Raw genomic sequence first — 72089 nt, 5'->3', positions numbered from 1 at the left:
GATGGTAATCTTTTACCAAGTGAAAGCTATCGCTGCCTTATACAATGAACATGGCTAGGAATTGCTGTTTGAAATCTATAAACTGTAAGATGTGAATTATCCTTGTTCCCTTGTGTGTGCTGTGCTGTGCTGTCTCAAATCAACTCGCCCATGTCAAGAGTAAACTTCACTCGGTGATAAGGTCACAATCGAGAATTTGAGGCTGTAATCCTAGTATGATTTTACCATTGGTTTCACAGCAACAAGCTGTTAATTTATAATTCATTGATGCCACATCAAAGTTTTGCATTTTTAATCGCTTACATATCCTTCCTGTCAGTGCTTTTCCATGAAAACCGACGGCAAAAGTCCATTAATGGATGATTATCACTAGAGCCAACGGGTCCATTATTCATGGTCCAATATTACAAAAGTCAAGCGAAGGATGTAAGAGGACAACCACCCCCACCCTCACAATTTCATTATGTAGTTTGTTCACATGGCAACGTTTAACTCCAATGTACAACATAGAAACATGGCCTGATGCGATAAGTGATTGGACTCCTCTACTGAATGACACAAACAGATGCCAGGGACACTGATTGAGACAGCACTATTGTCAACCTAATGCTGCCTTAACACCATGTTCCCGGCAGCCACGACAGCCCTGCTTGCCCGAAACGTAATACGCCGTGGGTAGATGAGACATCCTCCCGTTTTCTCCTCTTATATAGTCTACTCTCGCCCAGGTGAATATTATAGGCTCTCAGACGCTGTTCTCACGACGTCTGGTCAGGCTAGACTATCAAGTTTCCTGTCGCGTCCCTCTATACCGACCGCCTCCAAGTTTTATTATCGCATTAACGTATTACGTGCCGTCGTGTTTTGTTGCGTTCACCCCGTTTTATCACGGCATACAGATTTCTCATTAGTATTGGGATTACCATTGGATCTTTTTTTTTTTGACAGTCTAAAAATCTGACACGGCATCCACGACAATCACGGCCTGTCACATTTGCCTATCCCGTCTCACCGCGTTGTCTCACGCTCATTCCGTTTTGTCCATGGTGATGGCCTGAAACGTGACTGCCGTGGCCGCCGGGAAAATGGAGTAAACGCAGTATAATAGTCAGGTGGTTTAGTGAACATGGTGAAATTACCGCTACACAGCTGATAAAAGCATCAACGGGAGATCACTGACCCTTGAACACCCGTGAAATTCAGCATCTATACCATTAAAAAAAATCCAGAGGGGTTCCTTCTCTAATATCAATAAGCAGGTCCTGGGGAATCATCTCTCCAACTTTGGTGCTTTTTTCCGCCTTATAACGGTAATCTAAAAATTTAACTTCTGCAACCTGACTATAGCATAAAACCACTTTACACATATCCGGTTTATCATACGGTATTTAAAGCATAATGTTCAGATGTTACTGTTATGTATTTCTTTTACATTTCAGTTACATGCTCAATGCCATTGATAGAATGCGTTTTCTTTCTGCATTTTGTGGCTAACACTCATGATTGTCAACAGCAGTTCTGTAAACATGACTTACTTTAGGATTCGAATGTCATAATGTCTTTATTGCGTACATATTACAGACATTGAATAAATCATAATGTCTTATGTAATATTGTGGTATGTTATTTTCCGATCAAACATTCTTGTCAATACGCTGCAGATTGCATTTTGGGTCTTGCCATCAGGCTCTCCGAATTCATCATTATCAATTCCACATTCTACTTCATTTCCTTCTCTTCCTCCTTCCCTCTACCTCTTTCTCACTTTCTACCCAGAACTTGACGGCAGGCAACAAATGAATTAATGGCTATACATGTTACTTTTGTGTCTTACTGATCATATCCTTGTGATAATTTTAATGCAACAACAGTTTATAGTGTATATACCAAAGTGGGTTTTATATGCAAATCATGTTCTACTCGGGAAACCAATGATAGCTCGGTCACAGTATATGGTTCACATTTTAGTATAGTTTTTTTTTTTCTTCTTTTTTTATCACGTAGGCGTACCCCGCTTTTCTTATTTGGTACCATCAAATCACCTGGTCTTATCTTCTATCCGTTCTTCGTTTCTTTTTCACAAACACTGATTACTCGGGGCTTACAGCCAAACAAGCTAGCTTTCATGTAGGTACCGTCATACTTCTCTTTGTTCAACCTAATAAAAGGGATTATCTATACAGTTTTTATACTACCCTCTCAACAAATACATCAGTTTTAAACAAAAATCACTCTGTTCATTTACAATATCATTTATCATAATGTGCTGTAGTGTACCGGTACATTGTTTTTGCATTATCTTTCATTGTTGGATGGAAATAAAGCGACATTGGCGTGGGATTAGCGTTTTCACCGTAGCGTTTTCACCGGAAAATGATGAATAATTGAAAAATACGGCAAAACTCACGAAGAATTGCTTTTGTTGTTGTTGTTGTTGTTTTTAGATAAAGGGATATACACTGTATCATAAGCTTTGAATATCCCCTTCGCCGTTTTGAATATATAGAGACAAAGCGCACCGCGTGACAGCTGTGGACATCATAACCCTTTTGATATTCCCTTCGCTGCCTTGAATAAAGACTAAGCGCACTGCGTTTACAACAGAACACCTGTGGACATACCATGGAGCTACTAATAGTAGCTCCATGGACATACTGAAGACAGTGCTCTTCTTTGTATAACGGTTAGTTTCGATTCAGAAGTATAGGGATATAAAAACGAGACCAAATTGGTTAAAAATTCATTTATTATGACTAAGCTACTCATTTGGAAATGCTATCATAGCTTGATAGGCATATCTATGCCCGACAAAGAAAATGACACCAAAAAGGTTTTGCCACCTCAGGTGGTACCAATAACCCATTTTTCGGGTCTTGGCCCATGGACTACTTGGCCCACTTTCTGTTTACACTTGTTTTTGCCAAAGTGGGCTAGCCCCACCGATAATACCGTACTATCTGACCCTGCAAAAAAGCAGGGTTAGCACCGGTTAGCGACGGAGACGAAGTCCGAACCCCACTGACCAATCAGAAACGAGGTAATCAAGTGCTGCCAGTGCGTGCGTGTACTTGTACAGTGCACAGCGTAATCGTGAATATTCATGTGCTTTGGAAAGTACGGTACCAAGAAATAGGACTACGAGAGTAAAAAGGTCAGTTTTCTCTGTAGCTCAGGACAAGAGCTTAGTACGGGATTTATCGGCGAGTGTAAAAAGCTGAAAAAATGGTACGGGATTAACGATAGTCCTGGGTCAGAGAAAGTACGGGATTAAGAACACAAGTGTAAAAAGGGCTTTAGCGCTTGGTCATAATATCTTGGTCACCACCTTGTCCAAACCTCTGACAAGGTGGCAATTACCCCAAAGGAAAACTCCAACCAAGCATTACCCAACCATGCAGTTTCAACGTATAACTAATGGTGCAACAATCTCCCTTTCCTGCTTGTCCTGCATGGGTATGAGTAAATTAAAGGGGAAAGTTAGTCTTATAAGAAAGAGGAACATATTACGAGTTCAACGGTATGATTTTGATCAAAATCGGATGAAAAAAAAGGAAGTTATGACATTTTGAAGTGTCACTATTTTTTCGGGAAACAGTTCTTGAACGGTCAATATAGGGCTTTTTACACTTGTGTTTCTTAACCCCGGACTTTCTCTGACCCAGGACTATCGTTAGTCCCGTACCAATTTTTTCAGCTTTTTACACTCGCCAATTAGTCCCGTACTATCTCTTGTCCGGGGCTAAGGAGAAAACTGACCTTTTTACACTCCTATTTCTTAGCCCCGGACTTTCCAAACCACATGAATATTCATACTTACGCTGTGTACTGTACACGTACACGCACGCACCGGCAGCACTTGATTACCTCGTTTCTGATTGGTCAGTGAGGGTCGGACTTCGTCTCCGTCGCTTAGCCCAGGATTATTTTTTCGTTCTGTTTACACTCACTTGCTTGGCACCGCAATTGCGGTGCTAACCCCTGCTATTTTGCAGGGCCACATAGTACCGTACTATCGATGGGGCTAGCCCACTTTGGCAAAAACGAGTGTAAACAGAAAGTGGGCTAAGGATAGTCCCGTACCAACGGTGGGGCTAAGGCCCCCCCCCCCCCCCCCCTTAGCCCCACCGTTGGTCCGGGGCTAAGCAAAAATTTACAAGTGTAAAAAGCCCTTTTGAATACGCTAATGGCAACGTGACCGTCATCCCTCACAACTTTGCATATAGTTTGCACATAATTTGTGAAATTTCCAATTTTTTATTCAAACGCAATTATGCCCGAGGCTCAAAATTCTCGTATATCTAACTGATCACTATATTCTGAAGTTGTTCAACCAGGAATAACATCATTTTTTAGGCTTCAACGACAGAAACATTGAGTTTTCGTCATTCTTGTTGTTGTTGTTGTTGTTGTACACGACCAATGGGAAATTGTGAGGTTATGACATTGTAAGCTCACTCATTTATATAATATTCATATCCACTGTACAAGAACTGTTTTGCAGAAATTGGCAATGTTTCAAAGTATCATAACTTCCTTTTTTATCCGATTCAGTCAAAGTTTTACCTTTGAAGTCGTAAGATTTTCTCCTTTTTTATCAGACTAACTTTCCCCTTCAAAGCCTACTAATGAGAAACGAGATGCCTGGGCATTTAAAATCGAAATGTTGATAAATATTGTAGATTATTATTGTTTGGATTATTAACAACTAATATAGCATGACTATCGACGCAATTACTGGAGTATTGTTCACTCAGTTATCTTTCAACATTGTGATTCTCTATCTTGTAGCCATCCGCATGAAGGTTTAAACTCTCCAGTGGCCTCATCGCATGCTCCTGCTTGGCCAATTTGCCTCTCTGCTGGTCAAGAATGGTTTCAGACTATGGAGATGTGACCTCTCTCTTCTTCCTTCTCCTCCTCCTCCTCGTGGTAGCAGTCTGTAGTGATGCCAACACCACTGCTACAAGTAAGCATATCAGACATTGTATGGCGCGATTTCCGTTTGGATGCATTTGTAGAATAACTGCTGAAAATAGTTGACTTTTATTTTCAAAGTTGATTATGACAACAAGTTTTACCCCTTTGATGATGATTTGAGACACAGCTTATTCTTGTGATAACATATAATGGCTTTTTCACAGCTTGGTGCCAGAGAGATCAATGGGCAAAATCAGCAAACATTTCAATGCGTATGTATATTCGTGTACTTCTGAGTAGAGATGAAACATCCCAAATAACAGATGTTATCATGTTCAATCTCCTCCATTTCATTCTGTCTTGAAAGAGATTTTTTTCAGACATTTAGGAAGGGATTTTGACAGCTTTTCTTCATTACACTGACAATGTGTAATGAAATTTAACGACATGAAATATTGTGTCATAATGGTATGATTTGATGCAAATGCCACGGTTGACTGACAGATACTCAGGTATAGCTGCGCACTGCATAAGAGGACTCGGTAGGTAATAGAAAACATATACTCCTGTATTCAATAATTTGAAAGGAATGGAAGGAATTCTGTGCAACGCGTAGAAAGCTATAGGGGTTGGGCTTTGACGCACGCCGAGGGTCGGATGCCTGAGAGCAGGGGGTGCTCAGGGTGCCGCAGCACCTCGGACTTTTTGAAGTAGGGAAATGTACCAACCTGTGAAAAAGAAAAGCTAGGTGCGGAAACACCACAGAAATCGTGATCTTCAATTGTAATAAAGCATCCCAACTTCTGTGTATACATGTGTTCTACTTTAAATTAGACAGTACTTAGATTGTATTGTATTCATCAGTATTATAGTCTCTAAAATATATATGTTTGTTATTACAGTAGATTTGCTGATGATGAGATCAATACGTTGATAAACAAATGATAAATCAAGTAACAATCACAGAATTTGGTTAGTCGGGAAGATTTCTTTCAGCTCAATTGATTAGTCGACCCCTCATTTTTACTGAAAAATTCGCAGATATTCCATCAAAAGTGTTCTCCAGATTATTAAATTTCAATTCCAACAATGCCATCAAAATCTGACATTTCTATTTATTTCCTTATAGATATATATATATATATATATATATATATATATATATATATCCTTATAGATATATATGTATGTATATATATATATATATATGGGTGAAAACGTTGAACGATGTACAATTGGGCAAATCAGGGGTCAAAATTAAAACATGTGACTCATTGATATAGATACATCTCAGTGAAATGTCATTATTGTCAGCTTTCTTGCAAACCCAATTATACTGGGATATCTCCAAGGGTGTTGTTTTTATTCAAGGTTAAATAGAACTGTGACATAATGGCGAACGTCTCTGACTAAAATAAACATCGTTTTAATGAAAATTCAAATGAAGGGTGAAAAAACATTCAAATGAAGATAGTTTGATCTTGTTCATACTTTCGAACACTGTGTTAATTTGTTCCTATAATATTGTTTACCTCCTGTGAAGTTTACAAAAGCTAATACACATGGAAGTTAAAGAAAAAGTGGAGTTTTTGTCATTTAAGCAGAGATTTTCATATTCTTATCTTCACTTTCATCTCATTTGAACAAAACATGTACCAGGGGTCTCATTTGTTTAAATGTTAATGTTCAGTAGATACTAATAATGAATTAAGTGCATTTGATCAAACCACCATAAAAGCCCTATACAGACGCTGGAAGTAAGCCATGTTTTGATCAGAGACGTTCTGGTTCGACTCATAGACGTTCCTCAGACATAGGCAATACAAATGATGTCCTTTGATCCATATTTAAGAGTTTTGTGAGCAAACAACATTTTCCTTTATTAAACACATGTTAATCTTTTGTCAACAATTCAGAATGGTAATTTCAACTTGAATTATTTTTCATACTAACTGATTGTAACTACGAATCTCCAAATTGTAAGAGGAATTTCGATTTCTGCACCAAAAATCAACAACAAGCCTGTTCTTGATATATTATTCAGATCATACAACACCTTTTAATGACAGACAACAAAATTACATGAAAAAATTGCAATTTCAACTACTTTATCTCATTACTCATTTATATCAGAGAGCTTTTCCATCAGGGACGTTTCGGCTGTAAGTTATCACTAAAATTAAACATCAAACTCCCTATTTTAAAAGATGCTCACAACTGGACATTCCACATTCATTGAGAAATCATTTACCTAGGCCTAAATGTCGAGAATTGTTTTTGTTTATGATGACCACTACTTTGCATTTTACCTTCAGGTGTATATGCAGGTGTGCCCACACGCTATCAATTTTGTATATGTTTGCTTCAATTGTAGTCCAAATCTATAACAAAGGTAAACACAAATTTATTGATACTAATTTACAATTTGACCCCTTCGTCTAAAATATGATTGTATGAGTATAAGCCAGTTTGGATTTTCATTAGGGACCGTACCTGGGCCACTGTTATGATGTCGTCTCAGAAAGCTGTAATTAACCTTTGCTTATCCTAGAATCATCAAATTTCGCTGCGCTTTTTTTTTTCATACTATGGCAGATATAAATTGTAAACAATGTAATGCACTCGCCACAACACCAAACTCAAAAGAATATCGACAGTATGGTATAGCAACTGTTTGTTGACCAAAAGTGAACTGAAAACCTCTTTCAAGAGGTTAACAATGATAACATAACAATATCACACTTTATCTGTCACATCGTTAGGGGATTATTAATCCTTCTTCCTTCAACTCAAAGGCGATGCATTATAGTGTTCATAGTGGAAACTAGGTAAGGGACATTCTTAACAGACGTTTTCTTGTTTCATCACAGACGTTAGTATTTTTCCTTTTCTCATGTATTTGGCTTACAAACCTCAAAAATATCACTAGAATATTTCACCATACTTCCAAAGGAAAAAAGCTCCATTAAAGGGGAAATTCAGCCCAAATGTATAAAGTTATTCGCTGATAAGAAAGAAAATCATACGGGCTCCACAAAAATGAGAAGGTTGTGACATTTTGAAGTTTCGCTAGTTCTTCAGTAAACAGTTTTTGAATGGTCATTATGAATCTGCAAATGGCAAAATGAGCATGTCATCCCCTCACAACTTGCCATAACATTTGAACATAATATTTTGAAATTTCCAGTTTTTCATTCAAACATAATTATGCCCCCGGCTTAAATCCGGGTATATATGTAACTGATCACTATTCCGAAGGTAATCAACCAGGAATAGCATTATGTTTCAGATTTCAATGCCAGAAACATTAAATTTTCGTTATTTTTTGTACACGATCAATGGAAAATGGGGAGGTTATGACATGGTTAGCTCACTCATTTGCATATTCTTATCCACTGTACAAAAACCTTATTTGCAGAAATTGGCATAAATTCAAAAAGGCAGTTAAGTAAGGGTGCAATTACACATAATTAAGGGTTCAAGTGTGTCCTGCTATTGTTTCAAATTGGGTGCAAATCATTTGAACCTTTACTTCTTAGCGTATAAGCCTCAAATTTCACACGCTCAAAAGCAAACGTAGTAGAGTGCATTGAAAACGGAGTCGGCATTATAACATTGAACTGAATTTCTCCTTCATTTGGTATTCAATGTCCTCAATCAGTGCATAATATCGACTGTGTCGCTTGCGACACCTGAAACCGGGGTTGGGAAAGTCATTATTGTGTAAACAGATGGCACCTCCAAGATATCCGTCCGGTCTTCCCAGTACCACGGCCGTGGTCTGGAACTTGTAGGCTCCATGAACATGACTGAGACTAAAGATCCTAAACAGGATATTCGGAGTGTTTACAATCCATCCGGTCTTCCCATCTTGCTGTAAGAAAAAAAAAATAGAGTAAAAATGATATTAAAGTTAACTTGCCATGCAATGGAGCAATGTACGCACAAAATGAACGTCTCTGATCAAAATTATAAAATCATCATTGTTTTTAGATTGCGCAAATTACCTAGAACAATGTATGTATACGAGGGCCATCTACTGTGGAATAATGAAAGATCTACTCCCAATTTTAGTAGTTGAAAATGTGTAAAACGTCCCGTATAACGTCTCTGACGTAAACATCTTTGCTTATCAGTACTTAATGGGTTTGATTTTTACAAGATATTAGCATTATATTTGGATTGAGGAACCTATGTGCTTCAAACGTTGGCAGGAATTCGCCATGATGGGTCATTAATATTGGTTTGAGAACAGATCTTATTTGTTCAGAGAACGTCCCTGACCTAAACCTGTTTTTCTTACATTTCTGCTTCTCTCACAAAAAATACGCAATTCAAAGTGACTACTACATTATAATTATACACTACTGACCTATTACTAGTCATAAAACACAGTTTCTGTCCAGGCAATGTGTTTACACTTGCTAAATCAACAGAAAACCTTAAATTTGAAACTCTTCTACATATTTTCAACATCTTTCAGGAAGCTTCATTTTTCTTAATATTATAACACGCCCGTGTAAACTTTGTTCTTCTTGTTCCTATAATACTAACCGCACCCATCCAGACCTAATTTTACTTTAATGTTCTCATAATTTGTAGAATGGATGTCTTTATTTCATGAAACAGTAATTATCAGAGACGTTTTTCATTTTGCTCAGAGACGTGCGGTCTTTGATCTTCATGTAGAATCTTACATATTTACTGTCTATCCTTCTTTAATTTATTTCTAATCCAAAGGTTAAAATACATAATTTCACAGATGATACTAATTGGCAAATCTACGGAATGATAACTGTTATAAATCGTCACAAACACCAGGAAAGTTTTTGTTATTACTCACATTTTCAGGATTTGTGGGCATTTCCGTTGTTGAATTATGCCGACTCGATTCCAGGATGGCGCGTCAGTGCGTAATATAAGCGCGCAAATAAGGTATCATGCAGTGTGTAAGTGTCAGATGAGGGAATATCCCTTTAGAGATTTTCAATCAGAGACATTCGCTTTGATCAGAGACGTTTGCCAATTTGGATTTTCAACCAGAACTCATTTTTATGGACAGTATGTTGCTCTTGTGTCCAATAATCATAATCGCCTGGCTCACACTGACGTACTGATCACCAGTTTTTATCTCAAGCATAATCAACTTTCATTAATGACACCATTAACCAATCGAACATCTCTGATGGTTATTCAGTATAATTTTCTTTAATGAGCCACCACGCGATTATTTTATACAGCTCACTCACAAATTTTGATGGAATGGTAGTATGGATAAGACGCTAAATAAATATAGCCTTACATGTTTTCATATTCATCCTGGAGTTTTTGCGTCAAGGAAAAGATAATTCATTCAGAGACGTTCTTTTTCAGACATGAGTGAATTCAAAAGTTCCTGATAAGATAAATAATAAACACGTTCATGGCAGAAGTACTTGATTAAATAGTTGGAGTATGTGGGCTTACTCACAAGGAAAAACAAAGCTGTAGAATTGGATAAAAACAAAAATTGCGACGTTTGATTCTGGATTTTTTTCATAAAATATGTATTTTTGTCAATTTTTTTCAGCTTTAAGGCATTATTTTTTAAGGAAATGCGGTAACAACAATACAAAGTGTATATTTTCTGAAAGGCACAACCCTCCCCTACCAAATGATACATAAAACTATGAAAAACACCCACAGGTGACAATTTTACAAGGGTTTGAATATCGCAAAGCCCGAAAATGGCCAATTGTACATCGATCAACGTTTTCACCCATATATATATATATATATATATATATAGGGCGTATTAAAAAAAGTTACACTCTTGTAAAAAAAAATTCTAAATTACATTTAAAAATATTTTGAAGATTTTTTTTTTATATTTATGAATGCCCAATAGTCTCATCTATCAAGTGTAACCAACAAAACAAATTTTTGTTCACGCTTGGCTGAACACTGACGCTCTTTGTCCAGAAGGTGAAAAATGACTTGCGCCAAATTGAAAGAAGATGGAAGATTCAGCCAGCAGTCCAAATAAGTGCTCCCATTCAAACAAATTGCTCTTTTGCTTAAAGCTTTGATTATGTTATGATAGCCTAAGTTTTTTTTTCCAGCTTGATTGATTGAATGATCTGAGGATGCATTAGTTTTGTACTTTTTTTTTTCTTGACTGAGTGACTGGTATGTGGGTTCGATATGTCTGTGCATGATTTGTGATAACTGTGCTTAAAAGATTTTATGTTCTTAATCAACCTTTCATAACACAAAGCAATCATTTAAAACGTGACAGAAAATCGCCAGAAAATTCCTAAGCTATCATAACATAATCAAAACTGTGAGCAAAAGAGCAATTTGTTTGAATGCGAACACTTATTTGGACTAATGGTTGAATTTTCCATCTTCTTTCAATTTGGTGCAAGTAATTTTTCACATTCTGGACAAAGAGCGTCAGTGTTCAGCCAAGCGTGAACAAAAATTTGTTTTGTTGATTGCACTTGATAGATGAGACTATTGGACATCCATAAATATGAAAAAATCTCCAAAACATTTTGAGATGTAATCATGAAAAAAATTTCAAAAGTGTAACTTTTCTAATCTAGATGATACAACTTTTGCAATCTTATGAAGTCTAATCTAGATGATACAACTTTTGCAATCTAATGAAAGAATTTTGAGACATTCAAGATGGCCACCTATAGAATTGAAATTACTATATTCCTTTTTAATGATGAAAACTTTAAAGATTTAATAGGTTTAACTTACTTCGATGTTGCTGAAACCAACTATGAGCAAGGCAATTTTTGCATTCCTGATCTTTTTCAGATATCAAAATGGCTGCCAAGAGTTACAATTTCAAGCATACTATTGAAAATTGAGCTTAGATTTATCGGGATATACCGACCCCTTTTTTCTATAATGCTGTATCCGAATCTGGTTTGATACAATTCATGGTTCAATGAATGATTTTAGATACCAAAATTGACATTCCAATTTAAGTATGTCCTTATAAATAGTGATTAGATGGTAATTAGGATCAAATGAATATGATAGTTTTCCCCTTTCTGCGGTGCTGAATCAAAATCTGGTTGATTCAAATTTTGAATCCGTGAGGATTTTTAGATATTTTAAATCTTGGATGTCCATTTTGGCGGTCATCTTGAATGTTTCAAAAACCTCAAGAATTGCATCGACCGGATTCTGATTCAGTTCCCTCGAAATAGGGTGTAATCAGCAATGTATTTTGTTTTTATAAACATTTTATTACGAAATATTTATATCGAAAGTATAATCAATTTTTGGCGACCATTTTGGATATCTCAAAACCCTCATGGGTACAAAAGTTTTCTCACCCATTTTCGGGTTCAGCACCTTCGAAATTGCGAACACTTTCAAATCTTACAACTTTTCATCATCTATTACAAACAATTGGAAATTTCAATTTTTAGCGGCCATCTTGAAAATCATAACCCTCAAACCGTCAAGTATGCAATACGTTCATTACCAAGATTCGGATTCAGTACCCTCGATATAAGGTAAAACCTCGAAATAGGTTAAAACCATCAAAAAGCATCGGGCGGACAGTAAAACAAGTTTCAGCCTCTGGCTTATAGACTACAGGCCCCAATCATCGTACAGTGCCCCTGTCGCATACAATGCAGAATGTTCATGCATTTTGAATGAGATTTGGGCTCATTTTGGCTAATGAAATTCCACGTAATTATTTGTGTGACATACTATATGAAAGACTGGTTACTATTTGCAGCTTGTAATCGAGATCCATTTGCTGAATTGCGATTTCTATAATGTGTGTAGACCTTAGAGTCAGGTCGTTTAGTGAAACTACCGTATACACAGCGGACAAAACCACCAATTTTTAAGAGATGATAAAGGACCTACTCATTGATACATAGAGTAAGAGCCCTCTTGAAATGTTTTATTTTTGATGGCATAAATGAAGAATTTTTATTTCAAACCTATGATAAAGATTACCATTACAAAGAAAAGAAATCTCTACGTCGCAGTGATTTGCTCATGCTACAGTTCATCATCCCTCCTGTTAGTGGTGTTAAATCAGCAGCAACAATGCAGCCACTCCACTCCATGGGAAAGTTTCAAGCTGGGCCATTATGCTTTCTCGTGGAACTTGACAAAATCACCTTTAATTGCTAATGCAATTAAAGTAAGGTGCCTCTTACCTGGGTGAAGATCACTGCATGCACTGAATTCTCATGTTTTCATATTTAGCTTCCACAGCTTCCTCCCTGGATATAAACTTAACATGTCAGAGTGATGATTTCAAGAACGTCAAATGTAGCTGGACTGAGATACCAGACACCCATCTCCCCACAGAGGTGTCATGTGAAGTTATCTACCCAGAACATGTGATCTACGATTGGTAAGCATATCTTACTTTATGTATTAGTATAGACCGAAATAAAAGTTCTACTCTCCGTTTTCTCTAAATATTTGAAATTGGATTCTTGGACATCCGGTGAAGCACCACCGGACAACTACTCTTCTCCCATAACCATTCACCCCTATCAATAGGTATACTACCCTCAAGGATAATTACCCCTAGCTACCTCCCTCCAATCAAGTACCCCAGCCAATTACCTCCGGACGACTACCCCCAATTTGCTCTATTGAAAGAAACCTAGTATCAACCCCCAATCGAAATATTAGTAATTGCTTACACTTCGAATGACAAAGTCGGCCAGGATGGTAAAAAGAGGGGGGGGGGGGGTTGGATGTGATTATTCACCCAGCTTTTTCTTTGAGCTTTTTTTAGGAGTGTTTTAAGTTCTGTCATTGACAGAGAGAGAGGTAGTTCAAAAACTCTCCAACTTCATGAAAGCCTGCTACATAAGCAGGTAAATTGCCTGTTCAGGATTTAGGGAATCTCAGAGGCAGGACAGGTCTCTAGAAAAAAAAAATCGCAAAAGAGGGTTTCAGAACTTTTGCCACCGTAATAGGGATGCTTTTGATTTAAGTAATGATCATAATTGTATACTGTAGATATTACTGAGTGCGTGTATGTGTGTGTATGTGTGGAGGAGGGAGGGTGGATTTGACTGGTGGTGTACGGTACATGCAAGGGCGTCAATCCATTTTCACAATTTGCGACTTGTCAGAAGAATACGATTGAGACGCTGATGGCAATAAAGTCCGCAGCGGTTTAGGGGGGAAAAAAATCGCCGGACTGGCGTGGGTGTGCATATGTGTGCGTGTGTGTGTGTGTCCTGTAAAAATAACTACCTTAATCTGGAAGGTCTCCCTAGCTATTCAATGTTATGAAAGTGAAACGTTTTTAAATTTTGGAAAAAATTGCGTATCTTGATGGATATCATCGTGTATATCAGTTTGGCGAGCGAGCCAAACATAACATGAAATAAGGTTCGTTATCTCGAAGGTTCGTTAATCCGAAAATGAAATAAGACCCTATTTTATTTTCGGATTAACGAACCTTCGGAAAAACGAACCCTTTTTCATTTTTGGATAAACGAGCCTTCGGAATAGCGAACCCTCGGAATACCGCAACAAAAGTTCGGATTAACGAACCCTTTTTCAGTTTGGATTAACGAATCTCTAGGTATAGGGAATTTGTGTGTTTCGGATTAACGAATCTTCGGAATAACGAACCTTCAAAAAAAAAAGAACCTTCGGAATAACGAACAGCACCCACTCATGCACGTAAAAGATCCCGCTTCATGTCATTCATCGCAAAGAGCAGAATAAATGCATAAAGCGATGAAGTAGTCAAACTCTTTCGCCCAACTGAACCCCATGGAATACCAGTCAGTGCATCTCAATATATGCCATCCAGCCATCTTCTCCGACTGAAAATGAAATAAACACTGGTGTTCAGCATAATATGTTTTAATGACTTGTCAAATATAATGTGTGTATATATAATCATATTCATTCATCATTCTGTTTTCTTTCTGTTTTTCAGCCGACGTTTAGATGGAGGTGTATTATCTCGGAAGCCATGTGTCGACTTCAGTGCCAGTAGTGGCGAGTATCATTTTAATTCCACCATGATGAACTCCATTTTTTCTCTGTCGGTGGAAAATGCTGTCGGAAAAAAGACATTTTGCACTTCATTTTATTTGATATCAGATAGTAAGTCGCCTTTAGCATTTTCTTTTCGTAATGTTTTTTTTTGGGGGGTTCTTGTTTGTTGGTAATAATTCGGACAGAGGTGTTTGATGTCACATCATTAATCTTTTAAAGGACATTAATCAGCTTTAGTGGCATATTATTGATACGACATTACTGTGACCACATCTTGCACTCACAAAATTAGATATCCATTCTCAGATATGGGACTAATATACAGGTAAACCTAGTGATGGTACAGCATTTGTATTTATTTTTGTCATTGTACGGCACAATGTTTCAAGGAAAAGGATTGCTGATATACCTTTGAAAGAAAATTTTGAGAACATCTCAATGAATCCCTAAGGTTTTTTACAGCTTTTATTTATTAATTTATTCATTATTTGCTATCTTAGTGATCACTCAAGGCTCATAATTAAGTCGATTCATTCAATTTCACTCGTGGGAAAGATTATTTCTTTTTTTATTAAGATTAAGCATACTAGATTAAATCTTTGACACATTTTGATGTTTGAATAAGAAAATAAACCTGTAATAAGAAGAAAGTCAAAATGCATTTACATATATACTGTTGCATTATTCTTTCATGAAAAAGTTTCTCAGCCGCGGCCGAGACTACCTCCAGAGCTTGGCCGATTTCGGTACCGCATTTGGCCTTTTGTGCGTTTACAGTGAAATGAAGGCCGGGTTCGGTCGCAGCAGAGCCCGGCCTTTTCACTCACTGTAAACGGGGTCCAAGAGACTGATTTTCGCTTGCGATGGCAGTCGAGATAAAAAAAAATTGTGTGTGTGTGTGTGTGTGTGTCCGTTCTCGCACGAACTGAAGGTTTATTGCATCATGATGCATAAATAGAGTTAAAAAAAACCAGTAAGGTTTGTATGTGTGTGTGTGTGTGTGTGTGTGTGTGAATGCGGCTATAATATGTTTGTATTGACTGTAAGTGCAATAATTGCAGTTATTGTGGTAGCAACCAAGAAACAACCAATCAGGTGTAAGTATCAAAGTTTCTGAACTGATTTCAACTCAGAATAAAACCATGGGAAACCGCCATAATATGGAATATGCTCCCGGTTGTCTTGTGTAAACTCTACGCAATATTTTTGAAATGTTTGGAGGAAATCTTTAATTTTTTTTAATTTTTTTTTGGTGTGCGCCTGGTCTAGGTAGCCCCACTCAAATTGGGCTCTGTAATATTTCCTTTTGCAAAGTGTTTTATGTTGATTGTTTGGTACCTAATATGTAACACTTTATTTTTGTTGTCATCAGGGTTCTCCTAGACAATTTTGGTGCATCCTTGGTGTTAGATTTGCTATATTTTCCTTATACTTTATTTCAATGTCATTCTGCTACCCTGTGCCACCATTTTGTACATGGGTAAAGGTACCCATTCTGTATATTTTGCTTCAGTGGAGACTGATCCCTGTGTAGACAGACTCTTGTATTCAGTGTATACTGACTCTTGTTCTTGAGCAACCATCAATGGAGGAGATTACCATGCAGCTTGTCATCCATTCTTGTGAGCGGACACAAATTCCTGTGTAGACAGACTCTTGTATTCAGTGTGTACTGACTCTTGTACTTGATCGAGCAACCATCAATGGAGGTGATCACCAAGCAGCTTTTCATCCATTCTTGTGAGCTGACACAAATTCCTGTGTAGACAGACTCTTGAATTCAGTGTGTACTGACTCTTGTACTTGAGCTATCATCAATGGAGGGGTTTTGCAGGTGGCTTTTCATCTTTTGTGCAGTTCTGTCACCATTCAATTCATCCGCAGAGGATCAGTTCATTCAGCCTCTGGACCTCTTCAAGTGCGTGAATACCACCAAACATGACTCGTGGAAGTACCATGGTCATCCAATTGCATACTACAGTAACCACCATGCATGTTTCCAGCTTTCTATCTTGTTGTGTGGGGACATACAGCTGAATCCTGGCCCGACTCAGCTAGACCATCACCAACGTGACAATGTAAGCCTACGTGTGCATCATGACTCTGATCCACCCCATCGTGTAAGATATGATGTTCGCGCACTAAACGATTTTAACATAGGTACCGACCAATTTCTTCACCAAGATGTCTGGCAAAGGGTCTGTGAGCTCGGCATCAGACGACGTCGTCGTACACATCGTGGTCGCAGAGCTCACAAACCACATATTTCATCTCGTGTTTCAACAGATCGTCAGACAAGAACTACAGTAAGTGACAAATCCTCTGTAACTCGTATTGGTGTTTGGAATGCTCGCTCCCTGAGCAACAAGTCTGCGTACATATGTGATTTAGTAGTTGATGCCAAGCTCGATATTCTCGTTATAACTGAGACTTGGTTAACTGGTACACAAAGAGACAATCTGATAATAGCGGATCTGAAGGTCTCTCTCCCAAACTTTGATTTTGTACACTGCCCTCGAACGAATTCCAGAGGTGGCGGCATCTGCTTGCTTGTCCGTTCATCTGCACGTATTTCCATAAATGACACTTTCACGTTCTCATCATTTGAACTCCTTGATGTCACAATCAACCTTTCTCACTCATCCGCTCTGAGAGTATATGGCATCTACAGACCACCTCCTTCTGCTAAGAACAATTTAACCAATAACTTATTTCTGTCAGAATTCCCTACACTTCTGGAATCAGTGGCAATCGATGACTATCGTTCCATTCTGCTTGGGGATTACAACATACATGTTGACGATTGCTCGGATAATTTGGCTGTATCTTTTCTAAGCACCATTAACTCTCTAGGATTTCAACAGCATGTTAAAGAGGCAAATCATAAAGCTGGACACACATTAGACCTAGTTCTAAGCAGAAAAGTTGACAACATTGTATCGAATGTTAATCTTGTCACATTTCTGCCCTCTGACCACTCCGCCATCATCACCACTCTCAACCTCAAAGGCCCAGTGAACCCCAAGAAGCAGACTACCTCCAGAAATCTACGGTCTATGGACCTCTGCTCCTTTAAAAATGACATTGCTGCATCACTTTTCCAGATCAGAGAGCCAGCGTGTCCCTCCGAGGCTGTCCTGCTGCTCAGCTCTCATGTAACAAGACTTCTTGATAAGTACGCTCCGCTCAAGACTAGATCTGTAACAGTGCGGCCAAATAATCCCTGGTACACGACAGAAGTGAAGGAGGCTAAAGCGTAGACGCCGTGCAGAGCGCCGCATGATCAAGTCTGGTCTTTGCATTGACAGAGAGCTGTATCGGCAAGAGTGTGAGTCCTACTACAGCCACCTTGCCGACGCCAAGTCAAGGCACCTAAGAGAGGAGATTGCTGCTGCAGACACCAAACAACTTTTCAACATCATCAAAAGACTCACAATTGCACATCCAGATTCTTCTCTTCCTGACCATACTTCAAATCCTGCACTTGCCAATCAGTTTGCTGAGTTTTTCGACAACAAGATTAGTACCATTGCATCTTCATTCCCGGTGTCTCCTGAAATCTCTCTCTCTAATTCCTCTCGCATAAATATAAACACTGAGTGTGTATTTTCTGAGTTTGGTTTAATCACTGAGTCACAAATGAAACGTCTCATCAATTCTCTTCCGTCCAAGTCTTGTTCTCTTTATCCTCTCCCCACATGGCTACTAAAAGAGTGTCTAGATGAATTTCTTCCTGCAATAACTCACATTCTGAATCTCTCGTTGTCATCAGACGTAGTTCCTAAGCACTTCAAAAGGTCGCTCATATTGCCCTTTCTAAAGAAACCCAGCTTAGACCGTAATGATTTGAATAATTTTCGCCCCATTGCTAATCTGTCTTTTCTTGGTAAAGTTCTTGAGAAAGTGGTTGCTCGCCAACTCAGAGATCATCTTGATGAACACCAGTTGTTTCCTAGTAATCAGTCTGCCTACAGGCACTTCCACTCCACCGAAACCGCCTTATTGAAGGTACTCAATGACCTCCTCTTAGCAGTAGACAAAGGCTATGAAGTTGCTCTTCTGCTTTTAGATTATTCTGCTGCGTTTGATACTATCAATCATGAAATTCTCCTTGACAGATTGGAGACTAATTTTGGTCTAACGGGAACAGTCTTGAGATGGATTGCATCTTACTTACACGACCGCCACCAGATGGTTACTGTGAACGGTGCATTTTCTCAGTCGTTCCCTCTTAGACATGGTGTCCCCCAGGGGTCTGTGGTTGGTCCTTTACTATTTCTTCTATACACAGCCCCTCTGTCTTCAGTAATCAACTCTCATAACGATATTTTACATGTTATGTATGCCGACGATACTCCAATCTACATAATCATACAACCAAATACCCAAGTCGAAGCACTCTGCAAACTTAGTAGATGCGTTGATGATATCAAGCAATGGTCTCACGATAATTATTTGAAATTGAATTGTGTTAAATCGGAATTTTTATATGTTCATTCTCAGTTCAGGCGGGGTAGCTCTCTAACAGAATTTTCCTTTGAAGATAGTACTATCCCCATCTCTCAGTCCGTCAGAGATCTCGGAGTTATTGTAGATAAGCATCTGAACTTTCAACAACATATTAAGAATTCATGTCGTTCTGCTGCTTGGGGTATTTGTAAAATTGGTAAAATACGTAAATTATTGGATCAGTCTTTCACGGAACGTCTCATTCACGCATTTGTTTCCTCTCATCTTGACTACTGCAATTCCCTTCTTGTTGGTCTCCCTGCTTCAAGTACTGCACCACTTCAAAGAATTCAAAATACAGCTGCTAGGCTTGTGACCCTTACAAAAAGATCTGACCACATTACTCCAGTTTTCCAATCCCTCCACTGGCTCCCCATCCATCAACGTATCACTTTTAAAATCCTCCTTATTGTTTACAAGATATGTAATAATCTTGCCCCATCTTATCTTAAAGATTTAATTTCCTTCCGCTCCTCCACTTCAACCCGTTCTTTCGTTCTTCCTCCGCTCTCCAATTATCACGTGGTCCCCGCACCTGTACACGTTATGGTGATAGGGCCTTTTCAGTTATTTCCCCACTTCTTTGGAATGAACTCTCTTTTTATATTCGTAACGCTGAAAATGTTGATAGGTTTAAGTCATTGTTGAAAACTCATCTGTTTACACAACCTTAATTTTGCTGTTGTTGTTGCTGTCGTTATCATAATATGTACATAATGCTGCATTTTGTTTTTACGTTATATATATTATTTTTTCCCCGATTTGATGCGCTTAGAAACATCAGTATTAAGCGCTATATAAATGTTATTCATTATCATTATCATTATCATTTAATTCAACCTCAAATGGCGAAAGATGGACAGAGGCATTCACTAAACAATGTTCAACGTGTACTTTTCCAGCCTCTGTGTTTCATTTCATCTCATGCCACAGCTGTGCCACGTCCTCCGGATTTCGAAGTCACTACTCACTCTTTCAGAAAGGAGCCAAAACTTAGTATCACGTGGATTTATCCTAGGCGGATGGAAGATTATGTGGAATCACAACACGTGGAAATCAGAAATGACTATGACAATTCAACAAATGTGAAAGTATGCAATTTTATCATCCAATTCTCGTGAATAAATAGATTACATACCAAATGAGATCATGTTCGCATACAGTGTAATATTTCTTCATTCATCTTTTTCCTCTAAAGTCTGGGTAAGCATCATACAAAAATAAAATCATTACAACTTTAAGTGCGAGATAAACTGAATAATTTGGATTGAATATATTAGAACAAACCGGGTAGCTCATCAGAATGTATGATATGGATATGTTTATCCCAACATACGCGACGAGCACCACAATATAGGGTCTTCCATAGCTCAGTCAGTAAGAACATCGGATAGGCAATCCGGAGGTTATGGTTTGCATTTTGACGTATACAATCCTATTTTCTTTGCTTATTTTCTTTTATGGTTCTGCTTACTTTCCCTACTTTTTTATTCATTATACATGAATAAGCAAAATCCTGCATCATTTGGGTCATCCCTCACTTTTATCCCCATGTTAATATCTGTTCGTTGAGTTTATGTATGGTTGCTAACGTTGCTTCTCACCACGCGGGAAAGAAAACTATAGGGTTTTCCCTAGCACACTGGGTAAGAACATCAATCTGGCAGTCCATAGGTCTGTGGTTCGAATCCCAATGGACTCTCATTTTCTTGAATTATTGTCATTAATTTGTTTATTTCTGTTCAATTTTCCTACTTGTTTCATGTCAGGTTGATAGTAGCTTCTGACCACTCGAGCAATGACAGTCATAGGCATAATAGGGTTTCATTCATTATTTGGTTTTGCTCACACAACTGCAACAAACGATGCAACAAAGAATGTCCAGCAGCAGAATTTACAAACTAAAGAAAAACAAACAAAAAGGGCTGATTGAGGTAGAAAGTGGATACAGGGTATGCCCAATTAAAAGTATTCACAAGAAATCTTGTGGTTAGGATGTGAGTAGCCAGACGATGAGGAAATGATTGTGCCTTTATTCACAACCAAGTTCAGGGGGGTTTGATGACAGTGACATCAAGTTCAGACCTTTCACTGGTGATATTACATAATCAAATAGTATGTTTGCAATACAGTACAAGCTGAGTAATGATGAACTGTATGATCCTTCTAAGTAGGTAGGATTGGGATCAACACTAAGCGCAATTGAATTGTCCGCCACACAGGCCCCCTTTTGAAGGGATCCCTCAAATTTGAATGCATCTCTAGAAAATGTCCTGTAAATCCTGGTATATTGGATTTGAGAGTTTGGAGGAGTGTTCTTGGGTAAGTGGTCCAGACACAGGATTTGAACTGCTTGTTTTAGATATTCGTATACAATTTTTGAGTTTCTACTCAGCCATGTGGTTATCAAGCCTTACTTAGCTCTCTGCATATTTAAGTCAATTGACACCAATGAAGGACGCTTAACTTGGTATCTGTTGAATGAATGTTTTGTAGCATGCATTCCAGCCTTTTTTGTTAAGCTCACCTGAGCTGAACAAGAGGCTTAATTGAGCTCTTGTGATTATTAATCATCCGGCGTTGGTATTTCTTTTTTTTTCCTTTTCTGCATGCTGCTTCTTGGAAACCCAACGTTTCACCAAGCTTCCAGGAAGCAACCTTTGAGGGAAAGCATCTCAAATTGCTTAAATGGGCGCCATGGCAAAGTCTGTACATTAAGGAATCTTAAAAAATAAAATCTTCTCTGAAACAGACGTGATAGAGCTCTTTAAAAAGGTGGGATGACAACAAATGAAATAAATGAAAGGAATGAAGTTTATTGGCATGACTGGTGACTGTAGTTCCGTATACGTTTGTTTATGAGGGACACTGTGTGGGATCCAAATTGAGACAAATCTTAAAAATCTTAATCTTCTATTTGAAAATGCATAATCAAATTTTGACCCAACCTGGCAGGTATTATTGCTATAATATAGAAATGATAGAATACATTATTTGTACAAATTAGCACCGTTCCCAACTCATGGGGCTCAGACCTAAGCGGAGACAAACCCCCCAAATTAACGAATCTTTAATAAGGTGAATGATAAGAGTAAGTTAGATTGATGACTGTAGTTTCAAGTTTGTTTAATGGCAGATCCGGACGGGCGGGTGGGGAATCAAATCGGGGTCCGGTGTCACATTCTCATCTTCTTTAGACTCACTGCATGTGCAGATTTTCAACGAACTTGGCAGGGATCTCGACAGAGTGTAGAATGTAAATTTTTACAAATGGGCACCAATTCCTTCTTGATAATGCCTTGGGAGTAAAGGCGGGGGGGGGGGGGGGGGGAGGGGAGAAGTAAGGAACCTGTAAAAGTTTTCTTCTCTAGAACCAGAAGTGGTGAGCTAGGTTAATGCAATGGATGGTGACTGTTTGCCTTCAAGTGTGTTCATGGCAGATCATGGGTGAATCCCTGCTTGGGACACCGAGTTGGGACCTTATATTTACATTTTCATCTTCTTTAAAACACTTGGTCAAATTCGTCATCAAACGTGCCAGGAATTTTTACTACACTCCTCTGTAGACCCTACCCCCGTCCCCGAACTCCAAACTTAGCAAATTACACACACACACACACACACACACACACACACACACACACGCACACCAACACACACACAAACACGTATACACACATATAAACGACAAGTCAAAAGTGAAACCTAGGAAACTAGAAAAACTCTGAGTAAATACATGTCATTATGTAGCAGTAAATGTGCTTGCATAGATATGTACAGATGATCCAGTGGTGGCCGTATTGGGGCGGGGACTGAATTTGGGGCCAGTCTAAATGCGTCGTCAATTTTCTTCATACTTGGCAGGCATTTTTGCCGATGTGGTAATAAATGAAAATTATGCCCTTCTGGAGGCCCTCAAAGCCGCCAACTCTATAGTTAAAAATAATGTGTGAACATAGGTTAAGTTGTGATACTCAGGTAAGAGCGAGACCCTTCCCCGACTCATGTTTTGCTTTGTTTTATATTTCTAGGATGCTTCTTTTGGACAGTATAGTCTGACGGAAAAAGTAGACTTCAGTAATGTGCGGTACTGTGTTAGAATGCAATTTGTCAGCACGTCTTACGTCAAAGGGCCTTGGTCTGAGCAACGCTGCGAATACACGCCTCCACGAGGTAAGCTACATTTGATTCCACATTGTGTTTACAATCCTGTAAATAAAGAAGGGGGGATCAGAAAAAAATACACTAACCGGGTCAATCTCCAGTACGAGATTGCCAAATCAATGAAGACAAGATGAAAATTTTTGACTCAAATTCTCAGGACTTGATGGTCTAAGATTAAAACTGAACGACAACAACAACAGCAAAACAAAAGAATGAAGCGTTTGGATAACCAATTTGTTCCCTTATTCTGTTTTCATTTAAATCGTGGCCTCAATTTTTCTGTTGCTATGTCATTAATTTCTATGTACACCTACTTCCACATTACACTGCACTGAAGGATACAAAATCGTGTCCTATGACATTCTAATTCTATGCCAGCATTTTTATTCATTTATTTATTCTCTTTTTTCTTTTTCTTTTTTTTTTTTTTTTGCTGAGAGTTTGACAAATCCCTGGATTGCTCCAGGTTTGCTTGAAGGAGGAATGCATATCCATTTATCAGGCAGCATGAGCACCCTATCTGAATTTGAGTTTGAAGTTGGTGTATGTGCTTTTCTTCGTTTTACAGAACCAAATGTTGATATTACTGATGTTTCCCACAGTAATGAGATGAATGCTGACCAACCTTTGCTCAGAAATGTCACTGTACGTTGGAATGTAAGTTTGGTTTGGTTTGGTTTGGTTTTATTTCCCGTCATAAAAAGCATACAATGAAATAACTTTACAAATATACAGAGTTTACAGAAATGCAAGGTTGTACAAACTATACCAAAAAAAAATTAACATCATTAAGCAGTACGAGTGTGAGTTTACAAACAGAGAACCTAAGCAACAATAACAAAGACAAAGTGATAGATGAGATGGTGGAAAACGGCTGGAAAACCCATATTCAGCGACACTGTTGTAGAGTCACTGGTCTTCCATAGGGACCAGAAGAAGAAGAAAAAGAAGAAGAAGAAGAAGAAGAAGAAGAAAAAGAAGAAGAAAAAAATATAGAAAAAAAGAGGGAGGAAAGGGGGTAATATCGTCTTGTAATAACAATAATGATATTCAATATTATCTTCTTATTCAAATTAAAAATCGATATACAGATTGATACATAAACATCATACATGAAATATCTTTGAATTGGTCATATAATAAACACCATTGAGTCTTATTCAGTCTAATTGTTTAACAATAATCGCTTAAATGTTACAATTGTTGGGCAGTTACGAATACAAATGGGAAGACTATTATGCAACTTTATACCTCTATAAAAAAATGTGCGTTTACAACTATTTGTTCGAGGTTTTGGTAAAGGAAGATTGTTGTATCGAAAATGATAGGGTTTATCAACATATGATATATTTTCTTGCAAATAACTGGGTGTTAAATTGTTCAAAACTTTAAATATCATAATTTGAACGTGACGAATTTGATGAGATTTCAGAATTTCCCACTGTAATATTTCATGCATGGATGATACGGAAAAATGAGATTGTGGCTTAATCTTTAAAATGATTCTTCCTGCTCTATTTTGAAGCTTTTGTATTTGATCAAGAAGTTGCCCACGTGATGATTGAAATATAATATCTGCATAATCTAGATGAGGTAAAATAACCGTTCGATATATCAAATTTAAATATTTTCTACTGATAAATTGTCGTAAACGACGAAGAAATGAAATCATGCGACCCACCTTTTGACACAAATGATCAATATGAACATCCCATTTGAGTTCAGCATCGATATAAAGGCCCAAATATTTCTCACTCTGTACTTGATTTATCACATGGCCTTTTATGCTAAGATCCAATCTATTATACCTTTTAATCATATGACGGTTCCCAATTAGCATACTCACAGTTTTTCATAATTGATTTTAAGTTTATTTTGGAAATCCACTTGTCGAGTTTCAGAAGCTCATATCGCAAAATTGATTGTACTATACGCGGGTCTTTATGAGAAACATATAAAACTGTGTCGTCCGCATACAGATGTACGCTACATAAGTCAAATACAGAAGGTAAATCATTGATAAATATAATGAATAGCAAGGGACCCAAGATAGATCCTTGAGGCACCCCCAGCCCAATGGGTAATTCTTCAGAAAAACAATTCCCTATACTAGTAACGATCCTCCGATCCGAGAGATAGCTTTCAAACCATTTAAGCGAGGTGCTACTGATCCCTATTCTATGCATTGTATTGAGAAGGCATTTCACATTGACCAGGTCGAAAGCCTTTTGAAGATCGACAAATACGGCACCTGTATACATTCCTTCATCCATGGCTTTTAACCACGTATCCGTGACCTTAATCAGTGCTGTGGAAGTAGAATGATTCGGACGAAAACCCGATTGTTCTATTTTGAGTATATTATTCTGATTCAAATGCTGAATCAACTGTTTTTGTATGACTCTCTCAAGGATTTTGGATAAACATGACAATATAGAAATTGGTCGGTAATTATTTGGAATCGATCTGTCACCCTTTTTATGTAAAGGAATAATTTTACCAACCTTCCATTTCTTGGGAACGATACCAAGGGTTATGGATTTATTAATCAAAAATGTTATAGGTTTAACAATTTCATTCTTAGAAATTTTCAAAATATGTACAGTTATACCATCTAAACCTTCAGATTTCTTATCTTTTAATAAATGTATTGCTTTTAAAATATCTTCTTCGCTAACAGTACACAGTTTGAAAAGATTTTTGACACAGGTATCAGTAATTGAATTACAATTTTCAGGCTCATTCTCAGATGAATCAGAGATCAGTCCAGTCGCAACATTAGCGAAATGGTGGTTAAAGTAAGTAATGATATGTATCCTCGCCATCATAATTATTTTGATTCATTTTGATAAAAAGAGTAAATCTTGTATCATATTTGATATCATAACCATTACGGTGGTGCTGTTAACATACAATGATTTAACTTTTAGCATGAATATTCATCAATTCATATTAATTCATCTTTGGATGCAGTTAGTATCTAGCAGTCTGCAGGCATTAATGAAACATGTTCAGCTGATGGTATGCTAAAAAAAGGTAACTAGATGCTCCCAAATCATTGCATGTCGATCTTTATGTTTATGTCATATGCCACAGCATGCTACCTTCAATTCATTTCAATTCAAATTTTATTTTCACTTTTTTCTTTCCAACATAATGTACAAGAAACAATATTATGAGTTTGACATGGGAGTAACAAAGTATACATAACCAGACAGGATTAACAACATGTTCATGTTCATGTCTACATGATCAGTACAAAAAAGATACATTCTATATACACTCTGCGAAAAAAAAAAAAAACTGGAGGTACCCACTCAAAAGACCAGGCTTGTATCATGTGGGTACCTCTGAAGGAAAGGGGGAGGGGGTGAAAAGCTTACAACTACAAAGAGTGCGGGAAACTGGGAAAGTCGGGAATAGAGAGAGTTAAAAAAAAAGCAAAAGTGTGAAAAGAGGAAACAAAAACAGGGAAAAGAGAGAGGGAGGGAGAGAAAGAAAAGCCTAAATAATTTTGATGCAATCACCAAGGGCGAAAGCCCACAGAGACAATTAGCCAAGCGTCTTCGAAAGTGATACATTGTTGAGCTGCTTTCCAGCGGAAGAGATTGTAACTGTGGGGACGAGAGCACGTATGGAATACTAGCACGCAGCAAAAAATTATCTATGCCTCAAGAGAACGCAGCCTGTAGTGAAAGAAGAGAAGACAATGTCGTGCTTACGAAACATATTACAAAATTAAATTCATTCGGTTACATTTTAAAACTTCAAAAGAAACATTTGAAATGGCCTATCCAGTGATACATGTTGTTTTTTCCTTTCTTTGTTTGTTGTTCTTGTTGGGTTTTTTTCTCCATCTTTTTGGCAAGGTGGAAATGCCAACTGATGAACCATATCAAGGGTTGCTTGGCTTCGAAGTGAGGACAGTACAACTCTCCTCAGAAACGGAACAAGCCCAAAACATGAGCTTGTCAGAAGAGTATAAACTCAAGCTAGTTAAAAGTGGTAACTTCAGCTTTGAAATACCAGGTGAGCAAGCAATGTTGTTCTTGATTCTCTCTCATCTTTCCTTCAACAACTGAGAGGTTCATTTTAATACAGTGCCACAGGTATGACATACATGTGTATGAGCGTCTCTGTATTTTGACTTTGTTTGAAATACTCAAATGTGTCAAGTTAACTGTACGTGTGTGTCATCTCGGGTTGGGTGCTCTGATTTCTGCTCTCATTTGGAGACGGTTTGTCTTACGGAGGACTTTGATTGATTTCATCAGATAATCGTGATTTTTTTTTTTTGCTAATCTTTATATGACTGCTCTTGGTTGCCATTAAACACAGAATATTGGAGAAGGGACGAATATCATTCATCACAGTGTTCTTTTTATTTCGTATGTATAATTGAATTGAATTTAAGATTATTTTCTTTATATATATATATATATATATATATATATATATATTGTTTTATCATTGATTATGATATTCAGTTTTGTTTGAGACGCAATTATATTTTTGTCTCTGAGTTTCATATTCTATGTGTAGGACGTATATAACTGATCAGTATTTCATTGCTTTTGTTTTTGTTTTTGTTTTTTCTTGTTTTTTCTTGTTTAATTCATGCTTCACATTACTCAATAGTATTCATGAATTTTGGCGCCTGATATAATGTACATTGCACAGTGGCGTATGTAATACCACATAAGGACTTTTCAGAGAAATCGCTGGGTCATGGAGTCATAGGTTAACGATGAAGTTAAAATGTTGAAATTATTTTTATTTCTACTGGGTATCGAAGATGGTTTGGGGTATGTTGATGATATCTGTTGGTATCGTACACTTGCTGTCAGACAGTGATTTTCTTTTGGGGCGGAGGTTTTATTTCATTTCAATTTCATTCCAATTCATTTCTATTCATTCTTCTTTTTCCAACAAAACATAACACATAATAAATCTGGTATTACATCATGAATATAAACATTCGACTTTGCAACAAAAAAAAAATGATATAGACATACAAAAGAATGCATACTGGCAAAAAAAAAGTAAAAAGTTATGCTTCAGTTGAGAAAAAAGAAGGAACTGACTAAGAGAGATCCACTAAAAACCAAGCTTGTACGTTGTGAACCACTCAAGAAAGAACAAACTCATGAATTACTTATTTACAAACACTTATCACAGATATAATTTACGACAGAACGGAACAAAACAGGAGAAACACAAAAACATGACACGGCTTGACAGAATAGATGGAAAGAATGGATGGAGAGAAAGGAAAAAGAGAATGCCGACACGCTGAACTAGGAAAATGGAACGGGGGTGGGGGTGGGAATTGAGGATGTGCTTCAGAGAGCTGGTATATTGCACGCAGCTGTGCAAAGATTGTGACAGCTACTTCATTACGTAATAATTAATTCAATGGTCCATGATTGGTGGATGGATGATGAACCCTGTAGATAAAGAAAAAATATCAGAGAGAATTTAACAGAAAGACTTTCAACTTGCGCTTCAAAGAATGTAAAGATGGGGAATTTTTTATTTCACAGCTTAATGAATTCCAGAATCTAGGACCGGTGTATATAGATGTATTCTGAGCTAATAAAGTTCTCAGGAGGGGTAAATGAAACTCATAAGATTGCCTTGTAGGATAATTATGAAAAAAGAAAATTGTTCAGTGGGAACATTGAATTGAAAATACTGGGAAGTGTATTTGCATTGTAATTAAACATAAACTGAACAAGTTGAAAAAGGTACAAATCTTTAATTTCCAAAATCTTATATTTAGTAAATAATGGCTCTGAATGGGAACGTGGCGGGACGCCACAAATAATACGAAGTGCATTTTTTTTTCAGTAACAATAATCTATGTAGTAAAGTTTGATAGACACTACCCCATGCTATAAGTCCGTAATTAAGATAAGGTAAAATTAGAGAAAAATACAATGTTCACAAAGAGGACAACGGAATATGAGACTTGAGTCTGTTTTGGGTCATGGGAAAGGGTATAGCTGCAAAGAATACATTATTAATTAGTACTGAAGTTAAAGTGGATGTTGTTGTTGTTGTTGTTTTTTAGAGAGATGTACTCTGATAACACTTTTTTTGTACACTGGATTAATGTTTTATGTAGGAGTGGGGAAGGAACGAATACCCATTCGCCACAATGATATTTCTAGTTTGCATGTACAGTTACACCTGGGCCCTGTTTTATGAAGATTTGAAATTGATTACAAAGTTGATTTCAACTGTCAGTCTATGGCAGCCTGTGTGGTGAGGACATTTAAAACCAATTTTGTCTGTTAATAAAACGGGGCCCTGGCGTATACGCTCAATTTGAAATTATTTGTATTATTTTGTTTTCTTTTTGGGCGTGTGTGTTCAACTATACTCCTTGATGTGTTTCCTTAAGTTGGTTGGACAGGCCCAAGGGTCATAGTGATTTTGATTGTTTTTTTTTTCCAACCCGGCACCTTAGGGAAGCTCAACAGGGAAAGCCTGACGCTTTGTTTTCTTGTGTTTTGCTTATTTTATTATTGTTTATCTGTTATCACTTGTATCGTTTTGCAAATGCTGAATAAATAATAGTTGTAATAGTCATTGCAAAGAGTATGCGGAATATGTGCAAATTACATGCAAAATTTCTTCTCAACTAATTGTGAGCTTTTCATACCATCACTCTGAAGAGAGTTGGAAACATTGTGATAGTGGGCTGTCTGCTGTCAGTCCATTGGTTACCCCCCCCCCCCCCAACACACACACATTCCAATATCAGGGTTCTCCCACTTTGAGATCATTTTTCTCAAGATATGCTGGTCTCTTGCTTGATTTCAAGTGAATTTCTTCCCCTCTGCTATTTACCTTTGGGAACAGTGAATCAAAAATCTTAAGATATGACATTTAATGCACATGTGTACTTGTACCACAAAGCATCTTTCTTCCACCTCCCTGATCCTATTATATAAAAGTTTCATGATAAAGCCTAAAATGTACGGAGATATCTGTATTTTTCTCATTAAAGGGTAACTGTAGACGGTCTAGTCTGGAAGCATTTTATTGTAACCATTCACATTTTTTATGTTTAACAATACTTAACATCGATTTCACCGATTCAATTTGTTACAGTAGTTGTTTCTATTCCTAACTCACATTTTAGAACTATTTTAAAGCACTAATGCTGGGTTTTTGTTTCATCTGCAAATGGTAAATTATGCCTTTAATATAATGTGTTTCCCGGCTGTGAATTCAGCTTTCTTCCGCCTACCAACAACCCAAAAGCTTCCAGTGCCGTGGACCCTTCATAGCTGCAATACTCACACACAGCATTGTGTGCATACTTTGAGTTCTCATACAGCATTCATGGAGCAGCAATATCTTAGGTTTAGCTGTTCCCTTAATGTGCTTTCCCAACAGTTTTTCACCTCTATCTTCCTCTGTTTCTCTACAGATCTCCTCACAAACGAGTCATATGATATCGTGATCACTGGGTACAACGAAGCTGGGTTTTCAGCCGCCCCGCGAAAGCATGTTGTTGATCCTGAACATGTAAAGCCGAAGAGTGTAGCTGGAGGTAAATAGTAGCAATTAAGCTGCAACATAGTTCTCAGAGAGGAAAAAAAGTTATCTTCCAGCATTTGGTATTTGTTTACAATATTATGTTGAAAGGCTCTACCAAGAAACTTGCCTGGCTGATGCAATTTGCCACCACTTTATAATGAGCAGTTCTGGAGTATGCGATCAAAAATGAAAAAAGAAAGAAAGATAATTTCGACCGTAGTACACAACTTGTATTTCCGAAGCGTCCTCCCTGTTTACCAATGAGTTAGTTGAATGTCAGTTGTATGTGATGATCGAATCATGCCCTAGTAGTACTATCGGATTACATGCAGCTAACCAACATACTGCAGTTCACTCCCGCGCGAACTGCCATTGCCTGATATATTATTGCAATCTATGTTCACGTAAATCGAATGCATAATGACCCGAGTTCGATTCCCGCCCAGTGCTAACATCCTTGAACAAGATGGTTTTACCCAAATCTCCTTCTCGACCCAGGTAGTGGCAACACTGAAGAGGCTACCCTGGATAAAGAAGACCTTATCAATATTGTTATTAGCATTGTTAATGATTATCACCCTTATCATGAAATCATATCATGTTATCACTCACATCCAGTGAAGATACATGTTGTACATGTTTTATGACAGGGTGATGAGTTCCATAATTTCAGTTCTGAATACTATTATAGCTGCAGCATTAAGAACTCTCCGCAGTTTTGCAGCACGTCGATCTACATTAAGGCCACGCAGAATTAGCAGGCGTCAAATTTTGACGTGACAAAACAATAAACTAAAGACCTTGCCGATAATAAACTTGGATCGTGCGTGAATTATTATGTAACAAAATTCCATTATGATCATGTTTGTTGTAACGTGTAGAACGTGTAGTGTAGAATGTATCTTATGTATTGAGTGACTGATACTGATTACATAGGACATTCGAGTATTTCTGGAAGTGAAATTAGTGATCACAGTCTTTTCTGTGTTGAGTATCTCTTACACTAAAACCAAGTTTCAAGATGGATGTCTGTCGCTCACTATAGTATAAATACTAAAGGAGACCTGTTTGTTGTCGGTGTAAATTACAGTGCACTCCCGTTATAACGAAATGCTCGGGACCGGCAGTTTTCTTTCGTTATAACGAAATTTCGTTATAACCGAACAAATACAATATATAACGAAAACAAGGAAACCACGTATATATATCATATTCTGTTTGCTGAATACTCATCATACACTGGAAAGCTATGTGATATGTGATGGGATAACTGTATTACAATAATAAACGCAAGTTCCCCTCAGAAACTGTGCTTGACACAAGGAGCGAACACAAAGTGGTGTGAAGCATTCACCCATGCAGAGACGCTATAAATGCTTGTTCCGCTACGTATTTTCGAAAGCAATTAATTCGCATTTCGTTATAACGGAGCACATTTCTTTTGTTTTTCTTTGTCTGTGGCGCTCGGAAAAGACTTCGTTGTAACGGAAATTTCGCTATAACCGTGTTCGTTATAAGCGAATTTTGCACCATAGACTTTAATGGTGATAATTTTGGGACCAGAAGATTTACTTCGTTATAACGAAATTTCGTTATAACCGTGTTCGTTGTAACGGGAGTGCACTGTATTGACTCTCAAGACCGTGAGCTTTGATGAAGTCATAGATAGTGTATCCCTTTCCAAAATACTAATTCCATTCATTTCATTCCATTTCTGTGAACCAATACGAGTTTCTTGTCATTTCTGCGCTCTCTTTGTAGGTTCAGCATTGCCGGTCATTGTTTCCATACCTATTGCCATGCTTGTTCTAATTCCGATGGTGCTGTATGTGTTGTACCAGAAATTGAAGAAGAATTTAAATCGGTTTCCGGAGCCAGTTTTCACCAAGGTCAGTCAAATTTGCTGAAGGATAAACGTCCATTCTGTCAGGCTCTATTTCTTCCTCACTCTCGTCCTCCTCCGTCTTCCCAAGGAGGTACGAGAGATGGTCTTCTCCACCCCATTCCAGAATATCGTTGTCACTTTTTCTTTTAGTGACGCACGCCAAGTGGGATATTTTTCGACTTCTCACAATAATGCCCTGATAAAGTTACAGAAACTGTGGCGGATCCAGGATTTTGAAAAGGGTAGGGGTCGCAAGGGGCAAGGGTGCGAAAGACCAGGCGGGGGAAGATGTCGGAGGGGGATCCCCGTCCCTCGGTCAGGATTTTTTTGAGAAATAAAATCATGTTCAAAAATCGCGTTTTTTAGAACAGTTTTAGAAGAAAACAGTAACTTAAACATTCCTATTGAATCTATAAAGTGTGAGATAGGTTTATTTATAAAATTTAAGAAGGAAAACGAAATACTTTTTTATTCTTCAGTAACAATAAAGATACTGACTGTTGATGATGAACTTAAGCCCGTTGCACTATCACGTGCTGGACCCTATCTATCCAGATCTATCAGATCGGGAAGGAATGGCAAAAGCATCCTAGCAGCATGTCTGTGATGACGAAGCAAAAGCGGCCATTTTTTTTTTTCTGATGAGCAAAAAAAATAATAATAATAACATGTTCAAAGTTTCTCCCTGGTCGTCTCGATCATAGTTTACCCAATTTGGATCGTGGGAAGATCGTAATGAGTGCGGGATGAACGTTACAAGGTCTGAGTAAGATCAGCGGCTATACAAAACAAGATGTGGTCTCGCTTTCTCTCTAGTTATACCCTGTTTCAATGTCAGGATATAAAACGCTGTCTCGGTTACGTCTGCGCTGTCTGCGCTGTTGCAGCGCTAATCCAGACCCATATGCTTCTGAATATTGCTCTCACTGCTATCAAAACGATCACCTGCAGCCGATTAAATTATAAAGACATATTTCACAAATTGAAGGGGGAGCTCCTTGCGCCCTTGCTCGGATCTGCCACTGCCAACATACCAGCTGGGAAAATAGCACCAGAAGGTTATTATGCTAATACATGTATTCACAATGGGATAGTTGTTAACGAACTCTTGCGATCAATACCTGTGGTTAAATACTGTGTGATCTCCTAAATGCGTGATTGCATCTCAGTTCAAAGCTGGTTTTCTCAACACAACTTCATTTGTGTTATAACAACTTTATTTTTTATGCCAGGCTCTTAGGAATAAAAGTAAATGGTTGTCTGGGTGTTCTTTACGTTTTGTTTTGTTTTGTTTGTTTGTTGTTGTTTTTTGGCGGGGGAGGTATCAATTCGTTTGTTTTATTTTGAGAGCTCACAAAACGAGTAATCCTCCAATAATGCAAGTGTTCTGAGATGCACACCAAGTTAATAGTGAGTAGTGATTAAAAGTATCTTTGTGTAGAAATGATGACAGTTTTGAATAACCATCACTACATCACGGTAAGTCAATTTGTTTCTGTACTTTTCAGACGGACCAAGTGAAGGTCAGGCCAGGACCTGAACCAGAGGTGTTCGATCAACCGACCTGTGCAGGCAAAACAGAAAAGGAGATGGCAGTTCAGATTCATCTGTCTCAAGAGTATGTCACCGTGGTGCCTTCAACTGCAGATGTTCCCATTGCGGTTAAAGATAGGGCAGCCAGTCATCAAAAACAGGGGTATTCTCAGTTATCAATGGAATGCATTAGCTATGCCCAAATTCGAACAGCCCCTGGAGGAAATGGCTCCACCTCCCCATCCTCCACAGCGAATGGCGTTAAGGATTCTTCGGAGGAGGCATCCCCTGTGAGCATGTTGACCACTTCCACTGAAAGATTGGCCATTGATAACGGCGACACCCAGCATTATATATCTCCAGAACGAAGCACACAGGGTGAGGGTTATACTAGGGTGCATCCAGAGGTTGACAAGACTAAACCGACCATTACTTCTGGATTACATTTGAATGGATCACCAACTGGAGATGCCCAAGGATCGAGCCTTTCAGAGGAGGCTCCTGATGCTAAAAGTGAGATCAGTTCCCAATCTGCAGCTGCCAGCTCTTATGTGCCTTACCAACAAAAGGTCAGCCAGATGGAAACTGACATTCCAGTTCCTGTGATATTACCTACCTTATGCCAGACCTCTGGTGGTTATGTTGACCCGGAAGCACTCACTCACTTGACCAGTGTAGGTACAGGAAAATCGATTGGTGACAGTGAGATCACCCTTGATGACCCCAATGCCTCACCAATGCATACAGTAATAGACCACGTCAGCACCAGTGCAGAGTGGAAGTCAGGATGCCGAGGATCAAGTGATGAGCTGCAGTCAAGTCTCCTGGAAGACATGGCCCAGAATGCATCATTTGTTGATGACAGCACACCCCTCATTACTGATAGGGATCAGCATCGAGGGCCACTTCAAAGTCCACAGAAATATGTCAGCAGAGCCCCAGTAGCACGTATTGAAAACAATGAGTCTCCAACACAGCTAACTGAGAATCTTGATGCAACTTTCATCGCAGGACATGAAATGTCACCACCTCACAGCGGGTATGTCAGTCAGACAGACATCCTACTTGATGTTATGAGGAACCCCGCCCAACAGCCTTGTGAAATGGGATCTTAGTACCATCCACATTCACAAGTTTCCTGACTCTGATTCTGATTTATTTATTTTTGAATTTCTTTTTCATACATGAATGAAGTAAAAAGTCAATTGAACAATTAAATTGAGAACAGTATGAATTGAATCTCACAGGTAAAGCAAATAAATGATTAATTCAAATATTCAACTTTTTTCCCCTGATACAATTCAAAATGAAAATAAACTATTCTGTGCATACATTTTGATACGCAAACATAAGTTACAGTATATCCCTTGCTCAAAGACAAATTAGGCAATTCTTGAAGCACAGAAATTCAGGAGACCCTCGTCATAAGCAAGCGCTTGACGAGGACAATGGCCTCAGAAATGATTGTGTAAACAATACAGCATTGTAAAAATATAACATATAAGTCACCACTCACTGAGTGGCGATAAGGAAAAAGGAAGGGAAAAATGAAAGGGAAAAGTGCAGCGGTGCATTGTGCATTGTGCAAGATGTGAAGTGTTTGCGTGGAAATGAGTTGTGAATAGTGTGTTTAATGTTCATGTTTGTTGTGTATACATGGTACATACGATCAGTTCAGAGCCCTTACTTTAACTATGGAAGTGGAAAAAAAATAAAACAGATAATTAGCAACATGATCTAACAGTCAGATACATACTGAGTTAACATAACTTTAAGATGTCTTTTAGGTAAATGAATAGATCTACATTATTTAAGGTCAACGGGTAAAAAATTCCAAATATCAGGGCCATGATGTTTTAAGGATTTCTGTGCTAAAACAATTCTTGGGTTTTCAAGATGATAATCAGATGAACTGCGAGTTGGGTATTAGTGAATGTTGAAATTAGGAATCAGAGAATCATTGAACACCAACGAAAGTTGTTGAACGTGTATTTGTGCATACAATTTGCCGTTTGAAATGTAAAAATTTCATCAATCTGCAATGTTTTTAATCTAGAAAACAACGGGTCAGACTGAGATAAGTAGTGGGAGTCTGTAATCAACCGTATAGCTCGTTTTTGTAAATGTAATATTGAGTTTGTTTTAGTTGTACCACAATCCCCCCCCCCACAATACAGTTACACTACGTAATATAAGGTAATATCAAAGCATTATACAATATAAGCAAAGATTTCAGAGAAACCAAGTTTCTCAGGTGGTATAAAATTCCGATGTCTCTAGAAACTTAAGTATGAACATTGTGTAAATGATCATTCTAAGACAAATATGAATCAATGGTAATACCTGAGAATTTAGTAAATGCCTTTTTAACAATTGGCTGTCCATCAATATAAATACAATCATCAGTACAATTATCATTTAGATAAAAAATAATAAAATCTAAGTGACAGTTTATTATATCTGATGAAACTCAGTGAGCATGGCAGGAAATCTTGCAGTGCAATGTACAGTTTTAATTTGGCAAACGAAACGAATATCTAGAAACATTCCATATATTTTTAACGATTTTAGCTTCTTTTCTTGAGATTACTTGGGAAATTAGCTCTCGACTCAGCATAACTTGCATGCTTCTGTGATATCAATGTGACTAACAAAAGACATGGCGAGGGAACATGCAAGTTATGCTGATTCGATTGGAAGGTGCATTCCAATGTCTTTTGTTAAACATTTCATTACTTTAGCAATAATTGAGAGATGAGGTCATCTCAAAAATATTGGTTTGAAAGGATTTTTTGTGGGCGTTCCCAAGTAATCTGAAGAAAAATAGAACAAAAGATCGTTAAAAATATATGGAATGTTTCTAGACATTCGTTTCACCGCAAAAGTGATGTTGAGGGTATCATAAATCAACACAAATCATCATGCATTTGGATTTCAGGGCCCCTTTAACAAAAGACATTAGAATGCACCTTCCCCTCGACTCAGCATAACTTGCATGTTTCTGTGATATCAATGTGACGAACAAAAGACATGGCGAGGGAACATGCAAGTTATGCCACGTTATGCTGAGTCGAGGGGAAGGTGCAGTCCAATGTCTTTTGTTAAACATTTCAGTACTTTAGCAATGATTGACAGATGAGATCATCTGAGGAATATTGGTTTGAAGGACTTTTTTTTGTGGGCGTTCCCAAGTAATCTGAAGAAAAATAGAAGATAAATCGTGAAAATTATATGGAATGTTTCGAGATGTTCGTTTCACCGCAAAAGTGATGTTGAGTGTATCATAAATCAACACAAATCAGTATGCATTTGGATTTCAGGGGCCCTTTAATAGCCGTTGATTGTATATTGGAATATGATTGTATTCACGATTGTCATTTCCCATTCTTTGCCTTGTACGAACAGTGAGCAGTGTTTTTTTTTTTTTATTACTTGAGTGTATACAAGTATGGTGCAGTAGCAGTTTGCAGTTTGCAGTAGATTGGAAAATTGTATTCACATTTCACATGTTTTGTCTTTGCATGATGTACAGTCAGATGTAGTAGCATTTAGCAGTGGATTGTAAATTGGAATTCACATTTCACATTTAATGCCTTGTGTGAACTGCTGGCAGTGCTTTTATTCCTTGAGTACAAGTATTGCGCAGTAGCATTTAGCGGTGGATAGTAAATTGAAATATTGCAGTCACATTGTATTCACATTGTACTCACATTTTACACGTTTATGCCTTGTATGCACAGTGAGCAGTGTTGTTATTACTTAAGTACAAGTATGGTGCAGCAGCATCTAGCAGTAGATTGTAGATTGGAAAATTTTATTCACATTTAACATGTCTGACCTGTACATATGATTAATGAACAATGCGTACCACTTCGATCCGAGGATGGTATACAGTAGCGTTAATAGCCTTGATTGTTTATTGGAATATTGTATTCACATTTCACATTCTATGCCTTGTACGAACACATTCCACATGTTTTGCCTTTGTATGATTCACGATCAAATTCAGTAGCATTTAGCAGTGGATTATAAATTCTAATATTGTATTCACATTGCATGTACATTACATTGTAAATTAGAATAATGTATAATTGCACCTTTTATGCCTTGTATCCAACAGTTGGCACTGATTTTATTCCCTAAGTACAAGCATGATGCAGTAGCATTCAGCAGTGAATTGCAAATTGGAACATTGGTATTCACATTGTATTCACATTGTATTAGTACTCACATTTTACATTTTATGACTTGTACGAACAGTGAGCAGTGCTGTTATTACTTGAGCACACATATTGTACAGTAGCATCTAGCAGTAGATTGTTGATTGGAAAATTATTTTCACATTCCACATGTTTTGCCTTCGATAAATGAACATTGCGTATCACTTCGCTCAAAGTATTCGATGGTAGGCCTACAGAAGCACAAATAGGATGAATAACAGATGATCGTAAATTCGAATATTGTATTCACATTTCACATTCTATGCCTTGTACGAACAGTGAGCAGTGTTTTTAGTTCTTGAGTACAAGACGGTGCAGTAACATTTTGAATATTGTATTCACATTGCATTCATATTGTATTCACATTGAATGCCTTGTATATGAACAGTGAGTAGTGATTTTATTCCTTGAGAACAATTATTGTGCAGTATAGCATTTAGCAGTGGATTGTAAATTGGAATATTGTATTCACATTGTATTCACATTTCATATCTTATGCCTTGTACGAACAGTAAGCGGTGTTATTATTCCATGAGTACAAGTATGGTGCAATACTTTTTAGCAGTTGATTGTTAATCGGAATGTTGTATTCATATTTTGTATTTTTTGTCTTGTATCCAAAGTGAGCGTTTCTGTTATTACTTGAGTACACGTATGGTGCAGTAGCATCTAGCAGTAGATTACAGATTGGAAAATTGCATTCACATTCCACATGTTTTGCTTTTGTAGGATTAATGAACACTGCTTATCACTTCGATCCAAGTTAGTGTGGTACAGAAGAATAAATAACAGTTGAGTGTAAATTTGAAAATTGTATTCACATTTCACATTTATGCCTTGTACGAACGGTGAGCAGTGCCAACCAAAACTGTACATCCCTTTAAAGGTACAAAACAATACCGATTATTTGCTTGAATGATAAAAGCTCACCCCCGCTAGATATGGACAGTCGTAGCTCACTGATAAGTTTCCTCGGTCTATTTTATTCTTCATATGAAAGCTTTCCCTCTTATTTTGTTTGCTTTTACATGTAATGAAAGCTTTCCCTCATATTTGTTTGCTATTGCATCAAATATACATTGATAATGCCAGTCGATTAGTTTACAAAATTATGTCGATTAAAGTGTTGTATTTGGTTGTAAACTGACGGATTAGTTTTAAATGTTCAAAAAACTAAATATATATTTATATTAATACGATTACCTCTCTCAAAAAGAGTATCCCTTTGTGATGATTGTATACCCAATCAAGAGAATTCCACTAAATTACTAGGATTAGCGATTGATGATATAATAAGATATTTTAGAAAGACGGCCTGTGGTAAAGAGGTCATGTCCATAAACTATTGAGTTATGAATAAATTCAAATATTACTTTCCTTTGGTGTGTATACTCTCTTTTACTTTGATCATTAAGAATACCTACACTATATACTTAATTCAGGTGAACTTTTGATTAACAGAATTTCGCAAGATTTATTGTATTATTTGGAACACTGACTTTTATTCACGTGCCATTTTTTTTTCTTGTTTAAGAGAACTTCATAAAATTAGAATTAAATATTTTTATGTGCTGAATTTTCGTTTGGGACAAATCACGCACAAATGTTATTCCAAAATAATATTCAACACGATGAATATTCACGTGCCATTTTTTTTTTCTTGTTTAAGAGAACTTCATAAAATTAGAATTAAACATTTTTATGTGCTGAATTTTCGTTTGGGACAAATCACGCACAAATGTTATTCCAAAATAATATTCAACACGCTCAATAAAACAGTTCTGTTCACAATCTCTCTAAAAGACAATGTAATTTGCTTCACTTGTTTTAAAATGGGAAGTTGTGTGCCAGCAAGTTTTCACTTTATGGAATTCATTAAACCCAATTTTAAAAGAGTTAATTAGTCTTAGTAGCTATTAGAGGTATTTAACAAAAACAAAAATTATTACAAACAAATCTTGTTTGAAATTAACAACCCTCTGCTCGGTTTTCTCACTCCCTGCGTCTCTTCTCCCCCCCCCCCCCCAACTTGATGTATATAAGCTGTGCTTTTCACTTTTGTCCCGCGCTTTGGTTGTGATATGTATTTTTTCATTAACATTTGTTTTAAGGAAAATAAAGGTTTTGACTATCATTTGTTAATGTCATAAAAATAATGTCATTCTGTTGTGATAATCTTTATGTTTGTTTCTTTGCCTTTGAGAACACGAAGTGGAAATGAATTCAAATCAGTAAAGCATTTAGCAGTCCTAGAAAAGTGGAATATTTGTATTTCACTTGAACTTTAGCATTTCTTACCTTTATATTATCAGTTTCAGATTCAGTTTCAGTAAGTTTTTTCTACACTTGTATAAAACACAAATAAGTATGACAATATGAAACATTCACAAGTCATGGACATTTAAACTGAGCATTACTTATCTACTTCGGTGCAAGTATGGTAAATGTCTAGTGCTGTGTTGATGTTTAAAAGTCACTGTCTCCTCTGCAATATTGTGTCTTTCAATAAAATCACTTTCAGAAGTTTAACAAAAGACTATTTGTGCCCATAGATGAAATGTTTCCATTCTCTCTTTGTAACAAACTTAAAACATGATAACTGTCAAGGTGCCTTTAAAATGCAAAAATTAATGATTATCCAAGGCGAATGTAGGCCTAAATCTTTCTCATTAATAGGCACCAAGTTTACATTTCCTTCACAGTATCTTTAAAGTCAGTGTGCAAAAAAAAATGGACTGAGACGAAGTTTCAATTAAGTGTACATGCCGCTTTCTCTTAGTATCGTGGTTCCCTCTTGAATGGGAAAGCTAGTATGCACTGTGTCCTGTGGGGTTATACATACATGCCAAAGAGTGACAGATGAGTGTGAATTCGAGCAGGAACAGATTTAAACAAGCCTTAGAGGTCTGTCAAATATGCTTACGTTCTTATGATTATATGCCTCTATATTTTCGTATTGACAAAAGGGTTTCTTAAAGGGATCGTATACTCTTGGTTGAGACCAAACTTCAGGTTTCTAATATTTGTGGGAGAGATAATGAGTAACCTCTGGTGAATATGAAAGAGCACGTAATTCAGAGAAGAATTCAACGTTTCTTTGATGAAAAATGGTTTTTGGAATGGTTGAGATATCCAGAACAAAGCAATCCTAATAAAAAGTGGGACCCACCTTTTGATACGATCGCTTTGTTTTACTTTGTTTTAGGATGTCTCGGCCATTCAATTAAACTTTTAATTCCTTTTAGAATGATAACCAGTTTACTATTTCATAAGTGGTTTCTTGGTATCTTGTAGAAAGTTAAAAGCACAATCCTCATATCCACCAATATCATACTATCACTTTGATAATTCAATGATGTGCATTACGAGGGGCGACTGAAAAGTTTTGAGCCTAACATAGATAGGATTAAGATATGAAGGCCAAATTTGGTCCATGAAGTCTTCATTATATCTTAATCCTACCAACCAAATTTCTTGGTCATAACAAATTTTATCCTTATTTTACAGGTTCTTGAACTTTCTGTATCAGGTGATTCATAAAAAAATGGACAAAATGATCACAAAAGGTGTCTTGTTTCACCAGGACAATGCTCCAGCGCATTCATCAGCAGTTGCAATGGCAACCATTCATGACTGTGGGGTTCCAACTAGTTCTGCACCCACCGTATTCACCAGATCTAGTCCCATAGGACTTCCACCTCTTTCCGAACCTCAAAAAAGAGTTGGCTGGACAACGTTTCACCACTGATGAGGAGGTCATTGATGCTGTTGACTCCTACCTGGAGGACCAACCAAAGAACTTCTACTGCAGCGGAATAGAGGCACTACGTCACCGCTGGAGGAAGTGTGTGGACTCACAAGGGGATAATGTAGAAAAATAGAGCAATAAAGTACTTCTGCCTCTTAACATCTCTTAAAGGCTCAAAACTTTTCAGTCGCCCCTCGTATGTCACATAATAAAAGTAATGATAACAAACGTATGTGGTGTAAGGAAGCAGTATAAGTCTCAGTGGGCGACAAGGAAGTGTTTTTTTTTCCGCTTTCCTCCATCGTGACTGCTTTCACGTTTTGTTCAATGTTTTCTGTATTTGTTTTCTTAAATTTCCCGGCATACTCAAACAATTCCTCTTATAACCATTCAAGTTATTATGATTGCCATGAAACGCCAGAATAACGGATATCCTGGATTTATTTTTCTTCGCTTTGTGCGCACAAAAACGCTTATCTACGTTTGACCTCTTCTTCTCCTTTCTCTTCAAACTGTGATTACATTAGCAACGATAAATAGGCTTAATCTACCAGCCATAATACATCTCACCGTTTATCTCTCGTGAATAGATCTAAAACAAATTAACACATCTTTACATTCTGTCATCAGTCTTACTGATAGTATACATAACTTTAGTTTGGTGTTCCATTACAATTTCATTTATAGTGCTTTCAGAATTTGTTGAACAGTGTTACAATTTACAACAAAAAATCCCTTTCCCACTTTGTTATGTTTTATGTTATCCATGATTTGCAGCACAAAAAAAGTATCCTAAGGTTATGTCTTCATGTGGAAGTTAGAATATCATTCACACACACTGCATACCCTGCATCATACCGTCATTTTAAGAGAATGTTTCACATCAAACTTGCAAGGTGAACTTGTCAAACACCCTGCATTTCATGGTGTGGTTTCGAGAATTGCCGATGCAACAGAAACGAGTAAAATGAGATCTAGCCTTGAGATTGAGTAAAAGGAAAAGAGATAAAGATTTTTTTCATACATATGATTTTGAGGATGCACATGGCGTTTTAGACAACATTCCTGCCAATACGATCATATAAATTATTATGACAGGCCATGATTCGGAAGGTAATCGAAGGTCTGTACTTACACGCAAACCAAGTCCTGTAGGCCCTGTCACACCTTTCCAGGTAAGCTACGCGGGCTTGTTGCGAGTACGGAGTAAGGATGTCGGTGAGTTCCGTACTTGCGTCTTGCTGCTAGACGCGGGCTATTTACCTGCTACTTGCTCGCATTCCGTGTGACCTGCGTGAGAGTTTTCAAACCGATCCAGCGAAGTACCTGCGTTACAGCTGCGAAGTATCTGTGTGGGAGTTGCCTGCGAGGTGCTGCCGGTAAGGGCCTCCTACTGGTCTTCTGCGTGTACCTCTGCGGGCAAACGCGACTCACCCGGAACGAGTTTTGAGCATGCTCAAGGCCTTGTCACATCGTGTCTTGGAAAGCCTTGCGGATTGACTTGCGTTGAAATATTTTTGCTACCAGGACCTCCCAGAAGTTGTTCCGCACCAGACAGTACCTAGCGCCCAACTCTGCCCGGAGATGTGCACGTAAATCCGCTTTACCCGCAGCCAAGTTTTGAGCATGACCAAAACTTTTTCTGGGTGAGTCGCGGGAATTGCAGGCAGAGGAATTCCGGGTAACTACGAGTGGGAAACTTGCTAGTAACTGTCATGTGTGGGTCATTTGCAGGGACCTTCGGGTAGTAAAAATTGTTCTTCGCAAGTCGCACGCAAGGCTTCCCGGAAAGGTGTGACACGGCGTTTTAGGCCCTGTGTGGCCTGCATGTCAGGCGCGTGGGGGCTGACATAACTCAGTGAAGGAATTTCTCTGAAGGAATATTTCTTTGCCAGAGGTCCCAGAGAATGTCATAATCCCGGCAGAAGCCGACTCTCAAATAACCAACAGAAAAGCAGTAGCTGACCCTCAACATGCACGCGGGTTAACTGCCTATGACTTGAGGCAGCTACAAGCCTCCTACTGGTGTTCTGCGTGGACCTCTGCTGGCAATACCCGCGAGTCATCCGGAAAAAGTTTTGAGCATGCTCAAAACTTGGCTGCGGGTTTGTTTGTTTGTTTGTTTTATTTCCGTACTATAAAATCAACATATTCCATACATAAAGGTCAAGAAAAGAAAAACATACGGAGGGTAGCTCATTTTCAGTAGTGACAATGATAGTCACTTCTGGTCTTCCATGGGGCCCTGCTTACAAAAATTTCACACAATCAGGGACTGATAATAAATTAGAATAAAAATATAACACAAACACAAATAGAACGGTACAATACATTACTGCATTGTGACTACGTATATAGAATATACTACATATTGTTCATAGGTTTGAGGCATATAAAAAAAAAATCAAGTGGAAAGGATTTCGGTTCGGTCCAAATTGAACTTAAAAACGTGTTAAGAGGAAAGTTGACGTAAATCCTTAGGTATGTTATTACACGCTGCTGCAGCTCTGTATGAGAATGATCTCTTATAATAATTAGTTGTAGGTTGTGGTAGCTGTAAATTGCTTTGATTACGGGTAAATTGGTTTTGCGTGCGCAACTACGGTGGCTGCGTGCTAAGTACTGTCTTTGTGCAGGCCATCTATGGGGACCTCCGAGTAGCAAAAATTGTTCCCCGCAAGTCACAAGCAAGGCTTGTCCGGAAAGGTGCTACGGGCCCTTGAGCATGCTCAAACTTGTTCCGGGTGAGTCGCGGGGATTGCCCGCAGATGTCCACACAGAACACCAGTAGAAGGGCCGTAGCGGTAGCACCTCGCAGGGAACTCCCACGCAACTAGCCCGTAACTAGAACGTGAGTAGAACGTAAGTAGCTCACGTCCAGCAGGTAAGACGCGCGCGAAACTCACCCAAACCCAAAATTTTTACTCTGGTGCTGCAAAATCCATACACGCACCAGGCCCGTGTAGCTTGCCCGGAAAGGTGTGACAGAGCCTTCACATATAGATCAGTGCTATCAATCCTTCCTCCGCTTTCTACACACATTTTCACACCATCCATACACGCACACAATTCTCACACACACGCACACTGCACAAAATTGCAATTCACCACAAATTGATATTACTGCATCTATAAAATATACCCACACATCAGCTTACACCATGCACAAAGAGTGTAAGATTATGGATATGACGTCGTTTACCAGGAATGAATAGAAAAATGTAGAAAGAAAGGAAGAAAATAAGAATGAGAGAGGAAGAAGGAGAGCAAGAAAGGAAGAAAAAAAGAAAGAAAGAAAGAAAGAAAGAAAGAAAGAATAAGAAGGGAAGAGAGGAAGAGAAACCTCGCACTGTTACAAGAAACCAAAGCCAAATATGAATATTGATGAGCGGAGGCAGCAATATTGATATAACACATCAATGAAAGCTTGAGGAAAATCGAACAGTCAAATTCAAAAGCTGTAAATTGTTACAGTTTCGGTGCTGTCATTGCTGGATAAGGAGATTTCTACACTTCGTGAAGTCATAAAAAAATAATAGATGTGTTAAGGAACTATACTCTATAGGCCTGAAAAGAAAACTCAAAATATTTCCCCTTTGTAATAGCATAATGATAGAGCACCTGATTTAACCCTTTTACAGAGCAGGGTTGATATATAGGTCTAATATTATCCATTATTGATTTAAGCGCTCGGGATGATCCTTCAGAAAGGAAAGTCGTGCGCTACGATTGTCCACTTCTGATCTCGATATACTCGAAAATAAATTATCGTCAGTCAAACAAGTTTCTTGCTAGACTCTCTATTACGTTGCAAATTCTAAATGGTTTTAGCTTTACTCACATCCGCCGTTGATTGGCTTTTGACCGTGTGTTCAGGGCCAACTTCGCAGAAAAACAAAAACGAAACTCGGAAAGAGTGAGAGAGCGCGAGATATTTTCCCCTACTTTTTTTTCTGAGGCTGCCAACAGCTATCACGGTATAAAAGCGCACTGCGTGCACTCTTTACTTCAAGCACAGCTCATATAGCTTCAGAGAGTCCTTTTCATAACGTACTATAATGATCTCGGTTAACCAAGAATGAATGTTGTTTGGTGAACTTTCTTTTGACCCAGAACGCAACAACCGTGCCGAAACCTGATATTCCAGCTCGACCGCGGATCTCATCGCCTTATAGCTTCAGAGATAGTTGATGTCAGGCGGCGTGCACTGGTCTTCATCAGCTTTGAGTACTCGTGATAACTGTACGTACCATCGTATCATTAAGAGCATTAGTGTATGGTAACAAAATGATTAGATATTATGGTCTACAGGGGTGGATCTAGCACTAGGGGGAGGGGTGGCCCGATGAACCAAAGCAAAAAAAGAAAGAAAGAAAGTCTTCACATTTTTTGCTGCCACTTCTCCGCTGAAATCCGCTGACAAGCATTAAAAAAGCATGGAGGTATTAAAACGCCTTAGCCCCTAAAGCAAAAAAACACACCCCAAAACCAAAAAACCACCCAGAAGCCCAAGGGGGGGGGGGGGGGGTGAACCTCCTATCCCACCCCCTTCTCCACCCCGATCCGCCACTGGTCTAATTTGTCTCGTGGGAGAGATACTTTCGTTTGTGAGTTTTGCGGGTGGTTGTGTGCGTGTGTCTATTTTTTTTAATACCTCAACGGAAAAAAAAAGGCTCAAGTCAGCTGCCGTGGTCACAAAAAAGATTTCCCAGGTTTACACAAAACAGTGAATACCGACCGATATATGGATTTTTACATTGAGCATAGGCCTACTGGAGATAATTTTGCATTTTATGTGCTTTGTTGCCGATAAAACTGGTATCTATTTGCCTTTATTTATTACAATATATATATGTATATGTCACATAAGCAACTTTTTTTGTCAAGTAGCAGAGTCTCGGTGCATGGGACCTCCAAATTGTCACATAAGCAACCTTTTTTTTTGTGTGTTTACTCTGCCATCTTGACACGTAAGCATTCAAATTGAAACTAATCAAATTCACTTAAATCAACCCTAACAAAAAAGTCCTGTGGTACTCCCTGTGGTACTTGTCGGTACCACACAATGTACCACACACTTGCAATGTTACCACAGGAACTGTGTGGTACTGTACCACAGGCTTGTAGGGTACTTCCTGTAGTACTTATCAGTACCACACAATGTACCACATAAATAAATGTTACCACAGGAACTGTGTGGTACTGTTTTACAGGCTCATGTGGTACTCCCTTTGGTACTGGTTGGTACCACACAATGTACCACACAAATATATGTTAACACAGGAACTGTGTGGTACTGTGTCACAGGCTCGTGTGGTACTCTGGGATGTACCACAGGGCAGTACCACAGGACATTACCACAGGAAAGTACCACAGGACAGTACCACAAGACAGTATACACACAAATTGACCTGTTGTATTTTGGGACGTATACCACACGACAGTACCACAGGACAGTACCGCATGAATTGTCCTGTGGTATTTTGGGACGTACCACAGGAGAGTACAACAGGAACTGTCCAAATCCCACAGGAAAATCATAATATGGTGCTATTCCACACAGAAGTACCACACAGCAAATTAAATTCGTAAGTACCACAGAAAAATGCTACAGGATATTCTTTTTTTTTTCTTAACATTTTATATCAGAGGACTATCACATCAGGAGAATATCAAACAGCAGTACCACACAGGAGTACCACACAGGAAAATTGTAAGGCAGAATCTACTGAAACTTATTATAAAAATACAAACAGAAAAGCACATATTAATATTCCTCAATTAATTGATAGATGAGTTATGCTGTGAATTATAGCAATTGATTTGCCATTACTTATCCTGTCCTATACTCCTACAGTATTACCTATTTAGTGAAAGTGCTGATGTAAAGCATGAGAAATGTCATAAGGACTTCTGTGGTATGGTACTCCTGTGGTACTCCTGTGGTACTCCTGTGGTACTCCTGTGGTACAAATTTTTACATAGCTCATGAATATTCATAAAAAGCACTCTAGATTTTAGAAAATACATATATGACTTAAAAAGTCAAAGTATTAATGATGGAACTTACTTTGAACTTTATGAAAGATTGTCTAATTATGTTATGTTATTCCCAATATCATAGATATTGTTATGAAAGTGTAATTTCATATCTTGATAATAAAGTACAATGTATAATCGAGTTAGTAACCATGCCTTAATGCTTTACGGATTGACGGCCATATATATATGTACTGATACGGTCGATGGCTACCTAGGAATAGAATATGACTATATAGATCTATTATAGGACTAGATTGGCACTTGGCCATTAGACTCTCGTTTGAGGTTATATGTTAGGAGTAGGACAGCTTCTTAAGTAGGGCCATGTTTGTCCTGAAATCCATCACTCACCTATCAGGAATATTCCTTGATATGTGACTAAAATTCTCCCAGATTTTTTTTCGATCTGTCCTGTGTGGTACTCTCCTGTGGTACCATGGAAATGCTGTGTGGTACTGCCCTGTGGTAATGCTGTGTGGTAATGATCGACCTGTGGTACTGTCCTGTGGTACTGTCCCAAAATACCACAGGACAGTTCCTGTGGTACTGTTCTGTGGTACTAGTCCTGTGGTACTGCCCTGTGGTACGTCCCAAAATACCACAGGATTTCCTGTGGTACTGCCCTGTGGTACGTCCCAAAATACCACAGGAATTCCTGTGGTACTGTCCTGTGGTACTGTTCTGTGGTACCAGTCCTGTGGTACTTTCCTGTGGTACTGCCCTGTGGTACGTCCCAAAATACCACAGGAATTCCTGTGGTACTGTCCTGTGGTATGTCCCAAAATACCACAGGACAATTCCTGTGGTACTGTCCTGTGGTACTGTCCTGTGGTACTTTCCTGTGGTACTGTCCTGTGGTACTGTCCTGTGGTACTGTCCTGTGGTACTGTCCTGTGGTACCGTCCTGTGGTAATTACCACAGGAGTACCACAGGACTTTTTCGTAAGGGAACGTCTTTAATAATCAAGTTATGGTTTCGTTACACAATTGAAGATTTGATATCAAAATATCAAATACAAAAACGAAGTAAATACGCTTAATAAACACGTAACTTTTGGCTATACTGCTCTGGGTACCAGGTTCATGTCCCCCCCCCCCCCCCCCCCCCCCCCCTTTGGTAGTTGGTACTGCGCCAGCGTCGTGCCCGGTAGACCGCAGGTCGTCAGCGGGTGTGGCTCAGCAGGTATGGCTTAGCAGGTGCGGCTCAGCAGGTGTGGCTCAGCTAGCGACGCTCGTCCCTCGTACTGGTAGTCGCCTCAGCATGACCATCCCGCTCGCCGACGCTGATTCAAGCCCCGTACTGATGTGTCTTATGTGCTAACCAAAATTAGTCTGAGTGCCAAAGCCACTTTTTGGGCCTAACCTTGTTTTACCGTCCACCCAATGTTTTTTGACAGTTTTGCCCTATTTCGGGGGTGCTGAATCCGAATCTGGATGATCCAACTCTTGCATCCTTGAGGGTTTTGAGATATTCAAGATGACCGCCAAAATGGCTGCCAATACCGATATTCCCACGTATTTCCTTCTAAATGGTGTAAAATTGAAAAATAATTGATGACTCTACCCTATTTCGAGGGTGCTGAATCCGAATCTGGATGATGCAACTCTTGCATAGATGAAGTTTTTGAGACACTCAAAATACACAATACTCATACTCAATACATGGGAATTTCCGGTTTTAATTGGCGGCCATTTGGCTACCATCTTGAGTATCTCAAAAAACTTCATGGATGCGAGAGTTGCATCATCCAGATTCGGATTCAGCACCCTTGAAATAGGGTAGAATCATCAATTATTTTCAATTTTACACCATTTAGAAGGAAATACGTGTGAATTTTTGGTTTTGGCGGCCATAATGGGGGCCATCTTGAATATCTCAAAATCCTGAAGGATGGAAAGAGTCGCATCATCCAGATTCGGTTCAGCACCCTCGAAAAAGGGTAAAATCATCAATTGTTTTCAATTTCTCACCATTTAGAAGGAAATACGAGGAAATTTCGGTGTTGGCGGCCATTTTGGCGGCCATCTTGAATATCTCAAAAATTTCATGCATGCAAGAGTTGCATCATCCAGATTCAGATTCAGCACCCTCGAAATAGGGTAAAACCATCAATTGTTTTCAATTTCTCACCATTTAGAAGGAAATACGTGGGAATTTCGGATTTGGCGGCCATTTTGGCGACCATCTTGAATATCTCAAAAACTTCATGGATGCAAGAGATGTATCATCCAGATTCAGATTTAGCACCCTCGAAATAGGGTAAAACCATCAATTGTTTTCAAGTTCTCACCATTTAGAAGGAAATATGTGGGAATTTCGGTTTTAGCGGCCATTTCAATTCAATTCAATTCAATTCAAACTTTATTTCATCTTTCGAAAAAAACATAAACATTTCACTTTCATTGGTAACAAAGAATAAGGTTACATAATCAAAACAAAGTAAAATTGAAAAGAGAACATAATTGTGGAACCTTGAAGAAACAAATAATGTTGTAATGAAAATTGACTGAAGTGATATAGACGATATAACATTACACAAAATATCGAAAAATGGAGGGACCCACTAAAAAGGCAATGCTTGTAGAATGTGGGCCCCTCAGGTACAGAATGTCAGTAGAAAACGAACAGATGCAAAAAGGGGAAAAAAGATCGGGAATAAAGTCAGATTTAAAAAAAAAGGTCTGGAAGCCCAATAAGAAGACAGAGTGACGGACAGACACACATACACAGGCGAATGAACATTAAACGAGACTGAGACGACAAAACTTATGAAAGGGGACTTCAATGCAAGACAGAACGAGACAAGGTTGACATATAGGAAGACAATACAGCGGACAGAAAGGAAAAACAGATCCAGCGATCCTCGACAGAACTATGTCGAAAAAATATTGGGATGCGAGGAAGGGATACATAAATATGGAAAAATAGAGAGAAATAGATGCGGATTTACTACAAGTAGAATTGAATCTACTCAGTAAGAGTCTCAGGACAACAGGGACGAGAGAATATGTGAGAGTATATTATTGGTAATCATAATTCTTCGGAAAAAATTAAAATGAGCCAACAGGCTGATTCACTTCTGTAGGAACATAACATTGCAATAGAAACAACTTTAATCTCCTTTTAAATGAAAATATAGAAGGTGAATTTCTTATGTCATTATTCAGAAAATTCCAATATGTTGGGCCAGTATAAATAAGTGTGTTCTTAGCAAGAATCGTTCGTAAGAGAGGTAAGTGAAATTCATTGGAACGTCGAGTGGGATAGTCATGGAATGATTGATTTCTTTGAAACATAGAATCGAAAATGGAGGGGAGTGAGTTGTTGCTGTACGTATACATAAATTGCCCCAAATTAAATAAATACAAATCTTTAATTTTTAGCAGCTTATTTGCGGCAAATAACATATTTGAGTGGGAGGGTATGAAAGGATAACTGATGACACGGAGAGCTTTCTTTTGTAGAAGGAACACTCTATCCAGTAGGTTCTGGTGAGTGTTGCCCCAAACTAAAACACCATAATTAAGATATGGCAATATCAGTGACGAATATAACATAAGTAATGATTTTTGTGGGATATACAATTTCATTCTATTTATAACACCTATATTACGTGAGATTATGTTGGATATATAATCAATATGTAACTTCCAGGAAAGTTTGTCGTCAACAATAATTCCAAGGAATTTAAAATGTGAAACTTGTTCTAAATGAAAATCATTCAAAACTATAGCTGTACTCAAAATGTCAACAGTATTACTAAAAATCATATATTTCGTTTTTTGGGTATTCAATGATAATTTATTGGCTCTTACCCAATTATTCACTTTTTGTAATTCAGTATTGACTTTTTGAACAAGAAATTTGACATCATTGTGGGCAAAAAATACACTGGTATCGTCAGCAAAATGGATAAAGGATAGTACATCGGATGCCTGGCAAAAATCATTGATATAAATAATAAATAATAGTGGCCCTAATAAACTTCCTTGTGGAACGCCAAAATTCACTTCTCCTATTACTGAAAAATTGTCTTTAATTGTAACAAATTGTCTTCTATTTCCTAAATAACTCCTGAACCACTCCAAGGCCTTCCCACGTATTCCGTAATGTGATAACTTGTGGAGTAGAATATCATGATCAACTGTGTCGAAGGCCTTGGAGAAGTCCAAGAAAATAGTAATTAAATGAGAGTGATTATCAATTGCATGAGCCACTTGATCAACAAAGTATAAAAGAGCATGAGTGGTATTATGCTTCTCTCGAAAACCAAATTGAGAATTAGTCAAAATATTATGCAACTTTAAAAAATTAATAGTTCTCTTATAAATGAGTTTCTCTAAAACTTTGGACAACGATGATAACAATGAAATTGGACGATAATTACTGACTTCATATTTGTCACCCTTCTTAAATAATGGAATTACTTTGGCCAGTTTCATCTTATCAGGAAACACACCATTAGAAATTGATAAATTGAAAATATGAACAAGTGGATCAGCAACTGAAGATATAACACCTTTAAGAATACAATTATCTATGTCATCATAACCAGAACTCCTCTTGTTCTTAAAGGAAGATACAATATCCATAATCTCATGCCTATTGGTTGGAGTAAAATAAACAGAATTGGGATTGCACTGATCTAGGTATTCAGTAAAGTGATGCTCTGACGCAGGGATATTTTGGGCGTAATTTTCACCTATCTTTGAAAAATAAGAATTGAAAACATTTGCAATGTGAACAGGGTCACTGATGATTTCATCATTCAACTTAATATTATCAATAGCTGAATGTTTACTCGAAACATTCATAGCTTGCTTTAAAACATTCCAAGTGTTTTTCATATCAAACTTATATCTTTGCAGTTGCTTAAAATAATATTTTTTCTTTTCGGAACGTAAAATCATAATTAGGGTATTTTTATATGAAGTGTATTTATGTTTTGATCGCTCAGTTTTTTCCAATTTGTATCTATAATATAATCGATTTTTCCTGTTAATCGACCGAAGAATTGATTTTGAAATCCACGGTAATCTAGGAGTCTTTTTATAGTCTGGTTTCTTTTTTTGCTTTGGAATTACATTATCCAAATGAAAATTGAATATTTCCATGAAATAATCAAAAGACAAATTGATGTCATCACTTTCAAATACTCTAGACCAGTCAGCATTTTCGAGAACCGCATCAAGACTAGCTAATTTTTCAGACGAAACTCTACGACTTAATAAAGGAGATCTAAAAAAATTAACATTATTAACAGAGGTTTTAAGAGCAAAATGAGTCATAATTGGATAATGATCAGTCATATCTGAAAGAATTATATAAGAATCAGTAAGGGGTAGGGTGTTACTAAACAAATTATCAATAAGGGTAGCAGAGTGATCTGTGACACGCGTGGGTTTCGAAATAAGCGGAAGAAAAGAGGAGGACAAAAATGTCTGAAGAAACTCGTTTGCGACAGTATCATTCCCCGACTTAAGTAAGTCAATATTAAAGTTGCCGAGGAAGAAACAATCTTTGTTTTTAAAAACAGGGGATTTTACCAAATCAGAAAGGTAAGTTAAAAAATCCTTGATATTGGAGTTGGGAGGTCTGTACATAATGCCTACCACAATATTTCTAATTCCTGGTATGCAAATTTCTAAAAAAAGGGATTCAACAATATTATCCATTCTCGAAATATCATCATGAACAATACATTCAAAAGTATGCGATATATAAAGTGCAACACCTCCACCACTCTTATCGGGTCTATTATTGACAAACATTTTATAGCCGTCAATCGAAAAAAAAACTTTCAGAGTTAGAATTTAACCAGGTTTCACTTAAACCAATAACAGAGAAAGACTGATCAGCATCAGTCTCTAAAAATAATTTGAACTCATCAAAATGTTTGTTCAAACTCCGAATATTTAAATGCAACAAAGAAAATATATCATTAGAAAAACTATTACACATATCTTTACATTGATTCACCGTAATATAATTACACGACATATTTTCATTTAACTCTTCACTGAAGTCAGAGGGCAATTCATTTACGGAAGAGTTTAAATTGTCAGCGACAGAATTGTCATAAAACATTGATCGTGAAGTAGATGCTCCACCAACTGAATCTGATTCAACCTTATTTGCCTGAAAAGCTCAAAAAAGTCATCATTTGATAGAGAACTAAACGGAGCATTTGGGAAATTAGCCATTGTAAATGTGGGACATATCTATGAGAGTTTGTGTTGTCAGACAATCCGCAATTACAGGAACGAGTGAGCATTGCAAGAAAATAATCAACCAACAGAGTGAGGTAGGATACTGGAGAAGCCAAAGAACATGAAATTTGTCAAAATCATGATGGACAGAGGATCGCTGCGAAGAAGACGAACAGGGAGGAAAAGAGAGCAGTACAAGGTAGACGAGAAAGTTCAGTGACAACGAAGAGAAACATGGAACACACATAACATGTAAATGAGGACAAATTGGTTGTCTCCGAGGGCTTCCGAGACGATGACAATAGAGAATGTATAACACAGAAATCCGAGCGGACATTGGGAACGACATGCATAGTTTTTGACTGGCTCCCGTTATGTAAAGCTAGTGCGCTTTGAGCGCGCGAAAAGGTCCAGTAGTGATGTAGTGAATGGATAAAAAAGAGAAAAGAATTACTATGTTGAAAAGAAAGACAGGATAGAAAAAAAATACCTGTTTGAAAGACAAAACTATCAAGTTCATCGTCCTGCTATTAGAAATAAGATTCGTGTGACACACTTTACGCCTCTCAAACAAGGGCATTCACCCATATAACCTATTCTATGCAATTAAGATGTGACATTGCGGGTACACACGCATGGGAGTTCCTAACATGTCACGCCAACTCATTGACAGTATCACAAACCAAGGCCGAGTAAAAATTACCATTAAACGCATATAGAAAGCTGTGAGTGGTGCGAGGTATTAACCAATCGGGTTTAAAAGACTCCCATTATGCTGTAAGCGGTGCGATGTTTTAGCCAATAGGGTTGTAGAGACTCATCGTTATGCGTAATCAATATACAAGGAAGACATGGGGAAGGATTTATAAACATAACAGGTTTCGGTGACTGAATAATCCAACTTTAAGTCATTGATGTAATTCGACGTGGGCTCATTAGAATAGAACAACAGGTGGCAGGACAAAAACAAACAAAACACGGGAGGGTTCGAGAAGGCTAAAAGAAGGCTAATGCACCTGAGGTATTCAATAGTTTGTTAGACTGAAGAACACATGAATGTACATAGTGATAACACGGAATTATCGACAACGGATGTGTAACAAGACTAATCAGTTGTGGGTGCTAAGTACATAATACGATACAATAAAGGTTATGCATGACTCAGAGGAGAAGGAATCTGGAGCAGGGTTGACGACCACAAAAAACTGTACACTATAATGTAGGTAGAGAATGATATAAAAGCATTGATAGATCGGATTGCCAGTGTAAAGAAAAAATGTGGACTTAAAGTAGGCTGGAGCACCTGAAGTACCAAACAGTTTGTTTAACTAAAGAGAACATGAATGCGCATAGCAATAACACACATTATAGGCAACTGACATGATTGTATCGAGAATAATCAGCTGTGGGTGCTAAGTGCGTAATTTGACTATAAGAGAGACTGTGCATGACCATAAGGTGGAGGAATCTGGAGCAGGGTTGACGACCACCAAAACTGTACAATATCATGCAGGCAGAGAGTAATACAAAAGCACTAAAGAATCGCTTAGCCTGTGTGAATAATCTTCATGGAAGGTTGAAAGAAAATTACACAGGAATCTGGAACAGAGGAATCTGATTTATATACTAGATTGTTGTTATGCCTGAAAATCATCGGACACCTATCCGGTAGTTGGGAGTAACAGTCATCTCGCGAATATGTATGTACGGCCTGAACATACAAACACCCCGGTTCAACAAACAAATTGGAAAGCATAAGCAGAATACACGGGGAAAATGTTCACATGGCAGGTGGCTGCTAGCAACAAACTAACAAAGGATGCGTTCATCGAGGTTACTCAAGCTATGTCAGTATACGTAAGACACATTAAAAAACAGCAGAAATGCATTGAGCACCCGAAACGCAGAACAATTATATAATAAGACCTGCTCTTAAAGGGACGGCGCAGCATCAGCCAAGATTCAGCCTTTAACTTTTTCCAGGATACCCAGAAACCACCCTATGAAAAACCAAAAAGCATCTCATAAAAAACTTTCCATCATCATTTAATTTTAGGAGAAAGAGAGAAAAAAGGAATAGAAAAGGATAAGTCCCAACCGAAACTGTACCATCCCTTCAAGGAGACGCTCGAGCAATGCAGACAAAATACCGACAGTTACCATATTCAAACATGTGCAAAATTACCTGCATTCATACTCTGCATGTAGTTTTAAATGAAAGTACATTGTATACATTGCTTGTTGTGTCTTGAAAGTCAGGGAAATCCATCAAGGAAAAAAAAAAACCCAGAGTTCATACATGTGCAAAATTTCATTCTCAACATGGGTATAGACATACACGCACCCAAAAAAATGTAACAAGCAGGTTTGTTTGAGAATGTGAAAAAAAAAATGGTGCATGATACTTGCTCCAGTCTAACTTTAAATACACTTATTGAGGTCGCTCAACTTACGGTATGGCTACATCAAATAACAGTATGAATGCATAGAGCAGCCGAAACACGAAACAAACAGGGCTGACTCTCAAAGGGACACTCTGGGCCATGCAGCAATATGATATGTATCTCTATATAGGACAAACTTTCGTTAAAAGGTCACAGAATCTGAACCCATACCAGAGACACTAAAAGGTCTGAAAAACAGTATGAATGAGAATTATCTAGCTACATGACACAACGAGACCAGTCATTTGAATAAAGAAATGAAGAAAAGGAAAAAGAAAACCGCAACCCAGAACAATATATATATATATATATATATATATATATATATATATGTTTCAAATTGAAAAAAAAAGACAAACTGGAAGGTGTTAACACAAAATCAAAGTAATCAGTTATAATCAGATATGATTTACACATCTTAGATATACACTCCGATATAACAATTAATCTCTGCAACATTGTCAAATAGATAAACCCTATATCAGAAAGAAAAGGTGGAATCGAAAGAAAAAGAGGAAGAGGAGAGAAAGGAACATCAAAAGCCGATTGTAACCGGAAGTCTTTCGTATATGCTGTGGCTTGAAGAAAAAATTGATATCTGATCTCCTCATTCAATATTTCACTTTATACAGGAGAGTAATGAAAGGAAGTAAAAATTCTCTCCATGAAAATGGAGCAGAGCTTTACATCAGTAGGAAAATACACACCTGCCTTCCACACTGTGTACGTAAATTCTTTTCTCCCTCCTCTTCACTTTCACCATAACAATTATTGTTCGAAATTAGCACCCCCAACAATAACAAAAATATAAGGAGAGGAAAGAAGCAAGGCCTCTAATTCATGGGTGTTGTCATAAACGCTATGCAGTATAATGCTTTATCTTACTAGGTGAAGCAAGCAGTAAATACGCCATTGCGATACAATATTTTTGTTACAAGACCAATTTCAAGCATAATGGAGTGAACATCATGATTGGCACTGTGCGGTCATTTGAAATAATGCAAACGACCACAGTTAGAGTGATAGAGCATGGTGAAAATCTAAATAAATAAATAAATGCAAAATGCAACTACAGATCTGCCTACATTCACGTATCCAAAACAGTGAGATTCCACATGGCAATCGGGGAAATATTTGTGTGTTACATGTATTGCAATGGGTGAAAATAATTTCCAAATCAGGGATTTTCTAATGTTCTCTGATTTCAATATAAACAGAATATGACAATTATCAGGGAGACTCCAGTCGAAGAATCAGGGAGACTTGAATTGGCAGCATCCGCAGTTACATAAAACGCGAAGCATAGTCATAGCTTACTGAAAAAAGAAAACACATTAGTTGGGATTAACTCTAAACACTTTAACTCTTATCGTTCAAAGCTGAGCATTTGGCTAAAAAAAAAGAAAAAAAAAAAGAAAACTGCTGCTTATTCAGACAAGGGTGCACCGTGTATACAGTTCAAGATATATTATCAGCAATGTTGCATTCATGATAGCTGTTTTGAAAAAAAAAAAATTTCGACAAGCCATCTTGAATATCTCAAAACCCTCAAGGATGCAAGAGTTGCATCATCCAGATTCAGATTCAGCACCCCCAAAATAGGGTAAAACCATTAAAAAACATTGGATGGACTGTAAAACAAGGTTTAACCTCTGGCACCCAGATTAAGTGTTTCTCTAACTGATATTCCCTAACGTCAGTACTTATACACGAACTACTGAAATCAATAAACATATTTCTCAGACAGAAGTATGCATTAAAAATTCTCCTCACAAAACAAACTATCTCTACTTACTAAATTAAGACTCCCCTAGCACCTAATCATATTGCTGAATATTACTAACCTAACCTCACAGCCGGATGAGCTCGCCTGAACCTAACACAATGATGTGATACGGCATAACTGAATCCAATTAACTAATTTTCTTTTATGCATATTGTCTGGGGTATCATAACCAACAGAGGCGTCATTGACCTAACGAACTTTTGTACAAAATCAATGGATATACCTGTATATATAAAAATTTGAGGCAAATATATTCCTTTCCTGACAATATACAATGATACATGTTATAAGCTTGTATGTAATTTATGTAGCCAATATAACAAACATATCATATTTATGCCTATATAAATACTTATTATGTATGTAATATAATGTGTATATGATATATATATATATATATATATATATATATATAGATATATATCATGTAGAGAGAGAGAGAGAGAGAGAGAGAGAGACATTTCGAAGTGGAAAGGTAAATATGCTAGTATTAGAACCTTGAATTCTTCCCCCAACATTGCCCAATGTTCACTAAATCATAGCATGTTTTGTCTGTTTTATTGCTGTCTTGCCTCCATCACAGTCAGATGTGTCACCGGATGCATAATTTTTCAGATTGTTTCTCCCTTTGTCAGGCGGAATCAATTTTGAGGACAATGTATTTCCCCGTATCTCTGCATGCCCTATGGCAGTGTATAGGATAATTATGTAAAGGGAAGCTCGCCGAGTGAGCTACCCTGACACCTGCACGAATTTGGGTTTGCGCATGGCTTCAGCACTATCACGTATCATTTCGTGCCAACGTATCCGGGCACTTACCCCCTGGGCAACTACCCTCCGGATAACTACCACCCGGATAATTACCCCCCAGGTCTATTCCCCCTTAGGGCAACTACCCCCCGGACAACTACCCTCCTAGGGCAATCACCCTCCAGGGCCATTACCCCCTAGGACAACTACCACCCGGTCATCTACCCTCCTAGGGCAACTACCCCCAGGAGCAATTACCCCTAGGACATCTACCCCCCGGATAACTACCCCCTGGGTAACTACCCCCTGGATGACTACCCCCCGGATAACTACCCCCCAGATAACTACCACCCGGATAACTACCCCCTGGATAACTACCCCCCGGATAACTACCCCCTGGATAACTACCCCCCGGAGAACTACCCCCTGGATAACTACCCCCCGGAGAACTACCCCCTGGGTAACTACCCCCCGGAGATCTACCCCCCGGATAACTACCCCCCGGATAACTACCCCCCGGATAACTACCCCCCGGATAACTACCCCCAGGATAACTACCACCCGGATTACTACCCCCCCCCCTTTAACCATACCCCGAACCCCCCCCCCCCCGCCCCCTCCTGATACTTACCTACTGGACAACCCTCCCTCCCCGCCCCCCGAAAGTTACCACCCGTCGTATATTTTCCATAAGTTCATAACACCATATCAGAAGATGCACCTTTCTCTTACACTGTCATCACTCTTTTGGCTTGTCATTTATTTTCTACCGTTATAACACATGATAGACGATAAACATAAGAAAAGGAGAGTTGATTTCACTGCAATTCATATTCCCTTAACATTAGCGAGGGACTCTTCGATATAAAGCCATAATTTTTGATAGGATCCGGGCACGGTTTTATGAAAGTTATCAGTCCTGACAAGCTGTCAGTTCCACACAATTACCAATCGTTGTAGGTCGATCAAAGCAGGTCCATGGTAACAAGTCAGTGACTCGAGCTTATCAATCAAGCAGGACCCATGGTTTTATTGAAATTATTAGAGACTAACAAGATATCATAACTGGCAACTTTTATCAAAAGGTGCCCTAATCTGTCCTGAGAGTAAGATTACAGCTTGTTTTACATACAAGTAGAATTGTGCTAGTTTTCAAATTAAATGTTCTCGACACTTTAAGAGGAAATCCAGTTTAAATATAAGTTAGTCTCATTAGAAAGAGTAAAATATTACGAGTTTAACGGTATTTCTTTTTCTTTTTTACAAAACACCCCTAGTTGTTAACGAAGTCTTTTGTCCTGCACCCTCTTTTTGAATAGATCTGGGGAGAGTTGTAGTTGACAGAATCCTTTTTACATTATAGGGCTGCTCTGTTTTATCCCGGCCATTTCAAGAGTATTTTTTTTTCAAAAATTGAATCCTTCTTGGAATAACATGCTCTTTAATATTTCGTAAGGGGTTTCTAATTATCTCACCCAAAAGATGTTTAAAACCTGAAGTTAGGTCTCGACCAAAACCAGACGATATGAAAAAATGTTTTTTTTTCCAATTCAAATAGCAAACGTGTTCGAAAATAACAATGAGAGACGTAATTTTCTGGGGGAGAGTTATTGTAAGAGGGGTGATTGTTTGGAGCCTAATTTTAATAAGGAGTAATTGTCAAGGGAGGTAATGCTCTGCAGTGATCATACCAAGGAGGTGACAATCTCTTCCCACATCCTTGATATACTAGTTGTTAATATGCCCAATAATGCAGTAGGGCAATTCTGAAATGAGCGTTAACGGTATAACAGTAAAATAGTTACAAAATTGATGAAACAATGCAAAGAAAGCAAATTAAGACAGAGACGAAGTACACAAATAAAGATACAGTGCACTCCCGTTACAACGAACACGGTTATAACGAAATTTCGTTAACGAAGCAAAACTTCTGGTCCCAAAATTATCGCCATTAAAGTCTATGGTACAAAATTCGCTTATAACGAAGACGGTTATAACAAAATTTTCGTTATCACGAAGTCTTTTCTGAGCGCCACTGACAAAAGTTTCCGAGGGGAACTTGCGTCGTTGTAATAAAATAATTTGAATTCAGATAAGGTTTGTTTCATTGTTCCGAAGTCCTTTAATACAAAACACACAGATTCTGATACAACTAAATGTCCGTTAGTTCGGAAATGAAAGAGGGTTTGTTATTAAGCACATTTTGGCGTTATTCCAAAGGTTCGTTAATTCGATAATAAAATATGGTCCTTATTCTTATTGTTATACGGTTTGTTAGTCCGAAAATGATAGGAATTCAAAACGTTCGTTAATCGGAACATTACAAAAAGTATCGTTAATCCATGGTAGAAAAAGGAGAGTACACTAACAAAACTTAAGAATTGCAATCTTTATAATCGTCTTAAGATAAATAAATCTTCGAAATAACTAACCTTTCTCATTTTTTTTTTCATTAACAAAATTTCTTCGGAATAACGAACCTTATTTCATTTTCGGATGAAAAAGCCTTCGGAACAACGGACTTTCTGACTATAGTGAACCTTTTTCTTTTTTTGATTTATAAACATTCAGAATGACGAACCTCATTTCATTTTCAGATCAACGAACCTTCGGAAAATGAACAATATATTATTTTGATCTAAATTATGAACTTTCGGAATAATGATTCTGCGGAAATGCGAACCTTCACATAAACAAACCATCGGAATCCCGGGAATGGCGAAACTTCGGAATAAGGAGTCTTCGGAGTAACGTACTTTAGTAAGAAAATAACCTTTGGAATAGCGAACTGTAACCAAATCCTACACCGTCATTTTCTACACATGTGTGACAACACAAACAACTTTATGCTCTTTTTAAAATGTAATATTTAAACGAAATTAAAAAGGTATTCTCCCATTTCACATAGCTTTCCAGCGTATGATGAGGATTCAACAAACATAATTTTTTATGCGTGGTTTCCTTCTTTTCGTTATACATTGCATATTATATTTGTTCGGTTACAACGAAATTTCGTTAAAACGAAAAAAAAAAAAACTGCCGGTCCTGAGCATTTCGTTTTAACGGGAGTGCACTGCACATGAACACACACGAGATAAATCCCTTGTAATGAGAGAAAGAGGAAAGGTGAGTTATGAATGACAGGAATAGACTACCTTCACGGTGGACAGAGAAAAGCGAGAGGGAAGAGGAAGATGATGGGTCAAAACCAGGGCACGTGAAGCATGAGATATAAGCTCCTCAAAATAAAGAAGTGTTACATGGAGTTGTGGTAAACGATAGACAATTGTGGTTAAAAAAATATTGCAAAAAGTTTAACTCATTCTGAAGAGTAACATTTCTTCAAAATGTCTTTAGTTCAATGGTAAAGGCATTCAATCTTAAAACTTCTTTTATACTATACTATAAAGAGAAATCCGAAATTTCGGAACAGTAAAAGAAAATACAGATTTAGCGAAAATAGTTTGGTTAAAGGCATTGACATTTACTGGATTACCGGGTAGGATATGAAGGGACAGCTTCGTTTTTTTATGAACATAGAGTCAAAATACAGAGGGAGAAATTAAGCTTTTACATAAATTGTCCTAAGTGCAAACGATACAAATCGTAAATCTTTAAGATGTTGTTTTCATAAAATGATGTCCTGGGGGTAATTTTCGTCTTGATAGTTATAGGGGAGGGGGAGTTGTAGGCTTGCTTATCCGGGGTAATCATCCATGGGAAGTTATCGGAGGGTGTAGTTATCGGGTGGAAGTTATCTGGGGTCTAGTTATCGGAGGAGGGGATAATTAACCTGGGGATAATTATCCTAGTGGTAATTATCGGGGGGGGGGTAGTTATCCGGAGGGTAATTATCCGGGGGGGGGGGGGGTGATTATCCGGGGGGTAATTATCCGGGGGGTAATTATCCGAGGGGTAATTATCCGGGGGGTAGTTATCCGGGGGGTAGTTATCCTGGGGGTAGTTACCCAGGGGGTAGTTCTCCGGGGGGTAGTTACCCAGGGGGTAGTTCTCCGGGGGGTAGTTATCCAGGGGGTAGTTCTCCGGGGGGTAGTTACCCAGGGGGTAGTTTTCCGGGGGGTAGTTATCCAGGGGGTAGTTATCCGAGGGGGTAGTTATCCAGGGGTAGTTATCCGAGGGGTAGTTATCCAGGGGGTAGTTTTCCTAAGGGGGAATTGCCCTGGGGGGTGATTGCCCTAGGAGGGTAGTTGTCCGGGGGGTAGTTGTCCTAGGGGGTAATTACCCTGGAGGGTAATTGCCCTTGGAGGGTAGTTGTCCGGGGGGTAGTTGCCCTAGGGGGGAATTGTCCTGGGGGGTAATTATCCGGGTGGTAGTTATCCGGAGGGTGGTTTTCCAGGGGGTACTGTTCCTAGAACCAAGTTTCGCGAACCCGTCGTGAACTCTGCACAACCTATGCCCAAACTGGCCGTACCAGTACGTACTAATACGTGTCCGTCAACTCAGTGGCACGCAAGTCACGATTCGCAACAAGTTAAATGACTAACTTACGCTACCCTGACACTTGCACGAATTTGTGCTTGCGCACTGCACCGCATTGTGGCGTACACCAGTACGTGGTATTTAGTGGCGCGCAGGCCGAGTTTAGTCATTTCGAATTTACGAATAGTTCAAGAAATGCGTGTTCTCAGTAAAACTCAATGATATGTCATGTTCACGACACATTTACGCATTATTTACATATTCGTATTCGTTGCAAGGACCCCCACTTCCAATCAAAAGTAACGATCAGTACACATAGGCCTATATGTATATTTTTTTTTCCCCGGGGCGGGGGGGGGGGGGGGGGTCCTGCCTTGGAGTTTATTGTTCTTTCATACAACAAAAAAATGCGTGACTCATCCTGATGATCATGTAGGAGAGGAGAAGAATATTTTTTTCATCAGAATTCAATTATTACAAATTACGATAGCATCCCAGTTCGCAAATGAATGCGATAATGTTTACTGTATGTTTGTATTAATTTTGTCTATTATGTAGGCCCATGTGTGTGTGTGTGTGTGTGTGTACGACATCTCATTCACTTTTCAATCCTTGAAGGGAACGCAAACCCACAAAGCAACGTGGATTGAGGGAAAGCAGCAACATTGGTAGAACACACCAGTGACAGTTTGAGGACAATTGGATAATCGATGCATAAGTTATGAATTTTTTGTAAAGTTTTGCTGTATAACAAGGGACCTCTGGACGAGGAGACTACTAGAGGTTATGACGTAGTAGTGGACAACAATACAAAGAAAATATAAAGGAAATTCAACAAACATTCACTTCTCTAGCATTATGAAAGAGCACTTGACTAACCGCTTTCAGAAAACAGGGGGAATAATTGCTACCCTTTACATACGTCAGTATCAAGTTGATGGAATTTGTAATTTTCATGAAAAAGTGAATTTTTGTGGAATTTCTTCACATTTTCCTATATTTTCCAGTCAAACGTCATAACCTCTAGTAGTCTCCTTATCCAGCGGTTCCAACGCCAAAACTTAAAAAATCATAACTTTTGCATCGATTGTCCGATTTTCTTAAAACTTTCATTGATTTGTTCTACTAATGTTGCTGCTTTCACTCAATCCACATTGCTTTTGGGGTTTGCGTTCCCTTTAATATCATACAGTATTGAAAAATCTAATGACATCACCGTACTTTGTCACTAAAGGAATCTTATTTCATGATCTGAGTTGTGAAACATACGTCATTATCGGATTATTGAGCCTTCATATTTTTTATATCAACGAACCTTCTTAATAAGGAACATTGTCCAATTTTCGGAACTAACGAACCCTGCATCATTATGAGGATAAACAAACAATCGGAATATCTACGAAAAAGTGTAATCCTACAAGTTGCGCCCAAGCTTAGTTTAAACATCCTAACCAACTCTTTTCCCACTTTTCTTTTACAGCAATGTATTTGAACTATTCAACAAACAACATTATCGTGTATCCCAAAATGTCCTTCCTTGACCCACCAACTACCTTCTTTCCCTTGTCTTTGACCTTTGAACAACAGTGGTCTTTGACCGCAGACTACTGAATCGACGGCCGATTTTCCTCAAACTTTGGCTGATATCATGATCTGTTAAAGGACAAGTTCACCTTCATAAACATAAGGATTGAGAGAATGCAACAATATTATTAGAACACATCAGTGAAAGTTTGAGGAAAATTGGACAATCCATGCAAAAGTTATGAATTTTTAAAGTTTTTGTGTTGGAACCGCTGGATGAGGAGACTACTACAGCTTGTGATTCATATGCGTACAACAGTATAAAGAAAATGTAAAAGAAAATTCAACATATTTTCACTTTTTTCGCATAATAAAAGAGCACTTGAGTTGCCTCTTTCTAAAGGCAGGGGGAATAATATTACCCATAACATTTGTCGGTAACGAGTCAGGGGAATGTGTGCTTTTTTCAAAAGATGGAATTTTGTGAATTTCTCTTTATATTTTCCTTATATTGTTGTACGCATGTGACATCTAAGTTATTCATACACTGTAGTAGTCTTCTCATCCAGCGGTTACTGCACAAAAACTTCAAAAATTCATAACTTTTGAACGGATTGTCTGATTTTCCTCAAACTTTCAATGATGTGTTCTACTAATATTGCTACATTCTCTCAATCCTTATGTTTATGAAGGTGAACTTGTCCTTTAATACTCTTGCTTATAGCGCAAAGGATACGCAAGTTAGTCGTGAACTAGTTGCGACGCATTAGTACGTACTGGTACGGCTAGTTTGGGCATAGGTTGTGTATAGTTTGTGTACAGTTGTTATAACTTTAAGTTTTCGCGTGATGGTGAATTATTCCGTGTCACGAATTTCCCTCATTCCGTGATAATTTAAAGTTATAACAACTTTATTCCTCCCTCTGAATTCCTCGGACAGCATGGTCCCAGCGTCACTCGAAAATGAGCCATCTTGACTTCACCTGGGCCAAACAGGCCACACCTCCTTTGTATAAAATGCATATTCATGACAATATTAACTGCAACATACTCCCTATATTCTCGCTGGGTTTGAAAGGGCCTTGACAGGGCTGTACTTTATAACACGACCACACTTTCCTCGCATGATGACGTTTGTATGCAATGTAAACAATTTAACTATTATGTTGACCTGTGCAATGACGGATTTTTGCGACTTCAACGACAATCTGCTATACATTAATGGACGTTTGCTGCCAGTTTCCATGGAAAGGCTGTTTTGAATCGTCAGTGGTTAAAACTGCATTGGTGCGAATCTTATGACAAGATCATGAAGATCATTATTAACTTTAACTCTCCCAAAATACGACCACATTTTCCTCGCACGATTCCGTTTGTATGCAATGTAAACAATTTAACTATTAATTGATATGTTGACGTGTGCTATGATGGATTTTTTATTAGCTGACTTAAACGACAATCATCTATACAGTGAATATTAATGGACGTTTGCTGCCAGTTTTCATGGAAAGGCTGTTTTGAATCGTCAGCGGTTAAAAATGCAAAGCTCCGACGTGGCATACGGCTGAATTATGAATGCACGGCATGCTGCGGTGAAATAAAGGGATGGAAAACTACAAAGATGACGTATACCTCACAGAAAGACTGAACTTTCACCAGCGACCGCGGTCTTGCAACAGATCTTTCCTTCTCTCCGTTCTGTAAGAACTAAAATCATCTTATTTGGAGATGTCTGCAACAAAGTCCAATTAGTCCTAGCTAGGCCCTACTGCCAAAGTCAGTGAACATATGTTGTAGCGCTAAAAAAAAAACAACCCAGCACATTTTGTCTTAGGGTGTGTGCAATTAGTTTTCAATCAATACAATGCGTAGAATCGAAGCCGACTAAAAGCGAGGTGCTAAAACACACTTATATACCGTAGGTGTTACCAAAAAAAAAAAAAAATCGATTTTTTTTTTAAATCCTTAATAGTTCGAAAACTATGCACCATAACACTTTCATTGATATGAGTGATAGCTGAATAGTGTATAATTCAGTTGGAGGTGATTTGAATATGGAGCATGAATCAGATTCATTAAATCCAAGTTAATCAAGTTCATGATTTTGGTCATATTTGAACCCTCTGTACAAAACCTGAACTTTACACAGGAACCAATGATGTATGTGATCGTGTGCTGACAATGACCCTGAACGGTATACATGAATCAGAAACTTGTATGTTTCTGTGATATTAATGTGACTAACAAAAGGTATGGCGAGGGAACATGAAATCATGCTGAGTCGAAGGGAAGGTGCATTCAAATGTCTTTTGTCAAATATTTCATTACTTTAGCAATGATTGACAGATGACGTCATCTGAGGAATATTTGTTTGGAAAAAGAAGAAAAACATTGTTTAGAATATATGTAATGTTTCTAGATATTCGTTTCACCGCAAAACTGATGTTGAGGGTATCGAAAATCAACACAAATCAACATGCATTTGGATTCCAGGGCCCCTTTAAGATCAAAAGTGGGAAATGTTTATTGTAACACCGAGCTTATATCTTAGCCAGTCCGACATCTCAGTCTAGCATGTAGTCTGGCTTCCAGACCATCAGCCTGTACTAGGATTCCAAGAATATCATTGCCCTCTACAGACGGAAGAAGTTAGTAGAAAGAAAGAAAAAGCTGGACGAGCTGGATGATCCTGCAGCCTACACGGAACGCGTATTTTGTGAAAGGGACCAAAGTTGACAAGGGGTCTAGAGACCAGACTATCCACCATGATGAATCCAATCAGCTGGTAGAAAAGTACTTTGTACGCCCCCTTTACATGTTCCCTTTACAAGGAAAAAAGCCTGTATCAATTACTAATGTTTTCAATGAAGAGTGCGTCATTCGAATGGTGACTTTGACAATTCATAACAAGAATCATCGCTCAAATGACGGAGTTTGATTGTTTGTAGCATACTAGAATCGCAGCAGGCGATTTGAATGAGAATTTAAATGATAGTATGGGGGTGTTTTCCACTAAAAAAAATTGCCTTCAATGTTCAATGGATGAGACGTGGATAACTTAAAAGGACGCCTGTCCGGTGATCAGGTGGTTGTAGGTTGGAATCTTGCTCGAGTGTGTATATCCATGATTTCTTTTGTCATGGCTGCTAGCTACTGAAATACTGAATAAATTCATTGGTCATTATATTTCTACGTCGATATAACGCAATTTGACAATCAGTTGCAGTAAAAACAAGTCGACGCAAGAATTTCATGAATTTGAATATTTACAGAGTACCCACTGCATGTAGAACCTGCACTAGCTGCCTTGCGGACGCTCCGTGGTCTAGTGGATAAGCCGCCTGCAAGGTGATCAGGAGGACATAGGTTCAAATCCTCCTCGCGAGTATGTATTTCCATAATTTTTTTTTTATTATTTTGTCATGGCTACTGCTAGAAGACTGATCAATTAATTGCTTATTTACGTCGATGTAGCTCTGGGCAATTTGTAAATCAGTTCCAGCATCACATTCATTGCTATTTCTAATATTATGTTTCTGTTATAGTTAAAGGTGTTAACTATCATCGATTTTATGTTATCATTCAACAATCTCCCGTGCCTGTTTGACCTGGGGAAAAACAACTGACCAAAAAAAAAAATGAATGTCATTTTCCTGTCAAATACATTGTTGACTATTGTTGTTTTGATCATTAAGTAATACTTTTCATATCATGATTATCAATGGAATTGTCATAATAAGTATCATTATTGGTCACTGTATCCTTCAGTAAAAAATTCTCTCTCTTCCAGCCCAAGACATGAAGGTACAAACTCTTCCGTGGCTACATCACATGCGGCTGCCTGGCCGATTGGCAACTCTACAGGTCATGCAAAGTTTCAAGTGGGGATGTGATTCCTCTCTACTCTTACTCTTCCTCCTGGTGGCAGCAGTCTGTGGTGACGTCAACATCACTGATGCAAGTAAGCATCTGAGAAGTTGTGTTGTGTGAATGCCGTTTGGATGCATGTACAGAGTAACGGTTCAAAATTAGAAAACGTGTACTGTCAAAGTTTGTAACAACAACAAATGTAACCCTAAATGGTGACTTTCAATAATTCAGAACAAATTATTTTTATAATCACTTGTTACAGCTCTGTGCCAGCTAGAGCAACCGATGTGCAAAACCAGGAAAACAGTGTGTAGTGTGTAAACACTTCTCGGAAGATCTAACATCCAAACTGCAGATATCATCTTATTCAATCTCGTTTTCACTTGCGGGGATTTTTTTCAGACACCAGTGGAGGATTTGGACAGCTTTTCATCATAATAAGACAAAAAATCAGCCTGAAGATGTCTGAAACTATGTACTGAACTTTAAAGGAAACCAAGGGGGCAATGTAAATGTGGACTAAATGAAAGCAGCGATATTAGTAGAAAACGCCAGGAAGAGTTAGAGGAGAATTGGACAATCGATTATTTTCAAAGTTGAAAATTTACAGAGATTGCTGGGTAAGGAGACTAAATACATTTTAGTACGTCATTATGGATAACGGTGAAAGAGAAATTAAGAAAATAAAATAAAATGTTAATGTAACGAAATACATAATAACGACGGAATATGCCTTCTTATGAAAATGAAACTGTGGAATCAAAGATGCCACCCCCGGGACGGTGCTGAGATATTAGATTTTCAAAATAGTATAAAGGGGGTCGTATGTTATTGGCTGAGGTGAAGATTTAGCTTTTCACTTTTTGTGTGATACTTAGGGACGACTTTGTGAAATGTTACAGAGCATACAATTCTAGAGAAATTGAAAGTTTATTTGATGAAAATTGTTTTTGAAAGCTTGAGATTATGAGGAACGCTTTGTTCGTGATATTGTCACAAATGTACACACTAGTAGCTTTGTACATGTATGATGTACTGCATGCATGGTTGTTTTAATGTGTATGTACACAGGTGGACCAGATTAATGGAGAACATTCTATGTGGTATACATATAGTACATACAGGCTGACCAGATCAGTGGAGAATTTTCTAGGTGGTATACAATGTAGCTATATACAGTACATGCATGTAACAGGAAATACATCATAGCTCACTCAATCCAGAATGATTTCACCCATTCCAGAATGTTCTAGGAAGTGCTTACATGTTTGGCTGAGTGAGGCACTGTCCCTGTAGCCCAATGTGATTGGTAGTTAATTTTGGCAATGATGTTATGCAGTGAGTCATCCCGGATTCCTGGAACTAGGACTTGCTAGTATGTTCAGGTGTGTGGCCCCAGGTTGGAGAGAGTTACAGAATGTGCTAGAAGGGGGTGAATGGATAGTATATAAGCCAGAGAAATTCTGCAGTAGGCAGAGTACCCAACACCTCTGCTCTGAGAGTTACGTCACTTCTGGCTCTGAAGCGACTTGTTATAGTCAGTCCTGTGTTACCTGCTGACCTGTTATGTTTGTGGAGATAAGGCCTGGGAGACATTTTGCCTGCAGAGAATTAATGTGCCCTCATTGGAGATAGACTCTATTTTTGTGTCAATGGACATTGCTACGGAAAAGCTGTGACGGGCTGGATTCCTAGCTGAACATTCAAATTCATGAAATTCTTCCGTCGAGATGTTTTCATTGCAACTGATTGACAATTTGCCCTACATCGACGTAAATAAGCACTGAATTGATCAGTGTTTAGTAGTAGCCATGATAAAAAATCATGGGCGTACATACTCGATCAGGATTCGAACCTACGACCTCCTGATCACCGGACAGGCGTCATCTCCACTAGACCACCGAGCTTTCGCCCGACAGCAAGTGTTGGTTCTAATCCTTATAGCATGCAGCGGGTACTGCCTTGTTATTCAAATTCATGAAATTCTTCCGTCGAGATGTTTTCATTGCAACTGATTGACAACTTGCCCTACATCGACGTAAATAAGCACTGAATTGATCAGTGTTTAGTAGTAGCCATGATAAAAAAATCATGGGCGTACATACTCGAGCAGGATTCGAACCTAAGACCTCCTGATCACCGGACAGGCGTCATCTCCACTAGACCACCGAGCTTTCGCCCGACAGCAAGTGTTGGTTCTAATCCTTATAGCATGCAGCGGGTACTGCTTTGTTATTCAAATTCATGAAATTCTTCCGTCGAGATGTTTTCATTGCAACTGATTGACAACTTGCCCTACATCGACGTAAATAAGCACTGAATTGATCAGTGTTTAGTAGTAGCCATGATAAAAAATCATGGGCGTACATACTCGAGCAGGATTCGAACCTACGACCTCCTGATCACCGGACAGGCGTCATCTCCACTAGACCACCGAGCTTTCGCCCGACAGCAAGTGTTGGTTCTAATCCTTATAGCATGCAGCGGGTACTGC

At 38.2% G+C, this 72089-nt stretch overlaps 1 protein-coding gene across 1 annotated transcript; it reads left to right on the top strand.

Annotated features, from left to right (window-relative positions):
- The first annotated feature begins 18198 nt into the window (after positions 1–18198).
- On the top strand, positions 18199–35676 carry LOC139722967 (uncharacterized). The gene is made up of 4 exons (XM_071634247.1): positions 18199–18442; positions 31034–31156; positions 32905–33032; positions 34537–35676. The coding sequence occupies exons 1-4, from the start codon at positions 18199–18201 to the stop codon at positions 35674–35676; spliced, it is 1635 nt and encodes a 544-aa protein (XP_071490348.1).
- Positions 35677–72089: the final 36413 nt, after the last annotated feature.

This window comes from Diadema antillarum, unplaced genomic scaffold, assembly GCF_040938485.1.
Source record: "Diadema antillarum isolate AM-2024a unplaced genomic scaffold, OU_Dant_1.0 scf00000178, whole genome shotgun sequence".
Classification (NCBI taxonomy): Eukaryota; Metazoa; Echinodermata; class Echinoidea; order Diadematoida; family Diadematidae; genus Diadema; species Diadema antillarum.
This window is presented reverse-complemented; position numbering and strand designations above follow the sequence as displayed.

What these genes read in the sequence shown, in the direction of transcription:
- LOC139722967 (XM_071634247.1), top strand. Translation starts at nt 18,199, where the DNA reads ATGATCAAGTCTGGTCTTTGCATTGACAGAGAGCTGTATCGGCAAGAG. An exon ending in GTTTTTCGACAACAAGATTA is followed by an intron (nt 18,443 to 31,033) that starts GTACCATTGCAT and finishes GTTTCTCTACAG; the next exon opens with ATCTCCTCACAAACGAGTCA. An exon ending in GCCGAAGAGTGTAGCTGGAG is followed by an intron (nt 31,157 to 32,904) that starts GTAAATAGTAGC and finishes CTCTCTTTGTAG; the next exon opens with GTTCAGCATTGCCGGTCATT.